This window comes from Oryctolagus cuniculus, chromosome 5 (assembly GCF_964237555.1).
Source record: "Oryctolagus cuniculus chromosome 5, mOryCun1.1, whole genome shotgun sequence".
NCBI lineage: Eukaryota > Metazoa > Chordata > Mammalia > Lagomorpha > Leporidae > Oryctolagus > Oryctolagus cuniculus.
The window spans coordinates 75122189-75193496 of record NC_091436.1 but is presented as its reverse complement, the minus strand read 5'-3'; the positions used below and the strand labels follow the sequence as shown (position 1 = coordinate 75193496).

The 71308-nt window shown below is 42.3% G+C and overlaps 2 protein-coding genes across 5 annotated transcripts in view; one reads left to right on the top strand and one right to left on the bottom strand.

Moving 5' to 3' along the window:
* Positions 1-11636: 11636 nt before the first annotated feature.
* On the bottom strand, positions 11637-37161 carry NDUFAF4 (NADH:ubiquinone oxidoreductase complex assembly factor 4). Its single transcript, XM_051855455.2, has 3 exons — positions 36914-37161; positions 36336-36439; positions 11637-13274 (listed from the first exon to the last, which is right to left on the bottom strand). The coding sequence occupies exons 1-3, from the start codon at positions 37047-37049 to the stop codon at positions 12987-12989; spliced, it is 528 nt and encodes a 175-aa protein (XP_051711415.1). The 5' UTR covers positions 37050-37161; the 3' UTR covers positions 11637-12986.
* A 29197-nt stretch (positions 37162-66358) lies between these two features.
* The window catches only part of KLHL32 (kelch like family member 32), a 256551-nt gene continuing 251601 nt past the window's right edge, over positions 66359-71308 (top strand). For 3 of the 4 annotated variants that reach the window (XM_051855442.2, XM_008263237.4, XM_017345291.3), the window contains exon 1: positions 66362-66772. The gene's annotated coding sequence lies outside the window, so the exon portion shown is untranslated. Of the gene's footprint in view, positions 66773-71308 lie in introns of all 4 variants that reach the window. The other variant, XM_051855446.2, reaches the window with a different exon arrangement.

Below are 71308 nucleotides of genomic sequence, written 5' to 3'. Positions count from 1 at the left end.
ATCCACTCCTGAGAATTTACCCCAGGAAAATGAAATCAGAAAACAAAAGAGTTATCTTCACCCCTATGTTTATTTTTATTTATTTTTTTATTTTTTTTATTTTTGACAGGCAGAGTGGACAGTGAGAGAGAGAGAAGAGAGAAAGGTCTTCCTTTGCCGTTGGTTCATCCTCCAATGGCCGCCGCTGCAGCCGGCGCACCGCGCTGATCCGATGGCAGGAGCCAGGAGCCAGGTGCTTTTCCTGGTCTCCCATGGGGTGCAGGGCCCAAGCACCTGGGCCATCCTCCACTGCACTCCCTGGCCATAGCAGAGAGCTGGCCTGGAAGAGGGCAACCAGGACAGAATCCGGCGCCCCGACCGGGACTAGAACCCGGTGTGCCGGCGCCGCAAGGTGGAGGATTAGCCTATTGAGCCACGGCGCCGGCCCCACCCCTATGTTTATTGCAGCTCAATTCACAATAGCTAAGACATGTTATCAACCAAAATGCCCATCAACTGAAGACTGGACAAAGAAATTATGGGATATGTACACTATAGAATACTACACAGCAGGAAAAAAATTAAATCCGTTCATTTATGACAAAATAGATGAAACTGGAAAACATCATACTTGGTGAAATGAGCCAGTCCCAAAAGGACAAATACCATATGTTCTCCCTGACCTGTGGTAACTAATAGAGCACCTAAAAGGCAATCTGTAGAAGTGAAATTCACACTTTGATAAAGAATGACTTGAACATCCTTTGTCGTGACTGTTGAGGAACAGATTTTTTTTTAAATACTATTTATTGAACTCTTTACTTAATATAGAGTTAAATATATGTGTATAAAGTTCATTGAAAATAGATCTCAGTAAAAAATGACAGTGGGAATAAGAGAGGGAAGAGGAAGAAGGGTGGGAGGGTGGGCATATTAGGAAGAATCACCATGTTCCTAAAGTTGTAATTATGAAGTGTATGAAGTTTGTAACTATAAAGCTGTATAGTTCTGAATATATTCCTACAGACTTACTTCTAAAGGTACAGTTTAAAAATTTGCCATAGGAACCCAAATCCCCTTAAGCTGAATGGTAAAAATGCCATCTTAGGCCGGCGCCGTGGCTCAATAGGCTAATCCTCCGCCTAGCGGCACCGGCACACCGGGTTCTAGTCCCGGTTGGGGCGCCGGATTCTGTCCCGGTTGCCCCTCTTCCAGGCCAGCTCTCTGCTGTGGCCCGGGAAGGCAGTGGAGGATGGCCCAAGTGCTTGGGCCCTGCACCCCATGGGAGACCAGGAGAAGCACCTGGCTCCTGGCTTTGGATCAGCATGGTGCGCTGGCCACGGCAGCCATTGGAGGGTGAACCAACGGCAAAAGGAAGACCTTTCTCTCTGTCTCTCTCTCTTTCACTGTCCACTCTGCCTGTCAATAAAAAATGCCATTTTAGATGTTAAAGTGATCAAATGGATAGGATTAAGGGTCTGCTAATAATAATAAATAGAATTTAAAAGGAGTAAATGATCCAACATGGGAAGAAGTCCACACAGAAGACTCATAGAATGGCAATTGCTTTAAATGTCAGTCTGACCTCAGAGTCAGCCCTTAAGGCATTCTGGTCTGGCTAAAAAAGCTCATGAGAGCAGGCCAGCGCCGTGGCTCACTAGGCTAATCCTCCGCCTAGCGGCGCCGGCACACCGGGTTCTAGTCCCGGTCGGGGCTCCGGATTCTGTCCCGGTTGCCCCTCTTCCAGGCCAGCCCTCTGCTGTGGCCCGGGAGTGCAGTGGAGGATGGCCCAGGTGCTTGGGCCCTGCACCCCATGGGAGACCAGGAAAAGCACCTGGCTCCTGGCTCCTGCCATCGGATCAGCGCGGTGCGCCGGCTGCAGCGGCGGCCATTGGAGGGTGAACCAACGGCAAAAAGGAAGACCTTTCTCTCTGTCTCTCTCTCTCTCACTGTCCACTCTGCCTGTCAAAAAAAATAAAAAAAAAAATAATAAAAAAATAAATAAAAAAAAAAAAAAAAAAAAGCTCATGAGAGCATTTCAGCCGTGGAAAGCCAAGACACTGTGACAAAAATGTCCTACACAAAGGACCTTTGTGGGTGAGACCCCAGTGGAAAGAAGTGGTCTTTAAAGAAGGATGTACTTTTCTCTGGAGAAAGGAAAGAACTTCCACTTTGCTTATGGCCTTATCTAAATACTGAGAGTTTGTGTATTCAAAGGCTTCCATAGCCTTGACAGCTCATGTCAAAAGTCTTGGGTGATCACTGACATCATACTTAAGAGTGTTAATTGCTAAATTAACAACAGGAGACACTGTGCACTAACTTCCCATGCAGGATCTCTGTCCTCAAAGAATTGTATTATAATTATGTCTAAGTACTCACAAAAGATGCATCATTGGGTGCTTCTTTAAAGTTAATCAAGTTTCTAAAAAAAAAAAAAAAAAGAAGTGAAATTAACTTCAAGATGCAATGACTTTGAACAGCCCTTGTCTTGACTGTTGAGGAACAGAGTTTTTGTTTTGTTTTGTTTTGCTTTTTATTTTATGGGTTTTTTCCATGCAAATTATTGAACTCTTTACTGGGTATAGAGTTGGTCTTCTGTGTATAAAGTTAATTGAAAATAGATCTTGGCCAGCGCCACTGCTCACTTGGCTAATCCTCTGCCTGCAGCCCCAGCACCCTGGGTTCTAGTCCCAGTTGGGGCATTGGATTCTGTCCTGGTTGCTCGTCTTCCAGTCCAGCTCTCTGCTGTGGCCCAGGAGGGTGGTGGAGGATGGCCCAAGTGCTTGGGCCCTGCACCCGCATGAGAGACCAGGGGGAAGTGCCTGGCTCCTGGCTTCGGATTGGCGCAGCGCACCAATCGTAGCAGCCATTTGGGGGGTGAACCAACAGAGGGAAGACCTTTCTCTCTGTCTCTCTCTCTCTCACTATCTAACTCTGTCAAAAAAAATAGATCTTGGCCAGCCGCGGCTCAATAGGCTAATCCTCCGCCTGGTCAGGGCACCGGATTCTGTCCTGGTTGCCCCTCTTCCAGGCCAGCTCTCTGCTGTGGCCCGGGAAGGCAGTGGAGGATGGCCCAAGTGCTTGGGCCCTACACCCGCATGGGAGACCTGGAGAAGCACCTGGCTCCTGGCTTCGGATCAGCAAGATGCTGCGGCAGCCACTGGAGGGCAAACCAACGGCAAAGGAAGACCTTTCTCTCTGTCTCTGTCTCTCTCTCACTGTCCACTCTGCCTGTCCAAAAAATAAATAAAAAATAAATTTAAAAAAATAGATCTTAATGGAGAATGGGACTGGAAGTGGGAGAGGGATGAGAAGGAGGGTGGAAGAGTGGGAGGGAGGGCAGGTATGGTAGGAAGAATCTGTATATTCCTAAAGTTGTACTTATGAAATGCATGATGTCTGTATTCTTCAAATAAAAAGTTTCTTTGTGTGTGGGGGGAGGGGCAAGGGCTTTGGAGAACATATTTAAAAAAAAAAAAAAACTCAGGGAACCCACTTAAAAAAAAAATAGAATACAGGTATAGTGATGGTGAGGCAGCCCAGCAGGAGCCTGACAGTCAAAATCAGGGATTTGGAGAAGAACCTACAAGCAATGGCCCCTGCCTCCATTCACTTGCAAGACAAACTTGTGTCAAGCTAGCACTTAGCACTCCAATGTTGTTTCCTTACCAGTAAACTGAGAATAATATAAGAAACTACCATGTAGAATAATTGTGAGAATAAAATGAGTAAGGAAAGGAAAGTCCTAAGCACGATACCAGGTAAATAATAAACACTGCCAATACATGCCATGGTAATAGCATTATTGCTATCATCATTTTCATTATAAACTCAATGGTTCACATATTTCTAGTACTCTACAAAGCAAAGTTTTACTTTTGTGTTTCCCACTGATTATTAGTTTCATAAAAATTTACCTTCACTGGAGTTACATTGAACTCTTCCAAGTCAAGCTAGCAAAAGCTGAAACTGCACTAATGACATATCTAAACTATAGAGTATTTTTCAAGGATATAATAAGAGATTTAATTTTTCTCCAAGGTTTTACATCTCATAGCACCTCTCCTGAGTTATCAGAAATCAAGTTTGACATTCCTTTTAAATTAAAGATTATATTACAAAATTCTACTCTTTCCTTTGAAATGATTAAACTCTCAGTAGATGAAACCACTTTATTTTATACTGACACACTGCACTATTAATTCTGAAAAAAATTCAAAATTATAATGAACGCTTGTAATTCTTGGAACACATTTGAAATAGAAAGGATTTAACTTTACAAAGCTGTGAAGATAATAATAGCAAGAAGAGAACTTTCAGAGATCCAGAAATTAATTTTTTACCATTGTCAGAGTCTGGTAGTGTGATTTTATTCTTACAATAATGTGGTATTGTTTTATTCTGAAAACCACATCCTTATTTCTTGTTCTTTTGTTATATTCTTATTATGTAAATTGTGGAAGAACTTTGCCAGTGGAGAAATGAAATTCAGAATGCTTAGGTAACTCAGCAACAGGGCAGAAGGCCAGTATGTGAACCCAGGAACACATTGTTGCTAAGCTATATAACTTCTAATACACTTACACAAAATTATCATATGTATTAAATATAGTTTGCAAATACTTTCAAAGCATTAAAATAAAAGTAGAAGCCTTTAACTGAAAACTATATCTACTAATAATTTTATTTTTAGAAAATTTTGAGAAGCAGAGAGAGAGAAAAATAAGGAGACAGAAAGCTCCCACCTATTGGTTCACTCCCTAAAAGTCCACAACAGCCAGGGCTGGGCTGGGCTGGGCTGGGGCAGGAGCCTGGAACACAATCCGGGTCTCCCACAATGGTGGCAGGAACTCAGTTTAATGGGCAATCACTGCTGCTTTCCAGGACCTGTGTTCATGAGAAGCAGGAGTCAAGAGCCAGAGCCAGGAATTGAACCCAGGCACTTACTCAGTGTGGGATGCAAGCATCTTAACCACTAAGGTAAATTCCTGTTCCCCACATTTAATTTCTGATAGTAAACAGAAATTAACATCCTGCAGCATCTCCATATCATCTTCAGAAAATCCAGGGTTGTTACCAGGGGGATAAAACATCTCATGGTGGATCAGGAACTCTTGAATTCAGCCTCTGCTGTTGTTCCACTTTAGACACCATACCTGAATCTGCAAAATGAAAGAGCACTACGGCCTCAGTGTGCAGAAGTGCAAGTATCATTAAAAGAAATGTTCAGTGTCCATTGCAGCATAAATCAATGCAAAATGCACTAGGATCATATTATGTCCTCAAAAAATGATTACACGTGGCTAAAATCTGACACGGGCTGAATTATGGTACATCCCCCCAACATTCACATGTTGAAGTCCTAACCTCCAGTTCCTCAGAACGGGGCTGTGTTTTGAGACAGGGCTTTTAAAGAAATAATTACCGTTAAACCATGTCATGAGAGTAGGCCCTAATCCAATATGACTGGTGTCCTTCTAAGAACTAGAAATTAGACACAAGCAGGCAGAGGGAGGAAGGATCAGGTGAAGACAAAGGCAGAAGACAACAATTTGAATGCCTAGGAGGGAGGCCTCAGAAGAAACCAACACGGCCAACACTTTGATCTCAGACTTCCAGCCTCCCGGAACTGTGAGAAAATACATCGCTGTTGTTTACGCCATTCATTCTGTGGTATTTTGCTTGGCAGCCTGAGAATCAAAGGATTCCACGTACATAGATATAAATGCTAGGTGTAAAAGGGACATTAGGTGTCTAATGAAATGTGAAGCTCTGAGACTTCACCAGGGGTCACACTTTCCTCATAAACACTGAAGAGAGCTCTCAGAGAGAGCTTGCAGGAGAGCTGTGTACAAAAGCCCCACGGTGAGCAGCACAATGGCGTCTCAGCCTCTCGGCACCAGCCAAGCAATGCTCTGCAAGGAGAAAATAAAGATGCCAGCACCATCGACCAGCACAGGAAAATCAAACTACACAATGGCAAATACTTACAATAGTCTCTCTAAAAGGATGAGTGTGTTCACAGAAAGTGGACGACCTTCTGCTGAACTAATTACTTTTATGTTTTTCCTCTTAAGTGGCAGAGTCATTTTCCTCGGGATACCAGCATTGATCAAGGTGAGTTAAGCTCTGTTCAGCAGGGCTCCCTGCCCCTGTCCCCACCTCTCTGCCTTCAACAAATCCACGTTGCACTGTATTCTTCTTTTTTAGGATACTTATTAAATTTTACCCAGTAGTGAGATAATTTGTATTCTGCCCTTATTCCAACTAATGACCAAGGACATTTAATTTTTATAACTCCTACCTCAGTACCTAGCTCAGAGCCTTGAACCCAATTAATATTTAGTAACATGCATTAACTAGAAGTGAACTAAATTACTATTCAATAAACCTCTGAAATGTTACCTTGCCTTTTAGGTCATAGATAAATACATATCTCAGTAGGAAACTTAGTAAGGAAAGCTGCAGTTCACATCGAGAAAAGAGATGAGCTTGGACAGATTAAGCAGGCAAGGAGCTTCTTCTAATTTAAGGAACTTGGATTTAATCCTTAGGATAATGAGAAGAATTGAAGCCAAGGGAGTGGCATTTTCACACTTGCATTTAAAAAAAAAAGATTTATTTATCACATTTGTATTTTTTATAAGAAGATTAGTCTGGTGCCAGCTGGAATATGGTTTACTGTACCCAGACTCATGACTAAGGCAGGACTGAATTAGAGAAGCGTCAGAGGTATCTGAGCTTTGCGGTCTTTGTAATTAACAGACTAGTGGAATCACTATCAAAACAACCAAAATAAGAACAATAGGTCAAAGTATGAAGGTGAAGATAGTGAATTTAATTTTAATTTTTTTTATTTTTTACTGAGGTGTTAAAGCAACATACTAAGATACATAAAATGCTTTACTTTGAAATGTAGTGATCAGTGTATTTTACATTTATATATACTAATGCAATGTCCACACAGATCAAAATAGGGGACATTTCCAGAACTTCTAATGCCTTTTTCTAAACAATAATTTATTAATTACAAGGAGATAAATAGTAATTTCACAGTGAAAATCTGGCAGATGCTAACTTAACAGATCTATCAAAGTTAACATTATCAAGATAAGATGAATTGACATCAATCATCTCCTGATATGATGCACTTCAAATGACGAAGATGGCCACAAATCCCGACACATTTCCCATACAGAGGTGTGGACTATGTTCCTTACCCTTGAATCAAAGCAGGCTTTTTGCTCTGACAAATAAAGAAGTGATGCTCTGCCAATTTATGAGCCCAGGCCAAAGAAGCGGACAGCACCACCGTCTTTGTCCTGTAGTGTTTGTTTGTGGAACCCAAAGCATCACCACACTACACGAGGCCTACACCACATGGACAGCCAACCTGTAGATGCTCTGAGCCACAACCGTGGCTGAACTCAGCCAACGAACAGCAACAACTGCTACCAGGAGTGGGGGATCTTCACTGTCCAGTCTAACTCAGATGACACCAGCTCTAACTACATGAAATCCCAAGGGAAAACTACCCAGCTGAGTTCTCACAATCTGCAGAACCATGAGAAACAATAATGAATTGTCACTTCAAGCTACTAAGTTTTGCCATGGCTTGTTATGGAGTAAGAGGTAACTGAAGAGCAGCTAACACTATAAAACTGCATGTTGAGAATTTATCTTTCCTGAGTCTGGTACATATAATTATTTTTGATAAATGAATAATATTACTAACTTGAGAAAACTATTTTAACAGCCACTTCTCTTTTAAAAGCTATTAATTTAAGTGCTTATATTTCTTTTGCTTAATAAATTACTTGAGGGAGAAAAGTTTTTAAAAATCACACTATTAATCTTATATCTACAGCCCAGAAGTGGGTCACATATTGACCTACCTAGAAGTAGGTTTCTTACAAAATAAAATGTGATGACCTAAATATTTAAAGGCCTCATTAAGAGTGTTGTTTTAAGGTTTTAGAATCTCTTAAGTTTGGCCTTTAAAAATCTTCCATCTTGGGGTTGGGGCCGGCGCTGTGGCTCAGTGGGTTAACACCCTGGCCTGAAGCGTCGGCATCCCATATGGGTGCCGGTTCGAGTCCCAGCTGCTCCACTTCTGATCCAGCTCTCTGTTATGGCCTGGGAAAGCAGTAGAAGATGACCCAAGTGCTTGGGTCCCTGCACCCACCTGAGAGACCCAGAGAAGCTCCTGGCTCCTGGCTTCAGATTGGCACAGCTCTTGCCATTGTGGCCAATTGGGGAGTGAATCATCGGAAGGAAGACCTCTCTCTCTCTCTGCTTCTCCTCTCTCTGTGTAACTCTTTCAAATAAATAAATAAATCTAAAAAAAAAAAAATCTTCCATCTTGCCTTTTGTTATTGTTCCAGAAAGCATTAGGGGCATAACAGAAGTAAAAGAGGTAACCTAAGAGGCAGAAAGGTAGGTACTCTTGCTTTTGGTGATGGTATTTCTGGGACATTAGCAAGAAGCAAATTTGCAGGAAGCAGCAGGAAGGCTAATATAAATACTGAATAATGAATGGATAATGGAGTAAAGAACAATGGACAGACCCAATCAGAGCTGAACACACTATGACCTTATGAAAGGATTTTCCTATACTAATAATAATCTAAATAATTAGGGGCTCTTCTGCATTTTATTATGTGGATAATTAAGAAGCTTCTATATACTCATCAACCCATATAAAGATATATAAAATTATAATGTACATTGAAATTAATTAAAAATAAAAATAGAAAAACATACTGATTTATAACAACTATCATCAAAAAAGGAAATGAAATAATAGATAATTCTAAAAAGTAGCAATCTTCATTAGATGGCTCAAATTACTAGATGATTTGTATTATGCTTACCTTGAAATGAAGGCAGACTTTTAAAATTTTTTATTTGGGAGGTAGGTAGGTAGAGAGCTCCCATATCCCAGAATTGCTAGGGCTGGGTTGGGGCTGAAGCCTGGAGCTCAGAACACAATCCAGATCTCCATGAGCATGGCAGAACTCAATTACTGCAGTCATTACTGCTGCCTCCTAGCATCTGCACTTGCAGGAAGCTGGAGTCAGGAACTGAAGCCAAGAACCAAAATCAAGTACTCTGATGGGGGTGTCTAAGCCACTAGGCTAGAAAGTGGCTTCAAATGAAAACATCCAAAGAAAAATTTGGCTGTTATATTATTCATATTGACAGTCACAAAGTGTGGGGGAAGCATGAATCATGGAATCAATGACCCAAATGTTCTGAATTAAAAACTCTGCATTTTTATAGTTTTAAACCAATAAGTACTTTTGATATTTCTTCAATTTTCCTAAAAAGTAATCCAGTCCTATTGCTCCTGAAGCATAAGAAATAGAGTATGCATATACAGATAAACTGGGTACCCACTCCCTTCTCTCAAACTGTTTCATGAATTAGTCTTTGTCAGACCAAATAAGACAGAGCAGCCATCAAACAATGAGTGATGGCTATTTGAGGTGCATAAAACCATTTTAACCTTTTACATTTGCTTATTTATTTGTATATTTCAACTTGGATCTACAAGCTATCTTTGAGCACAATTCAGGGTATTTTGAGCCACTTTAATTCAATCCTTCCAAGTATGGGTAGAAAAGTTTCCTTAACACTACCAATTATCTAGAGCCCCACTTTCCATTTCTTGGTATTACAGGTGTTTAAGGGCATTGAGTAAATATAGAGAAGAGAACATCCAAGTACTTGGGCACCAAGCAAAACCCTCTGCACATGAAGGAATCATTACTGAGTGAACATGAGATGTTAAATACTGGTAACTTGGAGCTAAGAGGGTTATATCCAGTTCCCAGGTGATCTTCAAGACCTCCGATAGTGTGTTTATTTTGTTTTTGACAGGCAGAGTGGACAGTGAGAGAGAGACAGAGAGAAAGGTCTTCCTTTTGCCATTGGTTCACCCTCCAATGGCCGCCATGGCCGGCGCGCCACGCTAATCTGAAGCCAGGAGCCAGGTACTTATCCTGGTCTCCCATGGGGTGCAGGGCCCAAGTACTTGCGCCATCCTCCACTGCACTCCCTGGCCACAGCAGAGAGCTGGCCTGGAAGAGGGGCAACCGGGACAGAATCCAGCACCCCGACCGGGACTAGAACCCGGTGTGCCAGCGTCGAAAGGCAGAGGATTAGCCTAGTGAGCCGCGGCGCCGGCCCCAATAGTGTTTTGTGGTTACACCTCCCACTGTAGCCAGGATATTCTAGTTCATGCCTATTGCCCCTATTGTCTTAATGTTAACTGATGCCTCCTTTCACTCTGGTGTCTCATTTCAAGTAATGAAATTATATGGTTCTCCTACTTATTTATGCTAAAACTCCCAAATCCAACCACTTTTCTACAGAAAGCCTCTCCTTATCAGCCTCATCAGTTCCTTGGATCCCAGTTCTTCTGACCAATTAACCTCCCACCTCCCTCCCCTTACCCTGCTTACCCCGCTTACCCCTAATCTCAGCTCCAAGAATTTTTGTCCTTCTCTCCATCAACTGGAAATCTTCCTTTCTTCAAACTTAAAACCTCTCTTCTGTTTATGCTCCTTCTCTTCTATCACAATGATTTGCTGACATTCAACTGCATGGATGAAGGGCACAGTATTGACATTCTTGGTGCCAGCGGTCATTAAATGTTTAAAACGCCCTTGGATCCAGAGTCCATCAATGCAGGAGTCTCCCAAACTAACCCAGTCCCTCAGGGCCGAAAGGATCCAAACATCTTTATTTTCCCCAGTGATCCTCATACAGTGATCACCGGTATTCCTAATCTCCACTTTCCCAGGCTGCCTGTGTGCCATTCCACTTCTCATAATCCTGTAGAAAAGCAATAAAGTACAGCAGGTAGGAATGCAAGGCTCTGAAAATAACCTACCAGGCTTTAAATCCAGGACTCAACAGTAAGTTATCTTCAAAAAGTTACTGAAGCTCTTTTAATTTTCCCAGTAATATTGCTAACAGCATTTATCCTTACATCTCTGGTAAACATTAAACAAAGAAACATCTGTAAAATACCTAGAAAAGTGTCTACACTTAATTTTCTGGTTTTAAACTCCATGTACTACCCAAGTGCTCTCCTATACATAATAAAAAGCAGTGTACTAGGCCAATGAATACGAGGCACTTTATCATGAGACACCATGTAACAATAGCCCTAACTTAGAACAGGGAAGATGGGTCAGACCAAAGCAGTAGACAGTAATGCTAGTATTCAGGTGTTGACCTTTACATGATAAAAGTTTTCATTTAGTTTCAAAAAGCAATTCTGTATTTTTTAAGTTCTTTCATGTTCTTCTTTAAACTATTCAATATATTAGATATGTCAATGAAACTCCATTTAAAAACAGCATTACCAGAAATGCTTCATTCCATCACCATGCTGAATCCCTTAGCATCTTCCATACCTCTTCCAAAGAAACCTATCTTCCTTCAGCAGTACACTGATAACACTAACATTTCCACAAATCACATATGCTACCCTTTGGAGATATGCTTTTGTTTAGCTTAATAGAAAAACTCACTAGGAGGATTCTGAAAACCTAAATTCTGGACTGGGCTATGTGACTGAACTACAGAATCTGAGGTCATGTATCTCCTCAGGGGTATGTTCTCAATCACAAACACCACCACTGTTCTTGGTCCTTTGTAGTCCTTTATTATTTGCCTTGACGTAACCCTTGGGTTTAAGTAAGGAAGCATTCATTATACTCATTTTATAGTAGAAATTCCATCTCAGAGGCTGTACAACCTACCCAAGATTCCACAGGTGCCAACATATTAAGTAAAGCTAAACTCAAAACAGCCAAGTACCTAGTACATGTGTTTGTGCTCTCAAGTTTGTGAATGGGTAAAACAATTTCCCAGATTCCTTTCAATAATCACACTTTACATTTCCACTTGCTATTCTTATTATTCTCACTATTATTAGTATCAGATTATATTTGATCAACAAATTCTTTAACATGGTTTCTTGGTTTAATTATTTTTTAAATTATTCTTGCAATTCTGTATCAAATAAAAAAAGCTATTTTTTTTTTCAAATAATTCCTACTACTATCTTTCTGAAAGCTTTTGATTTACTTGGCAATGCAAAAATTACTAACATTTTACATTTTATAAACATTAATTATTTTTTAATAATTACAGTATTCCACACCTAAATCAATTCAAAACAAAACAAAAAAACAGGAAGCAGGTGTTTAGCCTAATGGTCAAGACACCTGCACTTCATATTCCCGGCTTCTGCTCCTGACTCCAGCTTTCTGTCTATGCAGAGCCTCAGAGGCAGTAGTGGTGGCTCAAATAACATGGAGACCTGCATTTGGTTCTCAACTCCTGGCTCCAGCCAAGTTCATGTGGACATTTGAGGACCGAGCCAGAGGACCAGGAACTCTCCCTTTCTCTGTCTCTGACAAGTAAAAAAAATTTAAAGTCCTTGCTAATTCTTATTGAAGTAGTTTTCTAATTTTCTGTCCATCTCCTATCTGCCTTTATTGGAAATATTCTTATTCTACCTCACTGTCAAATCCTCCTTTTCCTAACAAGAAAATGTGTTAGGAAAGCTTACTTTCAACGTTCCATGGTAAAAAAAATAAGCCACCTAAATTGGAAAGTGAAACTCCATATGTTAAATGAGGGATTCAAGACATTTCCCAAGAGGCCATATGACTAGTTTAAAAGCTGGTAAGATGTGCCTAAAATACTTTAACTCTTTGACTTATAGTCATATTTTAAATCTGCCAATTAGACATATTGACATATACATTCAAACTATGCCCAAACCAAATTAAAATCCCAAAGAAAACAAAATACATTCAATGAGCAATACTGAGAAGTTAATAGCACTCAATAAGCAGTATGCTCTCAGAAGTAGGGAGCATTAAACACCCAGCAGTTTATATAATTTAATATGCTAAAAATGAGGAAATGAATGGGATGGTGGATGGGAAGTACACACACGAACAGTAATTTCACGATTTTCTTCATTTTGGTTGTATCGCTTTCTTGTCTTCAGGAGGAAAGACTTTGACTTCAAAAGTGACAAAATATTTGAGAAGGGAATTTACATCTTTCAGTTCTAAATGGTATTCCTGTGCTATTTTGTTAGCAGTCCACGTCTCTGGATGAAGCTTATGGTTATTGAGCAGTGTCAATGCTTCTACAATGGAAATTTTGCCTTTGGGAATGTTCTTAATATCCATCATATCAAAGTGATGGCCTTTCGGCAATCTGAATTCCTTTGGCTCCTGCTGAGTTTTGGCATCTTTTACCTGGTATGGAAAAAACAAACAAATAAATAAGGCTTTTAGAATGAGAGAAAAGATTAGATATCTACTTTCATACTTCTCAAATCTATACTATTCTCCTTCAAATAAATACTCCACATGCTTTCCCAAACTGCATTTTCTTATTACAATAAACTATGGTTTAGTTGCACTTTTGCTACATTATCTTTTTTTTAATTTTTTTTATTTATTTTTTTATTTGACAAGCAGAGTTAGACAGTGAGAGAGAAAGACGGAGAGAAAGATCTTCCTTCCGTTGGTTCACCCCTGCAAATGGCTGCTACAGCCGGCTCTGCACCAATCTGAAGCCAGGAGCCAGGTGCTTCCTCCTGGTCTCCCTTGCGGGTGCAGGGCCCAAGCACTTGGACCATCCTCCACTGCACTCTCGGGCCACAGCAGAGAGCTGGACTGGAAGAGGAGCAACCGGGACTAGAACCCAGGACCATATGGGATGCCGGTGCTGCAGGTGGAAGATTAACTAAGTGAGCCTCGGCATCGGCTCCTGCTCCACTATCTTTTCATTAACTAAAATTCTATGATCAAGAATTCATACAATTCTTGGAAATAACAACTGAATGGATACCATTCATCCCATATGTTCATCACATTTCATATACAGGTTGAGTATCTCAAATACAAAAATCTCAAATGCTCCAAAATCCTAAATTTTCAGAGCATCACCATGATGTCACATGAGGAAAATTCCCCCAGTTTACCACCTGGGACAATTCATTGTCAAAACACAGGTGCACTCATAACAGCGTAAATTACCTTGAGGCTATGAGTATAAGGTGTATGTAAGGGTACTTCAGAAAGTTCAGGGAAAACATAAAAGGCAAATTTATTGTAGAGTACAATTTTTAAAATCTGTGCTTAGAGGCTGGAACTGTGGCACAGCAGGTAGAACCACTACCTACAAATCTGGCATACCATATGGGCAATGGTTAGAGTCCACACTGCTCCATTTCCCATCCAGCTCCCTGCTAATGCACCTGGGAAAGCAGCAGAATACAGCCCAAGTGCCTGGGCTGCTGCACCCAAGTGGGAGAGAGAAGACGCTCCTGGCTGCTGGCTTCAGATCAACCTAGCTCTGGCCATTGCAGCCATGAAGGGAGTAACCAGTGGATGGAAGACCTCTCTCTCTCTGCCTCTGCCTCTCTGTAACTCTGCCTTTCAAATAAATAGATGAATCTTTGGAAGAAAAAAAAAGAAAAAAAAAAAAAAACCTGTGCTTTGGAAGATCTCCTTCACTCTCCTGCTCTCCCTTTCAAATAAATATTAATTTTTTTAAAAAAATAAGCAAATAAAAGCTGTGCTTGTGTGTGCTTTGGAAGGGCATGATTCTCATGCTGCCCTAGCAGCTTACTTGATGATAGGCTCCATTCTGTTTCCTAGTTTCACTTTTCAAAATTTTTTTCAAGATTTATTTACTTTATTTGAAAGGCAGAATTACAGAAAGGCAGAGAGAGAGAGAATCTTCCATCCTCTGGTTCACTCCCCGAATGTCTGCAATGGCCAGAGCTGGGCCAATGCAAAGCCAGGAGCCAGGAGCTTCTTCTGGGTCTCCCATGTGGGTGCAGGGGCCCAAGCACTTGGACCATCCTCTACTGCTTTCCCAGGCCACAGCAGAGAGATGGACTGGAAGAGGAGCAGCCAGGACTAGAACTGGAGCCCATATGGAACGCTAGCACTGCATGTGGCGGCTTTACCAGCTACGCCAAAGCACCGGCCCCTCACTTTTCAAATTTATTATTTTTCTTAAGATTTATTTTATTTATTTGAAAAGTCAGAGTTACAGAGAGAGGGGGAGAGACAGAAAGACAAAGATTTTCCAATCTGCTGGCTCACTCTCCAAATGGCCATGATAGTTGGGACTGGGCCAGGAATTCCACCCAGTGGGTAGAATTCCATCCAGGTCTCCCACATGGGTCACAGGGGTCCAAGCACTTGGGCCATCTTATTCTGCTTTCTCAAGCACATCAGCAGAGAACTGGATTGGAAGTGGAGTAGCAGGGACTCGAATCAGTGCTCCAATATGGAATCTTGGTATAGTAGGAGGCAGCATAACCCACTGTGCCATAATGCAAGCCCTGCTTTTCACATTTAATGCCTTTGAACACTTTGAATAAATTAAAATACTTCCTGAGAACTTGCCTGAGAAAATAAACTATTGCCTCCAATATAAATAGGACCTAAGCATACACAGAGCCATCCATATCTGTCTAATCCAAGCTTAACTCCTGAATTTGTGTTCTGTATTCCATTCTTATTATCTAGCTACACCAACCATTCTCTCCTTCTCTTCAGCTGCACTCTGCCTACTGCTGCTTCCTGCCCAAAATATAAAATCTAGTCACTATCTTTGTAAAACTCCCACTAAACCTCAAACCAATACCTCCTTTAAGAAGTTTCTTTTTCTTTAGTGAAGGTTTAAAAGCCAATGACATCCACTATCCCTAATGATACGCTAGTTGCTTTATTCAGATGGCACCTTTCAATCTTTCTCTTTGGTTTTCATGCCATGCCTCTCCCAGTTTCCCATCTATTTCTCCAGTGATTCCTGCTTGGTATTCTTTGTGGTCCCTTTCTCATCTGCTGCCACTTAAATGCTAGTGTGCCACGAGTTCTCACCCAGGCCCCCTTCTCACTCTACACATTCTTCTAAAGTAATCTCACACATTCCCCATCTTCCATTACTATCTGTGATCTAAAACTTACACTGCTTCATGACTTCTAGACTTAAAGTCCCACATGCCTAATGGGCTTCTCCACTTGGATGACCTACATGCACTTCAACGTCAGTGTCTAAAACTGAACATACAACCAATTCTACCCCCGTATTCTCAATCTCAGTAACCAATACCACCCACCTCCCATACCCATGTCAGAAAATAAGGATTATACCTGACACTTCCCTCTCTCTCACTGCATCCAATCAATGACCAAATCCTTTTGACACTGCCTCCTAAGTCTCCCAAGAACCCATTCACTTCTCCCCTACAGCCACAGAATTACCCAAATCTAAGCCAATGTCACCTGCAGAAACTATTGCAAACATCTGTTAGCCGGTCTCCTTTAACTGAATAAAAGTGCATTTTGTTCCCTCCCAGCCCACTGTCTTGTCTGACGCCATTTTGCAATTTGAAGCCTTTTAATGACATCCCATTGCCCCTAAGAGCAAAATTTCTTAGAAAGACAAATCAGGACCTTCACTCTGGCTCTATTATTTCCTAACCAAATCTTTTCTTCCAAATTCACCCTTCTCACTCTCCCGCAAAGGGAAGCATCATTCACTCTCATATCTTCATAACACAATCTTGGCCTGAAATACTCTTACTCACTTCTTCACTTTACACAACTCAAAGCTTCTCTCACTTTCCTATTACCAAGTACATCTTCCTTCCACTCCGAACACATCTTTATTCAACCCTTCTAATTAGTATTAAATACTAAAATTAATACTAACTTTTTGAAACTGGAAACATTTAACAAAACTCTCTCTTAATTAAGAAATACCAAAAATGTCTGAGGCCAGAAATGGGATAAAAGTATTTTTTAATCAGAAACCGCTATCATTTTATTAGAATCAATGCTGAAAGATCAGAAGCATCCTGTAAGGACGAAAACAGGTGAGAATGCTTTTTTAATGTTACAGACAACATAAAAGAATTTAGGGAGGATTCCAAGATGGCAGATTAGGGAGGGACTAGACTAGAGATAAACAGTGAAAGAAAGGGGTGTACAAAGTACACTTTCAGGAGAGAATTGGAGAGAAGACCGCAATGGAAACCCTACAAAAGGACGAGAAACCCTGTGTACCTGTGTGAAGGGTGTGGACGTGCAGCTCAAACACAGGCACCAGCTTGGAGAGGGAGGTGAGACCAGACTGCAACAACCCATGGCGATAGAACCGAGGGAGAGCGAGGCTTGAGTCCCGACTGGAGCCCTGGGAGCCGGCTGTTGCTAGCAGTTGCCAGCAGACCCAGTCGAAGTACAGGGGGCATATTTGTCTCACTCCACCTTCCCCACACAGCGCCTACTGCCCCGCTGAAAGAGGGCAGGCACCATCTTGGGTCTGGGAGGCAGCTGCACAAGACTTTGTGCACGTGCACAGGAACTAGCTGATAGAACATCACCTTCACAGCAGTACTGGCGGCGGCGGTGGAGCAACTTCCAGCCAGTGGCTCTTCTGTGCCCGTGTGATCCAGTGATTCTAGCAGAGGGAACAATCTGCAGTCCCCACTGACTTTGAGCCTAGCTGGGAGGTGGCTGGGCTTAGAGTAAACCCTGCGCAGGTCATCTGTGCAGTTCACACAGTGGCACGGAATACACTGGGGGCTAACACCTGGGCATTGAGATCTACAGGATTCTCGCTCCACCCTGGAGCACTGACCAGAGCTCCCTGGCCACACCCACCACACACTTTCTGATATTCGCTCAAAGTGCAGACATCCCACTAAGCCACACAGAGGCATAGCTCAAAGATAAAAGCCACCAGAGGAGAAAAACAAAAATAATCCCACTAAAAACAAACACAGAAATTCAAGAAACAAGAACAGGAAGGCACCATGAGCCCCCAAAAGAAACACAACACTTCAATATTAGTATGCGAAGATGAAGAGATTGAGGAAATGCTGGAAGCAGAATTCAAAAAAATTATGAAAACACTACCCAAAAACAATCAGAAGCAAATTCATGAATTAAAGAAAACCATACATGAATGAAAATTTTTCCCATGAAATTGAAATTTTAAAGAGAATCAAATGAAATATTAGGCATGAAGAATACAATAGATCAAAATGAAACATTAGAAATGAAGAATTCATGCCAGCACCATGGCTCACTTGGCTAATCCTCCGCCTGCGGCACCAGCACCCCGGGTTCTAGTTCCGGTTGGGGCGCCGGGCACTAGTCCCAGTTGCTCCTCTTCCAGTCCAGCTCTCTGCTGTGGCCTGGGAGTGCAGTGGAGGATGGCCCAAGTCCTTGGGCCCTGCACCCGCATGGGAGACCAGGATAAGTACCTGGCTCCTGGCTTCGGATCGGCGCAGTGCCGGCCGTGGCGGCCATTAGGCGAGTGAGCCAACGGAAGGAAGACCTTTCTCTCTGCCTTTCTCTGTAACTCTACCTGTCGAATAATGCATCTCAAGGATCTAGAAAAACAACAAACCAAACCCAAAATTAGTAGGAGGAAAAAATAATTAAAATTAAAGAAATAAAATTGAAACAAAAAAACAACACAAAAGATCAGTGAAATGAGTAACTGAAATGTAATGTATTGGAGTAAAATAGACATTTCAAGATCTAATGATTGTTTACAACCCTTTTCTCTTCCATTGAAGAACAGTGCTTTTTCTTCTTCATACTATTTGTTGAAATCTTTCACTCAGTGTAGGGTTACCTATGTGATTATTAAGTTCAGCTGAAAATAGATCTCTGTAAAAACTAGTAAGAGTTGGAATGTGAGAGGGAAGAAAAAGAAGGGCTGGAGCATGGGAGGGAGGGAGGGTTGTGGGGGAAATGTCACTATGTTCCTAAATCTATTTGAAATACATGAACCTTGTATAACTTAAATCAACTTTTTAAAAAAAGAATTAAGTAAATTAAGCAAATATTAGAAAAGGAGAGTAAGTATAATTTCTTACAGATGGGAAATTATCTTTAGAACAACAAGAGATATAATAACTTAGCATGGAGAACAGCTGCAATATAAAATTACTAGCTTTCTAACAATAAGCAGTTTTTTAAAAAAAACAGGGTAGGGGCCGGCACTGTGGTGTAGTGGGTAAAGCCGCCACCTGCAGTGCCAGCATTCTATGTGGGGGCTGGTTCAAGTTCCAGCTGCTTCACTTCCAATCCAGCTCCCTGCTATGGCCTGGGAGGGCAGAAGATGGCCCGAGTCCTTGGGCCCCTACTCCCATGTGGGAGACCTGGAAGAAGCTCCAGGCTCCTGGCTTTGTATCGGCCCAGCTCTGGCTGTTGTGATCTCTTGGGGAATGAACCAGCAGATGGAAGACTTTCTCTCTCTCTCTTGCCACAGCCTCTAACTCTGCCTTTCAAATAAATAAATCAATCTATAAATCAATCTTAAAAGGGGGGGGTGAAAAAGACCCTACTTATAGCAATAACCTTCCTTCTATTTCTCAAAGACTCAACAATAAGAAGATACTGAGTCTTCCTAAATTAATCTATAAACTTCAGTTCAATTAAACTCAAAAATCCAAATAGGACTTTTTAAAGACCATATCAGGGAGCCAGCATTCTGGTGGAGTGGGTAAGGCCACCACCTGCAGTGCCAGTGTCCCACATGGGTGCTGGCTGGAGTCCTGGCTGCTCCACTTCTGATGCAGCTCTCTGCTAAGTCTTGAGAAAGTAGTAGAGGATGGCTCAAGTGCTTGGGCCCCTGCACCCACGTGGGAAGATCCAGAAGCTCCTGGCTTCAGGTCGGCACAGCTCCAGCTGTTTTGGCCATTTGGGGAGTGAATCACCAGATGGAAGATTTCTCTCTCTCTCTCTGCCATTTGTAACTCTGCCTCTCAAATAAATAAATAAATCTTTAAAAAAAGAATTTGTAGGGCTAACATACAAAAATAGAAGGAAAAAAAGTAGAACTGATGAGTTCATACACAGACCTTAAGATGTAAGTACAGTAACATTTTGAGTAAAAAAGGTCTAGGTTGCTAAACAAGTTGCATATAAACAACTGGCCATCCATTTGAAAAGATGTTAAAATAGTCTCTGCAAATACCTTATTTAATGCCAAGTAAATATTTTAACATGAAATAGTTATAAAACTACTAGAAGAAAATAAGATTTTTTATGATGCTACGCTGGGTCCAGTCCTCCTGTATCATGAAGGACAAACAGGCTGACATATCTGACAGAATAATGAACAGCAACAGCCAAGTTGGACAACAAGTCTAGACATTGTTTGCTATATGACAGGCACAATTATCACTGATGTACAGACATCACAAATCATTAAGAAAACTATGGAATGCAGAAAACAAAAAGGACACATAGGCAATTCAATTTTTTATTATCACTTCCCTAGAGGAGTCTTTTGAGACTTTTCCTAATGCTTCCCATGAAATTTTAATGCCACTATATACTTTTTCATGTATTACATGTATACCTGTGACTTATACATAAAAAGTGTTTTCCCTCATGCCCCAAGAGCCAATTTTTGAATGCATAATTTAGTATGATGTAAGAGGAAAAAACTTGAAAGTATTACTCAAGACAAGCTTAAAAATAAAGTGGACATCACTCTCTTAACCTTTTTACTGTGAATATCTAGTGTAACTGAATCTTACAATCTCTTTTACAAGCCAGTTACAGTTTTATTTTTCCTTTTATGAAAACTGTATTAAAAACTCTCTGTGTTGGCCGGCGCAGCGGGTCACTAGGCTAATCCTCCACCTTGCAGCGCCGGCACACTGGGTTCTAGTCCCGGTCGGGGCGCCAGATTCTGTCCCGGTTGCCCCTCTTCCAGGCCAGCTCTCTGCTGTGGCCAGGGAGTGCAGTGGAGGATGGCCCAAGTGCTTGGGCCCTGCACCCCATGGGAGACCAGGAGAATCACCTGGCTCCAAGTTTCGGATCAGCGCGGTGCGCCGGCCGCAGCGCACCGGTGGCGGCAGCCATTGGAGGGTGAACCAACGGCAAAGGAAGACCTTTCTCCTCTCTGTCTCTCTCTCTCACTGTCCACTCTGCCTGTCAAAAAGAAAAAAAAAAAAAAAAAAAAAAAAAAAAAAAAAAACCTCTCTGTGCAGGCCAGCGCCGCGGCTCACTAGGCTAATCCTCCACCTTGTGGCACCGGCACACTGGGTTCTAGTCCCGGTCGGGGCGCCGGATTCTGTCCTGGTTGCCCCTCTTCCAGGCCAGCTCTCTGCTGTGGCCAGGGAGTGCAGTGGAGGATGGCCCAAGTGCTTGGGCCCTGAACCCCATGGGAGACCAGGAAAAGCACCTGGCTCCTGCCATCGGATCAGCGTGGTGCGCCGGCCGCAGCACGCTGGCCGAGGGGGCCATTGGAGGGTGAACCAACGGCAAAGGAAGACCTTTCTCTCTGTCTCTCTCGCTCACTGTCCACTCTGCCTGTCAAAAAACAAAACAAAACAAAACAAAACAAAACAAAACAAAACAAAAAAACCCAACTCTCTGTGCAGTTTAATTCCTATCTAGCAAAAAGTACCAGAGAATTTTAGAATGGAAAATAAACAAACCTGTAAGTAGCTGTGAATGCTTTTTTATCCATCAATAAAATTCTTCCCATATCTAGGAACTTCCTGCCCCTGCACCTAGTTAATTCCAATTTTTCCTTCAGACCTAAGTTTACATGTCATTTCCTCTGAAATCATCCCTGATTCAATGTCAAATAGATCCCTCCGATACACTCTCACAGTGCCTATACGTCTCCTTGAGCAGTGATGTACCCCAGGTATAGCTGCACAGTAGCTCCTCTGTTATTACCTGTGTGCTTGACATCAAAAGCCCTGTACAAACAACTAGGTCTGTTTTGTTTAGCACTAAACACAAAGTACTCGTATCCAGCACTTACATGGATTTATGGATTTACATATAAAGGGGACTTTGGGCCAGTGTTGTGCAGCAGGGGTTAAGTCATTGCCTGCAATGCCAGCATCCCATAATGGTGCCAGTTCGAGTCTCAGCTGCTCCACTTCTGATCCAGCTCCCTGCTAAAGCACCTGGGGAAAGCAGTAGAGGATGCCCCCATCACCCACATGGGAGATCTGGATACAGCTACAGGCTCCTGGTTTCAGCCTGGCCCAGCCCCACCATTGTCATCATTTGCAGAGTAAACCAGTGAATGAAAGATCTCTGTATCTCCCTCTTAATCTGTAACTCTGCCTCTCAGATAAATAAATCTTTAAAAAATAAATATATACATGAAGAAACTTCAAAAAGCTCATGGAAAATTCAAATTACCTTATGATTCCATTCTTTCACAAGCCTTCTGAATTTCTTCGTACTGTGTGGATAGACTTATGTATTTACAAATTATACAAATGTTAATATAGGGATTCCCATTTCCAATATATTCTGTGACACTCTTCCTAATTTACATATCCAACCTGAATATATACTTAAAATAACAATAAACTCAACAAAACCCCAAACAACACTAAAGGAACCCCTGAAATTAGAATATACTTCAATTGATATTAATTTGAGAAAACAGTATTAAAGCCCTCCTTTTGCAACTCAAATGGCAGTGGCGCAGTAGGTTAATCCTCTGCCTGTGGTGCCAGCATCCCATATGAGCACCGGTTCTAGTCCTCGCTGCTCTTCTTCCAGTCCAGCTCTCTGCTGTGGCCCGGGGGTGCAGTGGAGGATGGCCCAAGTGCTTGGGCCCCTGCACCTGCATGGGAAACCAGGAGGAAGCACCTGGCTCCTGGCTTCGGATCAGCACAACTCAGACCGTGGCAACCATTTGGGGAGTAAACCAACGAACGGAAGACCTTTCTCTCTGTCTTTCCCTCTGTCTGTAACTCTACCTCTCAAATAAATAAAATCTTAAAAAAAAAAAAAAAAAAAAAAATGGTTGGCCAGCGCTGCTGCTCACTAGGCTAATCCTCCGCCTGTGGCGTCGGCACCCCGGGTTCTGGTCCCGATCAGGGCACTGGATTCCGTCCCGGTTGCTCCTCTTCCAGTCCAGCTCTCTGCTGTGGCCCGGGAGTGCAGTGGAGGATGGCCCAGGTCCTTGGGCCCTGCACCCGCATGGGAGACCAGGAAGAAGCACCTGGCTTCTGGCTTTGGATAGGCGCAGCGCGCCAGCCGCAACGCGCCAGCCATAGCGGCCACTTGGGGGGTAAACCAACGGAAAAAAGGAAGACCTTTCTCTCTGTCTCTCTCTCGCTGTCTAACTCTGCCTGTCAAAAAAAAAAGAAAAAAAAAAAAAAAGAAAAAGGCAGTAACTGGAAGTACTTTACCAAATCCTACAAGTTCTGATTGGTTATCAAATAATTCACATAGAGGCATTCAACTGATGCTTCCACATGTCTTTTTAAATAATCAATGAATCAACCTGGGTACATACTAATACTTTTACGGGTAATTTTAAGTATCCAATAAATCAAAGAGAAAATATCTTACTTAAACCATTGTGCTTATATTTAGTACTTAACTCTGATTTCAACTACAGAGTAGAGCAATCTCTGTGTACCACTTGCCACAGTTCTCTCATAATTTTCCTGGAGCTAAAAAATAAGTAATTTATTGACAATTAAAATACACATTACCTGACATCCACAATGGCTAAATAGGTTATAGCCACACTAACTTAAGCTGCTCTGAGATATAAAAAGAACAAGGGGAAGACTATGTTTCCAGGGGTCTGACAGAAATTTTCAGCAAATAAGTGAAAAAAGATAATGAAGACTGTGGGACCAACAGAAAAGACAGGAGCTGGCATTATGGCGTGGTTAAAGCTGCCGCCTGCCAGCCTTCTAGAATCCCATATGGGCATTGGTTTGAGTCCTAGCTGTTGTGCTTCCTATCCAGCTCCCTGCTAGTGTGCCTGGGAAAGCAGTGAAAGACGGACCAAGGGCTTGGGCCCCTGCACCCTCTTGGCAGACCCAGAAGAGGCTCCTGGCTTTGGCTTGGCACAGCTGCAGCAGTTGTAGCCATCTGGGGGGTGAACCAGCAGATGGAAGATCTCTTTCCTTCTCTCTCTCACTACATAATAAATCTTTTTAAAAATTTTTTCTTTAAATAAAAAAAAGAGAAAGAAGGCAGAGACGCCACTGCAGTCAGCCACAGGGCACAGCGCACTGCCAGCTTATAGCTGCCATCTTATCATGCCACATAGAAGAAACTTCTACAAGCCCCAGTGCTCAGTTTTAGCTGACAGGAAATTCTAGCTACCCACTGATCCCCCTCCCTCTTTTTTTTTTTAAAGATTTTATTTATTTGAGACGTAGAGTTACAGACAGTGAGAGGGAGAGACAGAGAGAAAGGTCTTCCATCCACTGGTTCACTCCCCAAATGGTCGCCATGGTCGGAGCTACGCCAATCCGAAGCCAGGAGTAAGGAGCTTCTTCTAGGTCTCCACGCAGGTGCAGGGGCCCAAGCACTTGGGCCATCTTCCACTGCTTTCCCAGGTCACAGCAGAGAGCTGGATTGGAAGTGGAGCAGCCGGGACTAGAACCAGTGTCCATATGGGATGCCAGCACCATAGGTGGAGGGTTAACCTACTGCGCCACAACACCGGCCCCTACCCACTGACTTTTACTTCAGCCTGGAGAGCTGACTGGGGTCTGAGCAACAGCAGGGCTTGCAGAAGAGAAGCAGCCCTGCTTCCTTTCCCTCCCTGACTCAAAGAGTGCAGGTGCACCACTGTTCTACCAGCACCACAGTCAGAGTCAGGGCAACGTGTGGGATGAAAGGACAGATCCCCTGCACCCTGCAACTGTGGGAGTTTTTGGGCATTAACCCCAAGTTATGCTCTCGCCTAACTTGCTCAATGTGAGCAAGGGGGATTCATCACCTTAGCTTCTGAGGGCTAACACCAGAAGCAGCCCATGAAAAAAATCCGCTCCCACCCTGGGAGATCTGGGTAATGACCTCACTATTCTCTGCAACACTAGCATTATAACAATCCATTTGAAATTTCTCGATGCCACTGGAATCTACCCAGTGGAGAGGGAAGAACCTTATCCATGTTCTACCTCTTTGGACTTATACCCTCCAGAGTAAAATCTGTATAATTGTAGTCACCCTGTAGGACTGGAACAGGGTCAGTTCACATCCCCTAGTTCCAGGACTAAGGTTGCTGGTATTATAAGCCATAGCACCAGTTGAACTTTCCTATGCGAACCTGAACAAGGGTCCATCCATATCACACAGTCCTGGAGACACAGCAATTGGTGCTTTAAGTCCCAGCATCACTCAGGCTTGCCAGTAGGACAAGGGGGCAGCCACCTCCGTCTCCCTCAGCACCAAGAACACCTGAGCTGTCATATTCACCACGGACACTGACACTGAACTCTCTGTAGACCAAAGATACACACCCAAGGAAACCTTTATTCATCTCAAAGCCACACTTGTATCCTTACAAACTGCAGCAGACTAGTCTACTGTGTCACTTGAAGACACAGCTGACATTGATTAAGACAAAGAAAATTACTCAGAGACCACATTCTTGGTCTTCCTTAGACCAAAGTCAGAGCAACAAGTTAAATGATATCCTGCATTCCAGCTAAACCATCAACTCTTTTCAGTAAAACTTACTCCATAAAGAAGGGACAAATACACCACATGGTAGATGTCAACAAAGGAACACAGCAGATATGAATAAGCAACATGGCATGCCTCCAAAAGAACATGATATTCCTCCAGAATTAGATTCTGAACTGAAGGAAATCTAAGAAACGGCAGATACAGAATTCAAAATAATGATCAACAAGATGCAAGAGACTAGATAGATTAAAGAAAAGAGGAAATCAATGAGTGACATGAATGAAAATATTACTAAGGAGATAGAACTCATTAAAAGCCAAATAAAAACTTTGGAGATGAAATCTTCAATCAGTGAAATTAAAAAAATAAAAAAAAAAAGACTGAACTTAAACAGCAGAATAGAATTTCTAACCCTGAATCCAAAAATTTTGAAATAACCCAAACAAAAATAAAGAGGAAAGAATTAAAAAGAATGAACACGGACACCATTACATGACCAAAATTTGTATTATAGGTATTCCTCAAGCAGAAGAAAAGGAAAAAGGCATTGAAAACCTGCTAAAAGAAATAATAGTTGAAAATTTCTCAGGTCTTGAAAGAGACATAGACATCCAGATACAAGAAGCTCAAAGAACCCCAAGCAGACTCAACCAATAGTCTTTTCCAAGGCATACTGTCATAAAACTGCCAAAAGTTAAAGAGGAGAATCCTAAAGACAATAAGAGAAAAGCAACAAGTTACATATAAAGGAAAACCAATTAAATTCACATCAGACTTCTCAGTAGAAACCATACAGGGCCAGAAGAGAATAGGGTGATATATTTTAGGTCTTCAAAGAAAAAACTTTCAAACAAGAATATTAAATCCAGCAAAGCTATCCTTTAAACATGAAGGAAAAATAAAGTGTTTTTCTAGATAAGCAAAAACTGAGAGAATTCACCACCTCTAATCCAGCCTTAGAAGAAATTCTGAAAGGCATCCTGCATTAGAAGTAAACATCAAGAAAACACACGACTGCCAAAATTCACTGACAGAGCAGACAGATTCAATGGTAGTTCAACATCTGCAAGTCAATAAATGTCATAAATCACATCAACAGAAAGAAAAACAAAACCATATGTTGTCCCAATAGATGCAGAAAAAGCATTTGATAAGATTCAACACCGCTATATGATAAAAACCCTCCACAAATTAGGTATAGAAGGAAATTCCTCAACATTATAAAGGCTATATGTCACAAATCAACAGCCAATATCATACTGAGTGGGGAAAAAACTGAACGCATTTCCCCTCAGATCTTGAACAATACAACAATGTCCACATTCAACTCTCTCACTCATTACAGTACTGGAAGTTTTGGTAAGAGCATCTCAGGAGGGGAAAGAAATAAAGGGCATCAAAATTGGAAAAGAGGAAGTTAAATCATTCCTGTTTGCAGATGACATGATATTGTACATGAAAAAACTTAAAACATTCCACCAAAAGCTGTTAGAGTTGATAAACCAATTCAGTGGCCGGCGCCGTGACTCACTTGGTTAATTCTCCGCCTGCAGCGCCGGCATCCCATGTGGGCGCCGGGTTCTAGTCCCGGTTGCTCCTCTTCCAGTCCAGCTCTCTGCTGTGGCCCGGAAAGGCAGTGGAGGATGGCCCAAGTGCTTGGGCCCTGCACCCGCAAGGGAGACCAGGAGGAAGCACCTGGCTCCTGGCTTCGGATCGGCGCAGCATACATATATGTGTGTGTGTGTGTGTGTGTGTGTGTACACATGTATATATAAGTGTATATATATATACACACACACACACATATATATATATATATATGTAGAGGCATGAAATCAGATCCATATCTCTCACCATATACAAAAATCAATGCAAGATGGATCAAAGACCTAAATTTAAGACCTGAGACTCCAAGACATTGGTGTAAGGGATGACTTCTAGACAAGATCCACAAAGCACAGAAAACAAAAGCAAACTAAACAAATAGGACTATATCAAACTCAAAAGTTTATACACAGCAGATGATTCAGGGGGCGGAGCCAAGATGGCGGAATAGTGAGGGCACGCACCGATAGTCCAGGAAAATTTAGTTTAATAAAAGGGGAGTTACGGTAGCCGCAGAAAAAAGAACCAGGAAAAAATTGCACGGGAATCGTGAATCGGAGGACCTACTGGGAGAACAAGGTCGCCCACCGCGCGGAAGCCAAGTCGCGGGACGGAGCCGCAGAAGCCCCAGTGCTCCAAGGGGAGTGCATGCCACACAGACAACAGCGGGGAGACTTGGGACGCTCCACACATCGGCGCTGGAAGGGGAGGTGAGCTCAATAACCCGAGACATTGGTGGGGAAACGGGGGTCAGAATCTAGAGGGGGGCCGGAAAGTGCAGCAAACTCACTACCGGAAAGAAGGAAAAAAAAAAGCTTCGGGGTTTCTCTTCCCCCTAACCTTGCAAAGGTTACAAGGCTGCAAGGCTAGAATTCCCAAGAGACAAAGAGCAGGCCTGCGCTCTGGATTTACATATCAATGGGGGAGAGCTAAGGAACTGAGTCACTACAATTCAGTAGCCTAGGCAACCCAGTGGGAGTCCAGAGGAGCCAAAGACTGGAAGCTAAATACCATCAATTCTGCACAGCCGTGCCCTGTGGTGTTACTTACCCCCTGAATAAATAAAATAAATAAATAAATAAAAAGAGAGAGATTTACCACGCATAACCTGAGGGTGTCACCTTTGCACACCCTTAACCTGGAAGAACCAGGCAGAGCTCTCAGGCCGCACCCATCTCAAGCCTCCAAGGCTCCTCCAACAGCAGGCAGTCCACTTAACACGGACACAGTATAAATAAAAAAATAAAAAAAAAAAAAAAAAAAAAAAAAAACGCACAGTGACGCAAGAAGAATTAACTATGCCGAGTAACAAACACAGAAATAGAGGGAGCAAGATCAACGATGACACTATGATGCCTCCAAATAAGCAAAACACCCCAAGCCAAGAGTATGAAGATGATGAGATAGAAGAAATGCAAGATACGGATTTCAAAAAATTTATGATAAGAACATTTAGAAGTTTTCAAAAGCAAATCCTTGAACTACAGAAATCCTTAATGGACAAGATTGAAAATCTCTCTCGTGAAAACGAAATTTTAAGGAAGAGTCAAAATGAAACTCAGAAACTAGTAGAACAGGAAAGTGTTATAGTGAAGAGAAATCAAAATGAAATGAAGAGCTCAATAGATCAAATGACAAACACATTAGAAAGCCTTAAAAACAGAATGGGTGAAGCAGAAGAGAGAATATCGGACTTAGAAGATAGAGCACAGGAAAACATACAGTCAAACCAAAGAAAAGAAGAGGAAATTAGAAACCTAAAAAATATTGTTGGGAATCTACAGGATACTATCAAAAAAACCAACATTCGAGTTCTAGGAGTTCCTGAAGGCATGGAGAGAGAGAAAGGATTGGAAGGCCTTTTTAGTGAGATACTAGCAGAGAACTTTCCAGGTTTGGAGAAGGACAGAGATATCCTAGTACAGGAAGCTCATAGAACCCCCAATAAACATGACCAAAAGAGATCCTCACCACGACACGTGGTAATTAAACTTACCACAGTGAAACATAAAGAAAAGATCCTAAAATGTGCAAGAGAGAAACGTCAGATTACTCTCAGAGGATCTCCAATCAGACTCACAGCTGACTTCTCATCAGAAACCCTACAAGCTAGGAGGGAATGGCGAGACATAGCACAGGTGCTAAGAGAGAAAAATTGCCAGCCCAGAATATTATATCCTGCCAAGCTCTCATTTGTGAATGAAGGTGAAATAAAGACCTTTCATAGCAAACAGAAATTGAAAGACTTTGTGGCCACTCGTCCGGCCCTGCAAAAGATACTTAAAGATGTGCTACACTCAGAAACACAGAAACACGGCCATCAATATGAAAGAAGGGAAGGGAAGAACACCTACCAGTAAAAGAGCATGGGAAGCTCAAAGCATATACTAGAAAATATTTCCGGGAAAATGGCAGGGCAAAGTCACTACGTATCAATAGTCACATTGAACATTAATGGTCTGAATTCTTCAGTTAAAAGACACCGTTTAGCTGACTGGCTCACAGAACACAACCCAACTATTTGTTGCCTACAAGAAACACATCTCTCTAACAAAGAGGCATGCAGACTGAAAGTGAAAGGTTGGAAAAAGATATTCCATGCCAACAGAAACCAAAAAAAAGCAGGTGTAGCCATATTAATATCAGACAAAATAAACTTTAATACAAAAACTGTTAAGAGAGACAAAGAGGGACACTATATAATGATTAAGGGTTCAATTCAACAGGAAGATGTAACTATTATAAATGTATATGCACCTAATTACAGGGCACCGGTCTATTTAAAAGATATGTTAAGGGACTTAAAGGGAGATTTAGATTCCAATACAATAGTACTGGGGGACTTCAATACTCCACTCTCAGAAATAGACAGATCATCCGGACAGAAGATCAACAAGGAAACAGCAGATTTAAATGACACTATAGCCCAAATGGATCTAACAGATATATACAGAACTTTCAACCCTACATCTACAGACTTCACATTCTTCTCAGCAGCGCATGGAACCTTCTCTAGGATTGACCACATACTAGGCCATAAAGCAAGTCTCAGCAAATTTAAAAGAATTAGAATCATACCATGCAGCTTCTCAGACCACAGCGGGATGAAGCTGGAAATTAGCAACTCAGGAAACCCCAGAAAGTATGCAAACACATGGAGACTGAACAACATGCTCCTGAATGAACACTGGGTCATTCAAGAAATCAAAAGAGAAATCAAAAACTTTCTGGAAGTAAATGAAGACAACAACACAACATATCAAAACTTATGGGATACATGGCCGGCGCCGCGGCTCACTAGGCTAATCCTCCGCCTAGCGGCGCCGGCACACCGGGTTCTAGTCCCGGTCGGGGCGCCGGATTCTGTCCCGGTTGCCCCTCTTCCAGGCCAGCCCTCTGCTGTGGCCAGGGAGTGCAGTGGAGGATGGCCCAGGTGCTTGGGCCCTGCACCCCATGGGAGACCAGGAAAAGCACCTGGCTCCTGGCTCCTGCCATCGGATCAGCGCGGTGCGCCGGCCGCAGCGCGCTGGCCGCGGCGGCCATTGGAGGGTGAACCAACGGCAAAGGAAGACCTTTCTCTCTGTCTCTCTCTCTCACTGTCCACTCTGCCTGTCAAAAAAAAAAAAAAAAAAAAAAAAAAAACTTATGGGATACAGCAAAAGCAGTATTGAGAGGCAAATTTATAGCAATAGGTGCCTATACCAAGAAATTGGAAAGGTACCAAATAAATGAGCTTTCAGCGCACCTCAAGGACCTAGAAAAACTGCAGCAAACCAAACCCAAATCTAGTAGGAGAAGAGAAATAATTAAAACCAGAGAAGAAATTAATAGGATTGAATCCAAAAAAACATTACAAAAAATCAGCCAAGCGAGAAGCTGGTTTTTTGAAAAAATAAACAAAATTGACACCCCATTGGCCCAACTAACTAAAAAAAGAAGAGAAAAGACCCAAATCAATAAAATCAGAGATGAAAAAGGAAATGTAACAACAGACACCACAGAAATAAAAAGAATCATCAGAAATTACTACAAGGACCTGTACGCCAGCAAACAGGAAAACCTATCAGAAATGGATAGATTCCTGGACACATGCAACCTACCTAAATTGAACCATGAAGACATCGAAAACCTAAATAGACCCATAACTGAAACAGAAATTGAAACAGTAATAAAGGCCCTCCCAACAAAGAAAAGCCCAGGACCAGATGGATTCACCGCTGAATTCTACCAGACATTTAAAGAAGAACTAATCCCATTTCTTCTCAAACTATTCAGAACAATCGAAAAAGAGGGAATCCTCCCAAATTCTTTCTATGAAGCCAGCATCACCTTAATCCCTAAGCCAGAGAAAGATGCAGCACTGAAAGAAAATTACAGACCAATATCCCTGATGAACATAGACGCAAAAATCCTCAATAAAATTCTGGCCAATAGAATACAACAACACATCAGGAAAATCATCCACCCAGACCAAGTGGGATTCATCCCTGGTTTGCAGGGATGGTTCAACATTCGCAAATCAATCAATGTGATTCACCACATTAACAGACTGCAGAAGAAAAACCATATGATTATCTCAATTGATGCAGAGAAAGCATTTGATAAAATTCAACACCCTTTCATGATGAAAACTCTAAGCAAATTGGGTATAGAAGGAACATTCCTCAATATAATCAAAGCAATTTATAAAAAACCCACAGCCAGCATCCTATTGAATGGGGAAAAGTTGGAAGCATTTCCACTGAAATCTGGCACCAGGCAGGGATGCCCACTCTCACCACTGCTATTTAACATAGTTCTGGAAGTTTTAGCCAGAGCCATCAGACAAGAAAAAGAAATCAAAGGAATACAAATCAAGAAGGAAGAAGTCAAACTATCCCTCTTTGCAGACGATATGATTCTGTACTTAGAGGATCCAAAGAACTCTACTAAGAGACTATTGGAACTCATAGAGGAGTTTGGCAAAGTGGCAGGATATAAAATCAATGCACAAAAATCAACAGCCTTTGTATACACAAGCAATGCCATGACTGAGAAAGAGCTGCTAAGGTCAATCCCATTCACAATAGCTACAAAAACAATCAAATACCTTGGAATAAACTTAACCAAGGACGTTAAAGATCTCTACGATGAAAATTACAAAACCTTAAAGAAAGAAATAGAAGAGGATACCAAAAAATGGAAAAATCTTCCATGCTCATGGATTGGAAGAATCAACATCATCAAAATGTCCATTCTCCCAAAAGCAATTTATAGATTCAATGCAATCCCAATCAAGATACCAAAGACATTCTTCGCAGATCTAGAAAAAATGATGCTGAAATTCATATGGAGGCACAAGAGACCTCGAATAGCTAAAACAATCTTGTACAACAAAAACAAAGCCGGAGGCATCACAATACCAGACTTCAGGACATACTACAGGGCAGTTGTAATCAAAACAGCATGGTACTGGTACAGAAACAGATGGATAGACCAATGGAACAGAATTGAAACACCAGAAATCAATCCAAACATCTACAGCCAACTTATATTTGATCAAGGATCTAAAACTAATTCCTGGAGCAAGGACAGTCTATTCAATAAATGGTGCTGGGAAAACTGGATTTCCACGTGCAGAATCATGAAGCAAGACCCCTACCTTACACCTTACACAAAAATCCACTCAACGTGGATTAAAGACCTAAATCTTCGTCCTGACACCATTAAGTTATTAGAGAACATTGGAGAAACCCTTCAAGATATTGGCACAGGCAAAGAATTTCTGGAAAAGACCCGGGAGGCACAGACAGTCAAAGCCAAAATCAACTATTGGGATTGCATCAAATTGAGAAGTTTCTGTACTGCAAAAGAAACAGTCAGGAGAGTGAAGAGACAACCGACAGAATGGGAAAAAATATTTGCAAACTATGCAACAGATAAAGGGTTAATAACCAGAATCTACAAAGAGATCAAGAAACTCCACAAAAACAAAACCAACAACCCACTTAAGAGATGGGCCAAGGACTTCAATAGACATTTTTCAAAAGAGGAAATCCAAATGGCCAACAGGCACATGAAAAAATGTTCAAGGTCACTAGCAATCAGGGAAATGCAAATCAAAACCACAATGAGGTTTCACCTCACCCCGGTTAGAATGGCTCACATACAGAAATCTACCAACAACAGATGCTGGCGAGGATGTGGGGAAAAAGGGACACTAACCCACTGTTGGTGGGAATGCAAACTGGTCAAGCCACTATGGAAATCAGTCTGGAGATTCCTCAGAAACCTGAATATAACCCTACCATTCGACCCAGCCATCCCACTCCTTGGAATTTACCCAAAGGAGTTTAAATTGATAAACAAAAAAGCGGTCTGCACCCTAATGTTTATTGCAGCACAATTCACAATAGCCAAGACCTGGAACCAACCTAAATGCCCATCAACGGTAGACTGGATAAAGAAATTATGGGATATGTATTCTTTAGAGTACTATACCGCAGTAAGAAACAACGAAATCCAGTCATTTGCAACAAAATGGAGGAATCTGGAACACATCATGCTGAGTGAAGTAAGCCAGTCCCAAAGGGACAAATACCATATGTTCTCCCTGATCGGTGACAACTGACTCAACACCAAAAAGGAAACCTCCTGAAGTGAAATGGACACTATGAGAAATGGTGACTTGATCAGCATAGCCCTGACTGCTAATGGACAACTTAATACATTATCCCTCATAGTATTTTTTTTTGTCTGTTCTACTTAATATGACTGGTTTAATTCTGTAATTATCACACAGTTATTCTTAAGTGTTGAAAATTAACCGAAATGTGATCCCTGTTAAACATAAGAGTGGGAATAAGAGAGGGAAGAGATGTATAATTTGGGACATGCTCGGGCTGACTTGCCCCAATTGGTAGAGTTGGAAACATACCAGGGGATTCCAATTCAATCCCATCAAGGTGGCATGTGCCAATGCCATCTCACTACTCCAAGTGATCAATTTCAGTTCACAATTGATCATAATGAAAGGACTAAGAGTCAAAGGGAGCACATAAACAAGTCTAGTATCTGCTAACACCAACCGATAGAATAAATAAAGGGGAGAGTGATCCAACATGGGAAGTGAGATACTCAGCAGACTCATAGAATGGCGGATGTCCTAAATAGCACTCTGGCCTCAGAATCAGCCCTAAAGGCACTCGGATCTGGCTGAAAAGCCCATGAGAGTATTTCAGGCATGGAAAGCCAAGACACTCTGGCAAAAAGATCTCTGTGAGTGAGATCCCAGTGGAAAGAACAGGTCTTCAAAGAGGGAGGTGCCTTTCTCTGAAGGGAGGAGAGAACCTCCACTTTGACTATGACCGTGTCTAAACAAGATAAGAGTCGGAGAACTCAAGGGGCTTCCATAGCCTTGGAAACTCATGACTGGTGCATAGGGAGATTACTGATGCCATAAACAGGAGTGTCAATTGGTAAAGTCAACAACAGGAGTCACTGTGCACTTACTCCTCATGTAGGATCTCGGTCCTTAACGTGCTGTACACTGAGGCTTAATGCTATAACGAGTACTCAAACAGTATATTTCACTTTGTGTTTCTATGGGGGTGCAAACGACTGAAATCTTTACTTAATGTACACTAAACTGATCTTCTGTAAAAAAAAAAAAAAAAAAAAAAAAAAAAAAAAAAAAAGAAAGAAATTTTCAATTCCCAACTTGACTCTCACTGGGATTAAACATGACAATAGGTCTGATCTGATTTCATCATCATTTAAAAAAAATCATCTATTATTTTTCACTTTATGTTTCTGTGTGGGAGCAAACTGTTGAAATACTTACTTAAGGTATACTAAGCTGATCTTCTGTATATTAAGATAATCGAAAATGAATCTTGATGTGAATGGAAGGGGAGAGGGAGTGGGAAAGGGGAGGGTTGTTGGTGGGAGGGACGGTATGGGGGGGGAAGCCATTGTAACCCATGAGTCGTACTTTGGAAATTTATATTCATTAAATAAAAGATAAAAAAAAAAAAAAAAAAAAAGTTTATACACAGCAAAGGAAATGATCAATAGAGTGAAGCCACATTCAACAGAGTGGGAAAGATATATGCAAACTACCTGTCTGACAAACAATTAATATCCCCAACATATCAACAACCTTAAAAACTCAACAACAAAAAACCAACCAATCCAGTTATGAAATGGGCAAAGGACTTCAATAGTTCTCAAAAGAAGAAACACAACTGACCAACAAATATACGAAAAATGCTCAACATCACTAGCCATCAAAGAAATGAAAATCAAAACCACAATGAGACATCACCTAACCCCTGTCCAGAAAGGCTATAGTCCAAAAGACAATAACAAATGGTGGCGAGGATGTGGAGAAAAGGGAACAACTTATACACTGCTGGTGGGAATGTCAACTAGTGCAGCCCTTGTGAAAAACAGTGTGGAGATTTCTTAAAAAACTAGAAATACAACTGCCATATGATCCAGCAATCCCACTACTGGACTTATAGCCAAAAGACTGAACACAATGTATCAGTAATACCTGCACCACCATGTTTATCACAGCGCTGTCCACAACAGCCAGCATTTGGAACCCACTAAGGTGTCCATCATCAGATGAATGGACAAAGAAAATGTGGTATATGTGTATACACACACACACACACACACACACAATGGAATATTATTCAGCCGTAAAACAGAATGAAAGTCTACCATCTGCAGCAAAATGGACTCAACTGGAGGACATTAGGTTGAGTGAAATAAACTGGACCCAGAAAGACAAATACCGCATGTTTTCCCTTTTATGTGGGCGCTACATTTTTTTAAAAATGTGTGTATCAGTATTGTTGCAAACAGTTTTGTAAAGCTTTGTTTTATGCCTTTGTCAAACCAGTGGTTAAGAATTCTATATACTACTACAGTTTTAATGATCTGTGATTACCTTAAAATTTACTGTAAATGGGTAAAATGGTCATGTTTCCATTATTGTTTATAACTATTGTCTATATTCCTACTAAACTGGGGTCTTTCTGCTTTTTACTTGTTAAACTTATTTGGTGAAGTATTAAGACTGTTTACTGTAATGTAATTTTAAAATGTCATCTCAAAACTAAAAAGAGAAGGAGAAAGGAAAGGAGGGAGAGAGTAAGAGGGGAATACCATTCAGTTCTTAGAATTGTATCTACAAATCACATCGGAAGGTAAAAACTAAACATTTACATTTCAAATAATTTTTTAAATACACATTACCTGCACGGTAGTCACAGGATCTGTGGAATCAACATACACATCTTTTAGTAACGACAGCAGCTTGTCATCTTTTCTAGCAATTTCTCCCTTAATTTCTGGATGGTCTGGGTGGAAAGAGAAGGAAAAGTCACAATATATGAAAGGCGAGAACTCCCTCAGATTCTAAAAGCACACAAAACAGTCACTTCAACTTCTTTTTAATAAACAATCTTTGGGCAGTTCAGGAAACCTTTTAAATCGACGTCAAAACACTAGGCCCTCAGGGCCCGGCGTCCTTCGTTCTGGGAAGACACCTGCAGCAGACCTGGCTGCACGCGGCCCCCTGCTCCCTTGGATTCTCTGTACCCAGTCGCCACGCATGAACCACCAAGGCCGGCCAGGGACTGTCCTCGCCGGTCTCCCGCCCCCGGGCGAGGACAGCGTCAATGTCACCGACCCGGCGCCTCCACCGTCCCGCGCCCTGCCCACCCGAGCCGCTGTGGCCGAGCAGGCGGACCTGCGGATCCAGGTCCCCGGGCGGAACAGCCCGGCCGGCCGCACCGGGACCCCGCGCCCCGACGCGCCCCCGCGCCACTCACGGCTCAAGTGTTCTCTGAGAAGACTCTTGGTGGAGGGGTGCTTGGGAGCGGGAGAGGGCTTCATCTTGCTGATTTCCCGTTCCGCTCGGTTCTCCAGGTTGAAATTCCTGATCGCCCGAACCACCTGAGCCCCCATCTCTTTAGGACATGATGTCCTTAGCTTCACTGCGCACGTGGGAAAACACCGGCGCGGACGACCTCTGGAGCGCACGGAGCATGCGCACGTATAGCGTCGAGCGGGCCGGGAAGCGAGTGCTAAATGTGCGCTCATCGCCCTCTCGTGGTCTGGAGGCCACACAGCGCGTTTCAGGCTCCATCGTTTCAAAGGGAGTGGCTCCTCCCCGGGACACTCGGGGGTGGGGCCTAAGGCCAGGTTTTCAACGTTGGAGCCCGTGGAGTCACGGAAGAAGATAAAACACAATTTCATGCTAGGCACCACTCCAGACTTATAACTCTCAGATTTATTTATTTATTTAACTTATTTAACTCTCACATTGAGCCCTGGCGTTAGTTAGGATTTCCCACGTGATTCCAATATTGCAGTCAAGAACTGAAAATCAAAGTCATGAGGAAATTGATTTTGAAGAAAAATAATGTAGGGATATTCATTCTTGATGAATATTCTGGGCCATTCTTCATTTCCTGTCCCGTTGCCTGATGCATTTCCAGCCACCATATTCCCTTTTTCCATTAGATTTCACATCCTACTCTCATAACTCATTTGACCTAAAGCTATTGATTTTAGTGTATGTTTTCTTTGCCCTCTGTATTTTTGTTACTAATTTATTTCTCCATACTATTAAATACTGAGTCTCCTAATTTTTCTCCAATGTTTCTTCTTTCGTCTGCCTCTCTCATTTTATGTACTTCTGGGAGAACTCTGTGTAACTTAATGAAAGAAACAGCCCGTACAGGGCTAGGGAAAACTGAGTGTTAGATTCATATTCTCTCTCTCTCTCTCTCTCTCTCTCTCTGTGTGTGTGTATGTGTGTGTGTGTCCTTCCCTCTATCCATCCATTTCTTTCTCTCCTTTCCATTTCTGGTACAATAGTGCTGCTTTTATTTAAGATTCTTGGGAAATATTGTGATTAATCCACAATAAAAGAAATCCACCAGGAAGAAAGCAGTAGTGTATCTAAAGTTAAAATATTTGGTATTTGAGAATAGCAAAACAAAACCTGGTTTTGGTATTCTCAGCTCTGCTTCATGAAATAAGGTAGATGGATTGTTTTTGGCCAATTTAAAGTGAGAAGAGAATTGATGTTAATTGAATCGGGACCAGCATTGGGGCACAGCAGATTAAGTTGCTGCTTCCAATGCCAGCATGCCCTATCAGAGCCCCATTTCAAGTTTTGGCTGCTCCACTTCCCAACCAACTTCTAATGCGCCTGGGAAAGCAGTGGAAGATGGCCCAAGTACTGGGCCCCTGCCACCCATGTAAGAGACCTGGATGGATTTCTTAGTTCCTGGCTTCATTCATACTCTCTCTCTCTCTCTCTCTCTTCTCTCTCTCTCTCTTTCTCTTTCTCTCTGCCTTTCAAATAAATAAATATCTTTTAAAAAGAGAGATAATTGAGTCAAAGCAGTGAAAAAATAAGAATCAAAGAGACAGTTTTAAGAAAACAGAAGTAATTATTAAATATAGTGCTTAATCATAGCAAAAGCATTATTAGAAGGAGCACAGCTTCCACCATGGATTATCAGGAAACATTTTCACATGAGTGTTTAAAATTTGTAGAATTAAAGCCATTTTGCTCTGCTGGAGTTAATTGGAACATTATCCTGAAGGTGGCAGGCTGCTCCAAGATTTCCATCTTTGAGATTTTGAAGCCTGCTCGTGATTTGGTGCTTCTTAGTCAAGGTATTCATATTTCTGTGGATGTTAGAAAATTTTCATCTGCTTCATTATGTCTATAGATGTTAATAATAATTTTGATAGCTATTCTGCTCACTCCCTGTTAAAGTATTTTAAAAGTGAAAATGTTTGCAAGAAATCTACCAGACTTCTGACAGCATGAAAATGTAATGTTAGTAGTCTTGGGGTATGGGGCTGGCGCTGGTGGGAGTCCCAGCTGCTCTACTTCTGATCCAGCTCTCTGCTATGGTCTCGGAAAATAGGAGAGGATGGCCCAAGTCCTTGGGCCCCTGTGCCTGCATGGGAGACCCAGAAGAAGCACCTGGCTCCTGACTTTGGATTGACTCAGTTCCGGCCATTGCAGCCATTCGGGGAGTGAACCAGCAGATGGAAGTCCTCTCTCTCTCTCCCTCTCTCTCTCTCTCTCTTTCTCTCTTTCTCTCTGCCTCTGCCTCCCTGTAACTCTGCCTTTCAAATAAATAAATAAATATTTTTTTAAAATTTTTAAATAAAATATAAAGAAGTGTTGGGTCAGTGGAAATTACTATATGAAAGAATTTCTTAAATTACTCCATTCAGTTAAAGCTCTGATTCAACATTTAAGGAGTATCTAACCTGTGTTAGCTGCACTGCCTGGTCTTGTCCAGGACTGCTCAGGCAGGCATACTCCCCTAGAAAAGCACAATTAGCTGCCACCTTGGGGAATCATCATGGAAATACAACCCAAACTATGAGTGCATAATTCCAGCTCTTCTTGTCAAAACATATAAATTATCTGAAAGTCTAAATTTAAAAGCTTCCTTGAGGCCTGTGTTAAAGGTTGAAGTCAGATCCCCAAGGAAAGTGTTACTAGACTGCTGCTCAGAATTAAGCTTCTATCAGAGTAGAATATTATAATGCCTGTGTATGTCTGAATGTCTGAAGGTAGTAATTAAATAAAACCAGGATCTTCTAAACACACTGGACTGTAAATTGTTTGAGGACAGGAATTTTTGTGTGTTTTCTTCAGCACTGTACCAAACACACTGAACAGTGCTAGTACACAGTAGGTACTAAACAAATATCAGATTAATCGAAGGACCCCTGACTGGAGTTGGACCCTGGATGTGCTGCCTCTGCCTGAACATCAACCAAGCTGCCAGAGCTGGGACCTTGTGCAAGTTACTACATCTGGTAGAAGCCACTTCCCTCATGTGTATTGGGATCATCACATTTATCTAATGGACTTTCAGACAGATTAAATATATATGTCTAGTACAGTGCTTAACTTAAAATATGATTTCAATATTTGTATTGCATTCCATTGTCCAGAGGAGCTGGGAGAAGTTTAAAAAGAACCAAAGATATTATGAAGCTCTGGTATATAGGTGAAGGAAAGGGACAAAATAATTAAATATCTGAAAGTAAAGTAAGATCCATTTTCTCCGTGGATCTTATTATTTGATTAAAAAATTGGTATTCTGAATTTAATTTTTATTCAACTATTTTTAAAGGACTTTTTTCTGAATGGTCACGTGGTTATATCTTTTTTTTAAAAAAAGATTTATTTACTTAGTTGAAAGAGTGACAGAGAGGCAGAGGCAGAGAGACAGGCAGATGTATTCCATCTGCTGATTCACTTCCCAAATGGCTGCAATGGTCAGAGCTGGGCCCTTCCAAAGCCAGGAGCCAGGAGTTTCTCTGGGTCTCCCACACAGATGCAGGGACCCAAGGACTTGGGCTATCATCTGCTGCTTTCCCAGGTCATAGCAGAGAGCTGGATGGGAAGTGGAGCAACTGGGATTCCAAATGGCACCCACACATCCATCAGCACTGCAGATGGATGCTTAACCTATTATGCCACAATGCTGGCCCCTAAATTTAGCTTTTTATTTCCTAACTAGCATGTTCTTCACAAATGGTGGCATTGTTAAACTCATTAAGATTGAAATATGAATGAGAATCAGCCTAGGGGCAAGAACTGTCACTAGCCTTTGGCAGGAGAAATGGTTCCTAACCAGTCCTCCTGGCTTCCCCCTACCTCTTCCTCCTCAGTCTTCCTCTGCCCACACATTTTACCATTGTGTACTCCTTCCTTTGAACAAAGTTCAACAGCATTCTGTGTTCTCGAAAGGACTGCAGTCACAAAAGCCAGGTGACAGATGACTCAAGGAACAAAGGGGAGCTGCAAGCGGTTTTAGTGGCCTAAGTGCTACGGGCACAGCAGATTTATGGATGGATGACTGATCTTAGTAGAGATGTTGATGTTCAGGCAGCAAGAATCTCTCCAGTGCCTGCACTGGAGCTCAGGAGCCAGCAAATTCTAAGAGTTCTACTCAAGTTATTTATAGGATGCCCAAGCTTGGCCAGTTTCATAGAGGCAAAGGGTTGTAGGTTTGTGAAATCTAAAATAATTGGGATAAATCCCAAGCCCAAACTTCAAGCCATCTAGGCCTTGTGCAGATGCAGTATTTAGACTGCGAAGCACTGGGTCTCATAGACTGGAACTGTCAACCAGCAATTACACCCAGAAGGCTGCTGTGCGGTTACTGCACTCATGACTTTTGTCACTGTTAGTTCTCCATCACTACTAGTAAGTGACCACAAAGGAGAGACGAAAAACAAAAGTTTATCATCTTACAGTTCTGGAGGTCAGAAGTCTAAATTATGTTTATGAGGATGACATCAAGATGTCGGCCACGTGGTTTTCCTCCTGGAACCTCTCCGGGAAAATCCTCTTCTTCTGTTTTAGCCTCCTAGTGGCTTCTTGCATTTCTCGGCAGGCCACAATCGCAACACTGTCTTGTCACATTTCCTTCCCTATCACTTTCTTGCTTCCCTCTTCCCCCTTTAACACCCTTATGGATTTGTGTGGATAATCCAGGATAATTGTTCCATATCGCTATCCTTAACTCCATCACACCTGTAAAGTACCATTTGTCATGTACGGTAACATGCTCACAGCTTCAGGGATTGAAGGATGGACTTCTTGGGAGTGAAGCTATTGCTGTTTTTATTAAAGATTTATTTATTTACTTATTTGAAAGGCAGAATGATGGAGTGGGGGAGAGAGAGAGAGATTCCATTATTTGGTTCAAAAGCCAGCAATAGTCAAGGGTAGGCCAGGACAAAGCCAGGAGCCAGGAACTCCATCCAGGTCTTCCATGTGGGTGGCAGAGATCCAAGTGCTTGATCCAAGAACATCTGCTGTGTTCCCACAATGCATTAGCAGGAAGCTGGATTAGAAGTAGCTGGGACTCAAACCAGCACTCTGATATGGGACATGGGCATTTCAAGAAGTAGTTTAACCCATTGTGCCACAGGGGCTTTTGTTCTGTCCACCACAGTCAAAAGTGTGGAGAGAATGCCTTGTGCTCTTCATACGGTCACAAGACACTTATAAATCATCGAAAGTACCTAATTATTGAAAGATTTGACTTGGGCAGTAGCATTTTTTTTAAAGATTTATTTATTTATTTGAAAGTCAGAGCTACACAGAGAGAGGAGAGGCAGAGAGAAAGAGACAGGTCTTCCATCTGATGGTTCACTCCTCAGTTAGTCGAAACAGCCAGAGCTGCGCCAATCCGAAGCCAGGAGCCAGGAGCTTCCTCCGGGCTAAGGACCTGAGCCATCCTTCACTGCTCTCCCAGGCCATAGCAGAGAGCTGGATCAGAAGTGGAGCAGACGGGTCTCAAAATGGTGCCCATATGGGATGCTGGCACCTCAGGCCAGGGCATCAACCTGCTGCGCCACAGCTCTGGCCCCATGGGCAGTAGCATTTTTTTCTCTTAGGATTTGCTGAAGAGCCACTGCACACCACTAGCAACTTTGCTATTCCTTCACCAGCTAAGTACTTTGCAAGGGGAGCAATTCTGTGATTCCCAACCTCTCACTTCCTGGGGAGCTCTGTATATGAGAAGACCCAGTGAGCAAGAGTTTGAATTGTCCTTGCATATAAGACAGCATGACTAATTTCCCTAATTATGGCATCTTAAAGACACCAGAAGTCTATCGCTTTGCTTTCCTTGTTCTTCTTCCCATCTCATTATTTCCCTGTTGGCTTAGAATTTCACACGTACCCACTCATTGCTGTTTAAATTTGCATTAAAGTTTTTCTCCTCTTCTCTGCCTATAGCCATTTTTAGAACATGGACACTCCTGGGAAAGGCAAGATATTTGTAGAAGAGTTTATCAGTCTCTGGGATCTCAAAGTGGAAGAAGACAGCTGTCTGAAAAGGAGAGAGCGCTGAATAGAGACAACAGCTTCTGGGGAAAAATGGAAGATGAGAGAGAAAGAAAGGGACAAGAGCATGGAGTCTGCGGCAGAGTGGGGCATCTACATCTTCACGTGGCTGACACTTAGCACCCAGCTCCTCTTCATGGAGCTGCTTTTGCTATTTGATTTGTAAAAGCTATTTATCTTTTTTTTAAACTATTTATTTATCTTTTTTTAAACTATTTATTTTCATGTATTTGAAAGGCAGAGAGACAGGGACAGAAATCTCTCTGTTTCCATCCCCACCTCTGCCACTGGTTCACTTCCCTACTGCTCAAAACAGCAAGGGACCGCACTGTGGTGCAGCGGGTTAACGCCCTGGCCTGAAGCGCCAGCATCTCATATGGGCGCCGGTTCGAGACCCAGCAGCTCCTCTTCCAATCCAGCTCTCTGCTATGGCCTGGGAAAGCAGTAGAAGATGGCCCAAGTCCTTGGACCCCTGCACCCGCATGGGATTCCGGAGTCAGCTCCTGCTCCTGGCTTCGGCTCCACCCCGTGGCAGCCTATTGGAGAGTGAACCATCTGATGGAAGACTTCTCTCTCTCTCTCTCTCTCTCTCTCTCTCTCTCTCTGACTTTCAAATAAATAAATAAATATTAAAAAAAAAAAAAAACAGCGAGAGCACAGAAGTCAATCCAAGTCTTCCACATAGGAGGCACTATTTGAGCTATCACCTGCTGCTCCTCTCCCACACCACCCGCCTTGCAGTGTGCACAACATCAGGAAGCTGGAATTAGAGGTGGAGCAGGCACTTGATCCTAGGCTCTTCAGTATGTGGGCATCCCAAGGGGCATCTTAACCACCATGCCAAACAGCCCCCAATCCATCCCCCATACAAAACACTCTGAAATGAACAACATTGAAATAAACACTCACCAAAACCTGTAGAATTCAGCTAACATCATAATGGAAGAACATGTGACCATGTGTATTTTTGTATGTTATTAAACATGTTTGTTAGAAAATTAGAAAGATTTAAAGCAAATACATTTGAAGCAAGCTTTTAAATCAAAAACAAGAAAAAATAACATCACACCAAATCCAAAATATTAAAAGGACTTAAAGGTGAAACAGAAATTAATACATAGAAAACAAGCAAAAGCAGTTGGTTCTTAGAGAATATAGAATCCGATAAATCTGTATAAGAATAAATGCACTGATAAAGTACTTTAGGAATATTTTTAAAAAGAATATGATGAAACTTTTTAAAAATTGAGAGAAAACAATATATTCAACTTCATGATCACAATACTTCTACGACTATAGTACCTACTCCTGAGTGACTTGCTTCTTGCTGCAGAATATGACAAGTAAGAATAGAATTAAACACAACAGAAGAGAATACAAGAACAGGGCACAGAGATAGAATGAAATAGACAGAATACAATATGATCACTGTCATGATTATGTTATGTAAGGCTCCCCTTTAGGAGACAGGAGTGACATAGTCTCCTGCTGGACTTGATGATGACTGCACTTTGAGAACCTGTAAGGAGACCACTTGGCAAAGAACTTCAGGGGTTTTAGAGGTGAGAGGACCTCCTCCTCCACCTGTTCCCACCCCATGGCCTCCAGCAAAAGCAGGAAGTTCAACCCAGTAACCACAAGGAACGGAATTTCACCAGCAACCACAAAAGCCTGGAAGATTATCCCAAGCTCCACATATTAATACAGCCCAGTCAGTAATATGTAATTATTTAAATTTATTCTCAATATATTTTAGTTAATTTCAACATTTATTACTGATTATAAATATAGCTGGTGAGGAATAGAAAAGAACTTTCTTTAACTGACGAGGGTACATATCAGAAAATTATAGCAGATATATTGGATAGTAAAATGTTAGAAATGGGCCAAATAAAATCAGGGCCCTCTATCAACATTCTGAAGGTCCTAGCTAATAAAGAACAAGAAGAAGAATTAACAATCATAAATGTTACATTATTTGTTGTTTTGCAAAATCAGTACCTCTATCTTTCTAGAAAATTTGAGAGAATTATTCAAAGGACTATTAGACCTAATAAATGAGTTTAATAAGGTAACTGAATAGCTAGCTATCATGTACATCAATTAGAAAGCATAATGATAAAAAAATTCCATCGATAATGGACATAAATTCTATTATGCATCTAGGAAAAAAATCCAAAAATGTGCAATACCAAATTAAGTGAACCACAAAATTTATGAAAAGATATCCATCTATATGTCTGTCTTAATGTCTGATACTTTCTCTCTGTTTGTAGCTGTCTCTTTGTTTTCTTAACAGCCATGGTGTAACTTAAGGATTACTAGCAGGTGTGGCACCAGGCAGACCCACATCTGAATGCTGGTTCTGTCTCTTCTTGATTGCGTGATTTTTTGGTAAGTTCCTTAAAATTTCTGGTGCTCAGCTTCCTCATCTGTAAGTAGAAATACAACAATACCTCTTACCCCATGGGGCTGTTCTGAGGCATCACCTATTTGAGCACACAGGGTTCAGCAGGCAGTGGACATTCAAAAATTATTAGCTATCACTCTTTTTCATATCACAAACATTAATGTAACATAAAACATTTTAATAATAATATTTTAGGTCTGATTATTACTTTATAGCTTAGAAATTACTTTAAAGGTATGTGGTCTCATTAATATATTATTGTAAAATTCTTTAGTATTGTACTCATGTTGCAGATACTTGCCTGCCTGATGTGTCTAAAATAGTGCAGAATATCCTAACACATATATGAAGTGCCCATGCTTGTGGACTCTTTGGAGTAGTTTCTCCTTACTGTTAGTCAATGCCCTTGCAGCATAAGGGCCTTTTTTTTTTATCCTGATAATCCCCTCATTTGTCAGCTTCTCTCTCCATTTGTTTCTAGGAATTGCACAAAGTCATCCCAAGCTGTAGAGTACACCGTTTCCTGCTAAGTCTCATTTCTGTTGGATGTGGCACTTCACCCAAGGCTGGTGTGGTAGGCAGAATTGTGGGACTCCCAGTGACCCCAAGCAGAGAACACAGTCAAGTATGCCTGGATCTCTGACTTATAAGATTGTGAGATACTAAATTGATGTTTTAAGACTTTGCATTTCTGGTGATAAGTCATGATGTAATAGAAAAATAATAAAACAGGTATTCTGAGAGTAAGGTTGGAGATGAAGTGGATAGAGAGTGATGGGTAGTAGGAAAGAGACCGGGAGAATGCAATGTCACTACTGTTGAAGTCTCATGGAGCAGGCAGTAGATGTCTTTAAATGATGGAACGTAGAGGTTTGCCTTTATTCTCTATATGTGATGGTCCCTTGAATGGACGTTAGAGAGTCAAAGATCTGTCTTAGCAAGATAAGTGACATCTACCTAAAGAGAAAGAGACCAGTAAGAATCTATTCATATTTTTCATGTGATAGGCAAGCTTTTTTTTGCTTGATTCTGTTAGGGATATCTATCCAGTCTTTGGAGGGGATTGTTTAGAGATACTTTTGGGGCCAGTGCTGTGGCAGTGGGTTAAGCCTCCATATACAGCACTGGCATCCTATATGGGCCCTGGTTTAAGTCCTGGCTTCTCCACTTCTGATCCAGATCTCTGTCTTCCTGTGTAATTTCTTTCTCTCTCTGTAACTCTGCCTTTCAAATAAATAAATAAAATCTCTTTTTTTAATGAAAGAAATACCATCTACATGAGCTGGACAGATAGATAGCAATCTCAATAGTGAGGTCTGAGATTCAGAATCTGGAACATGAAGGGTAGTTAGATACTCTCAGTGAAGTTAATCTTTCTTAGAGCTTTTTATTGAATAGCAGCTCAGAATAAATAGGTGCAATCATGTTGCAGGTTCCTCACACATAGCCACAGGCACCGTAGCTCCTACATTTCCAGACAAGGCTAAAAATATCTATAGATCTCAGCATGTGATCTAATAAAATAGTATAAGAAGCTTCTGTTTTTGTCAAGACAATTCATGCACCTGGCTAGCTACATTTTAATAAGAGATTTTCATTTGTTTACTGTAATAAATTTTAAGTGTTTATGCAAGTAAGAATCTTGTTATTTAGCAATGTAGCTTTGTTAGAAATTTATGGTAGCTTGTAAAATATAACTTTTAATTATGAAAATTTCAAGATATTTAAGTATCCAGAATTTAGTATAATGAACCCACATATACTCATCATCCCTTATCTATAATGATTAATTTACGATCAATTCATTTCTCCTTTATACCTTCCTCTTTCCCACCTCTTGCAGTTAAAGAAAAGCATTTTTTTAGTAATACATATTTTAATTGCAAGAACATCTTTCACAGACAAGGACTCCTCTTTTAAAAACTAACCACAAAATAATAGCAGTCTTTATAAAAGAACCATGAATGAGAAAAAAGTACAATAGTTCACCCTTAGGAAACATTTTCCAAGACTTCCAACAGATGCCAGAAACCATCTGGGGATAGTCTGAATACTCTGAGGTAGAAGCATGTGTGATGTGGCACTTATGAATACTGATGTTGTCCCTTTAATAACAGCTAAGCCATAACTCCCCCAAAAAAGATCCCAGGCCAGCAAAGTTACCAGTGGTTTAGCTGTGTCTGCAAGGCCTAGCAATGTACTCCTTGGTTGAATACAGGGGAAACAGGAGGAAATTTCAAAATAAATGAAGAGTTTGTTAAGGTCATGGTTGCCCAGGTACAAAAGTACAAGCTGATGGTGACATCAAAGGATATGCTTGAAAATAGAAAACACCAAAACACTGCCACACAGAGGTGTCCAGGGATAAATGCAGACATTTAGCGACAAGGTGGGTGTTACCTGTACAACAGCACATCGGAATGCTTGGGTTCATGCATCATTTTGCATTTCTGAGTATTCCCACCTGCTAGGCCCTTACTAAGACAGTAAGCCTGAAAGAAGAGAGGACCAAAGTGTATCCCTCTGCCCGTCCTGCTTAAAACGTGGCACTCATCATTTGGACTGTGGTGTTGATTGCTTTGAATTATAGGATGCTAGAGCTTACAAATCATCTACGATTCTCGATCCATTTTTCAATGACAGCTGTCCATATCTCCCTCCCCTTACCTGCCCCTTGCTCCCACCCCTACCCCGCAGCGGCCCTGTCACCAAATTCTGGGGCTGACTCTACCATGCCTGCTGGCCACTCCCCGTCAGCTCTCCCTGGATAAGGCCTGTTGCCCAGGAAGGCCAAAGCTTTTCTCTTGTGCCTATTTTATTTCTAATTGTTTGGGGATAGATCTTGTTCTTTTGTTGGAAACAAAAACTGAATGAGCACTTTGGCAAAAAAGAGGATTGATTTGAAGGGTAGAGATCTGATAAAGGAAGCTCTTCCCATGAGCAGCGCTTGGGTTCTCAGCAGCAGGAGGACTAGGAAGCCATCATTCAGAATCTCAAGTCCCGCTGACTTCTGCTGCTGGACTTGTTTTCTGCCTCAGATTTACATTCCCAAGCATGAAGGTTAATAACGGAGTAGGTGTGGCTGATGTGTGCTTGTTATTCGAAACTGGCAACCCTACCAGCACTGCATGCAGATGAGTATGGCAAAAGATAGAGATGCTACAAGGAGGAAAAAATGCTCCTGGCAGCTCCTAAAATTAACTGGTCTTCTCAGGAATTTCACATGTGTGTCACGAAGGCTTATTTTTGGACTTTCTCTCTGGCTTTAATGACCTACTTTTTAGATTCAACAACTGTATGTGACTGCTTTTGATTTTGCTTGTGGACTAAGCTTTGCAAGCCAGCTTGGTTCACCCTTTTAGAAAGAGCAAACACACTGCTCCCCTCTCACCTGTTCTGGGTTACTTGTTCACTGAGGCAGTCCCATCTCCTTATTCCATAATGGACAAGCTTGAAAGGAACAGACTCAGGAAGGGGTGACTTACCTAAGACCCCACAGATGGTTGGGGGCAGGTTCAAGACTGGCACCCACATATAATGCTTCTCCACTCTGCTCTTTCCTCCTGCATCATAATTTGTTTCAGTCCAGCATTTGAGAGCCAACCGTAAAAGGAGAGTAAAATGAGCTATTGCCAGGACACTAGCACATTCAGAGGAAATAGTGTGTGTCCCTTTTGTGTACAAGGGTTGTAATTTGTAGACATTACAGTTAGAAATAGAATGCCAACAGTGGCATCCTGCTGCAATTGCATAATTAAGAAGGCAGAGTGGTGATTTTGAAATGGAAGATTTGAAGGACTTTGTCCTTTGCGTTTTTCCACGAAATAGATGTGATGGATGTGATAGATGGGAAAGGAGAGATGGTGGGAGAAGGACAGGGAGGTATGTGCCACCAGTTCAGAGGCAGGGTATACACAGTCATTTACTGCAGCTCTAACATGAGATGTCACTTTACCCAGACCCAGGAAAGCAGCCTCTCACTGTGGGAGTCAGAGCTATACCTGACTCCTGCTTTCACAATGCACCTCTCCACTACGCTCAACAGATCATCTCCTTCCACTGTCACTGGGGAGTGGCATCTGAGAAACCTCACACCTACAGCCTCTCTGTTTGCAGTAACGCAGTCCTAGGGGAAGAAACATTCCAACAGAAGATAACAAACAAAATAAAACAAAGCAAACACACACACACACACACACACAGACAAAACTTCCCTCACCCCAGAGCTTGAGGTTATTCAAAGGGGACTAGCCAAGTGTGAGTTTATAAGCTGAAGTGAAGAGTAGCTACCTTGGGAGAAACCACTAACAGTGCTTTAGATAAGCAGCATTTTGCAGGAGCACTCAGACTTGGGTTGTTTATGGTTTTTATGTTTCTGCTGGCTTCTCAACCTTATCATAAGACCTGAGCAGCAGTATCATTATCACTTGCCTCCCTGTATCTACAGTACTTGAAGGTGATTGGCAAACAGTGCAGCCTTAATTAGTGTTTATTGCTGATAATAAAATACAAGTTTACAATTTTTGCTTACTTTTAATATCATCTGTGTATTAATAGAAGTTACTGATTTTCTTCTCAATATTTGCTGCATTTCTACATATAATCCCTTAAGCCTTTTAGATAAATCCTCGGCATTAATAGAAACATGATTTTAATCTGGCTTACCATGAGATGATTAGATTTGGCACACAGTTTGCTAATGAGATCAGAGAACCATAAAATTGGAAGGGAGATTCAAACTTTAATTCTCAAGCAGATGAATGATTGTGATTTTTTAGTTTCTACTTTTATTAAAACAATAATTATACAGTATATATGGTTAGTTCTTTGTGCATATGCATTTTAAGTGTTAATTGTGTAGGGGCCATTGCTGTGGCGTAGTGGATAAAGCCACCACCTACAGTGCCTGCATCGCATATGGATGTCAGTTCTAGTCCAGGCTGCTCCACTTCTGATCCAGCTCTTTGCTATGGCCTGAGAAAGCAGTAGAAGATGGCCCAAGTCCATGGGCCCCTGCACGCACAGGGGAGACCTAGAAGAGGCTCCTGGTTCCTGGCTTCGGATCAGCCCAGATCTGGCCGTTGAGGCTATTTGGGGAGTGAACCAGCTGATGGAAGACCTCTCTCTCTTTCTGCCTCTGCCTCTCTGTAACTCTGCCTTTCAAACAAACAAATAAATAAATAAATCTTAAAAAATAAAGAAGAAACCACATATTGATACCTTAACTCCCCTCTTTAAACAAAATGTACATATAAGACACAACAATATTTTAAACATCTTTTTAAAAGCATATAAGCAGTGCTTTGACATTCTGCATTATGTGTCTAGGGAAGTCATAACAGCACCACAAATGAGCTTAAACCCCGGAAATTGATGGTCTCACCATTCTGGAGGGAGGAAGTCTGAGACTATGCTGTAATGGAGTTGCTTCTTTACGAGGCTGTGAGAGAGAATCTGTTCATGCCTGCTTTCATCACAGCAAAAACTACAGCAGAGTACCACAGGTTGGCGGTTTATGAACAGCAGAAATTATTTCTCACAGTTTTGGTGGCTGGACTTCTGAGATCATCATGCCAGCTTGGTCCAGGTGATAACTTTCTTCCAAGTGAAAGACTATTGCCTTCTCATTGTATCCTCACATGATGGAAAGAGAGTAAAAGAAGGTTCGGGGTCCCTTTTAAAGGAGCACAAATCCTATCCATAGAATCTATCCTCATGACTTACATACTTCCAAGACCCTACTGTAAGAGACCTGAATCCACGTGGAGACATCTTCCCCACTCTTTCCTGGTGTCAGGAAGACAAAAACACAGAGGTGCTGGCAACCTGGAGAGCCTCGTTGTTCTCACAATTTGTCCCAGCTGCAAATCAGGGAAAGATCCTGTGCCTCCTGGTCTCTATCACGGCCCCAGCTATGAATCAGGCAGCCTCAGCAACTCCCTGTGTCAGGGACGCCCTGCCTCACGGTATCTGCTATCCTCTCCAGCTGCTCCAGCCCACATCCCACATTCCTTTGTTTGGCTGCTCCAACTCATCTCCCACCTGTCTCCCTCCTCCCTTAACACAAGTTCCCTATAAAGCCCCAGCATTACACATGAGCCCTGAGCTCCTCCCCCTCTGAGGCTGCTCCCGGCAGTTCTTCACCCTAATAAAACTTTTTCTTTGCTCAGCGTGGTCTTGGTTGTTGTTCTCGGTCATAGCTGAAAATCCTAACACCTACCTTTTTTTTTTTTTTAAGATTTATTTATTTATTTGAGAGGCAGAATTACAAACAGAGAAAGAGAGAGGTCTTCCATCTGCTGGTTCACTCCCCAAGTGGCCAGGAGTCAGGAGCTTCCTCTAGGTCTCCCACGGGGGTGCAGACACCCAAGCACTTGGGCTATCATCCACTGCCATAGCAGAGAGATGGATCAGAAGCAGTGCAGCCAGGACATGAACCGGCACCCATATGAGAAGCTGGCGCTGCAGGCCGAGGCTTAACCTACTAAGCTACAGCGTCGGACACAGACCCTACCTTTTAATATGATCACCTTGGGGGTTAGAATTTCAATATGTGAGTGGGGTGAGGGGTAACAAGCATACAGTCTATTAAAATGTCTTTCATCTTATTTCTGGTAGTTTGCTAGCAAGGCTGAAAGTCTAAGATCCAGCTTCCCCAACTCTGTGGCCTCTCATGAGGAGCTTCTTGGTTGGGTCACCACATGGCAGAGAAACAGAACATGGCAGAGAAAGGGAACCAGAACTGCAGACAGGACCCACTGCACTGCATAGGGTAACCTCCCATTGTGAAAACCCACTCTAGCAAGAGTTAATTCATTCTGCAACAATCCCCTTGGTAGATCATGCCCCCAGGATATACTTCACCTACACTAGCCCCACCTCCTAAAGGTCCCACCACCTAAACATCACCACATTGGAGACAAAACTTTCAGGATTTGAGCCTTTGAGAGACAAACCAATTCCTTTCTTCCTAATTGGGAAAAATTGACCTGATTCTGATCCTTACCTAAGGCACAGAAAACGGTGCTCTTTTGCTACCCCATTTTTAGCTTTCACCGAAAGCAAGAAGAAATGATGAATGGTTATCATCTCTTACAATTAGGAGCTAGGTTTCCTTGCACTCCTAGCTATCACTCTGTCCACAGGCCTAGAAGGATCATGGTCTAACTTCCTGGGGGAGATAGGCCTGACCAGCTACCTTGCTAAGTCCGTTCTAGCTCCTCAGCCAAGAGGTGGCTAGACAGTTTCCCTCCATGATGCATCCATTTCCATCACAGTGTTACGGAGGAAGTCAAAACTCTTTGCACGCAATAAAACTTCACAGCCTTCAAACCTACCAGTTATACTGCATAAAGCCAAGGGGAGGCGGTGCCTTTTTTTTTTTAATATTTATTTACTTATTTGAAAGGTAGAGCTACAGAGAGGCAGAGGCAGAGAGAGAGAGTGACAGAGATATTTTCCTGCTGGTTCACTCACGAGATGGCCACAACAGCTGAGCTGATCCGAGCCAGGAGCCAGGAGCTTCTTCCAGGTCTCTCATGCAAGGACTTGGGCATCTTCTACTGCTTTCCCAGGCGATAGCAGAGAGCTGGATCAGAAGTGGAGCAGACGGGACTTGAACCAGTGCCCATATGGGATGCAGGCACTGCATGCCACAGCGCCAGCCTCTCCTACCATTGATGTCCCTTGACCCATCTGGGTATGCATCAGAGCAGCCTGCCTTACACTTATGGTTTGGGAGTAAAATTGTCAGATTCATGAAAAGAGACAAGATATTCCAGTTTCATTTTAGGTCTGAGCCCAGTGCTCAGACTCACCTTTACCAGAGAAGTCTTTGCACTGAAGTTTCTCAGGCACTTGACCAAAGGTTAGGAAAGCCATTCTATTGTTTGCTGGTACCTGCTGTTTTTTTTTTTTTTTTTTTTTTTTTTTTTTGGACAGGCAGAGTGGATAGAGAGAGAGACAGAGAGAAAGGTCTTCCTTTTGCCGTTGGTTCACCCTCCAATGGCCCCCATGGCTGGCACACTGCCTTGATCCAAAGGCAGGAGCCAGGTGCTTCTCCTGGTCTCCATGCGGGTGCAGGGCCCAAGTACTTGGGCCATCCTCCATTGCCTTTCTGGGCCACAGCAGAGAGCTGGCCTGGAAGAGGGGCAACCAGGAAAGAATCCGGCGCCCCGACCGGGACTAGAACCCGGTGTGCCGGCACTGCTAGGTGGAGGATTAGCCTATTGAGCCGTGGTGCCGGCCGCCTGCTGTTTTTCTTGTATGCCCTCACAATGTAGGCAACTCAGTGACATGTTAAGTCTGTTGACACCATTTTCATTTCTTCTCCTACATCTCACTGCTGAAAAAAAGTAAAGCAGGTTTCTGTCATGAGTAACCCTTTTCTCCAGTTCTCATCCAATGCCCTGCCACTTATTCACTGGAGCCAGTGCTTTCTGCTCTTAGCGGACTACAGAATTCTTGACCTCCGTTGCTGGCTTCTGATAACTGCTTCTTTTCTTTCAATTTGTGTCTTTATTTTATTTTATTTTATTTTATTTTATTTTATTTATTTGACAGGTAGAGTTACAGACAGAGAGAGGGAGAGACAGAAAGGTCTTCCATATGCTGGCCCATTCCCCAAATAGGGGCAACAGCCGGAGCTGGACTGATCCAAAACCAGGAGCCAGGAGCTTCCTCCAGGCTTCCCACATGGGTACAGGGGCCCACGCAATGCCCTCCCAGGCCACAGTAGAGAGCTGGATCAGAAATGGAGCAGCCAGGACTAGACCTGGTGCCCATATGGGATGCTGGCGCTGCAGGCGGAGGCTTAGCCCACTACGCCGCAGGACCAGCTCCTCAGTTTGTGTCTTTTTGAGGCACTTTTCATAACTCAGATTCCCACTTAATTTTCAGTTCTGTGCATTCCTGTCTTTGCTATTCTGTACAGCTTTGGAAAGTCTCTGATTTAGGAATTTCAGCTGTTATGCCAGCCTTTGTTCTCTGTAAGCAAGAGTGGAGGGATATGGACCCTCGCTTTACTTCAGACTTTTATGCTAAATCATTTACCACTAGGAGAAAGTAGGTAATGGAGAAATTATACCTGCACCCTGGCACTCCCCAGTTTCTGTAACTCTCAGCTGGCAGAGGACAAGTGGATCCACCTGCACTGCACTTATCAATGACCAACAAGCAAAGCCTTTGCCGCCACATCACTGTTCTTCCAGATTGAGAGATGAAACCGATTGTTCCAAGTTTCCAACAGTGTATACTCACAGTGGTAAATACTGCATTGCAGCAATAGCGGACACCAAGCCTGCTTTTATTGGAAGGCTTTTTTTGCAGTGCTGTGATAGAAAATCTGACTCAACTTCCCTTTCTCTGACTCCATTAAACACCAAAAACTTATTTTCATCAGTAGGGATTTTTATTGTGTGAACATTGTTTCCTATTATCCTCATCCTTATTTATTCTCAGTGATGTTCCCTGTGGGGAAAAGAGGGAGCATAAGGGAATTCGTATTATTGTGTTTGTTGAGACCCTTTATACATGCTGAAATGACAGCACTGAGTCATGAGCCTCCTGGCTAAAAATCACTGCCCTGTAGCAGCGCAGCTCTTGCTCCATCAGCCATCCCTCCCAGCAGGGGTGTTCCCAGACAGCTGTTTCATGCCACAAGGACGGCTTCAGCAGAGAACTTGTTCATGCTGCCTGACTCCAGGCTGACATACTTGCTTTTCCAGCCAGAGACAGCTTATTTACACCAAACCCATATGCTTATTGACCCCGAATTGCAAGGAGTTTCTTATATCTTCCACTTTCTTGATAGATGATCTTGGTGTTTCTTGTAAAGAAAAATAATTCTGTGCCCAGCGAGGTAAATGATTTAGCATAAAAGTCTCAAGTAAAGCAAGGGTCCAACTTGACCCTTCAACTTGACCCTTCCTACTTCCTTGGGGACCTGGAGTAGCTCTACTGCTTTCAACTTCTCCCTGTGGTTCTCACTGATCTGAACTCTCTGGATTCACAATGATCCTCCATCAACTGTCTACTCTGAACTCTCTTAACTCCAAAATATTTTTTTCTTTTCTCACCAGCATTTAAATGTAGCCAGGGCTCCAACAATTTGAAAACAAATAAACAACCTCATTGCTGTTTCCTCTATCTTCTGTCTGGTATCTATTCTCCTTTTAAAGTTAAGTTTCTTGACAGAGTTGTCTATATTCCTTTTTTCTCTTCCTTGTCTCCCAATCACTACTAACACTTGGCAAGCAGAAACTCTACTACTGCAGTGAGCATACAGCTAATCACATCACGGAGCTCCAAACCACTAACTCCAGTCAAAACTCTTTTGCCATCTTACTTGGCCATTCAAGAAATACTTGATTCTATTGCTTGTAGCCTTATTTTTGAAGTGTTCTTTCCCCATATATCTCCAAGACCTATCATTCAATTCCCTGTGGCTTCCACTCTTCCATTTGCACGTTAGATATAGATTTCCTTCATGCTTTGTCTCAGGCTTTTGACTGTACTCGCTCTACATCACTCCCTGTCTCATCTTCCTGCTAGATTCAATTTCCACCCTTACTTTACTGATTCCTGAATCTGTCACTCAGCTACCTAGGCATGAGAGCCACCTGCTTTTTAGACTACCCCTCCAGGTGCTCCAGGGGCTTTTCTCATGCAACATTATGAACTGGATTCCACCTTAATTCTTTGCCTGTCTTCATCCACTCTCTCTCTCTCTCTGCTACCTGGTCCCTACGAGATCTTCCACTGCACAACACTCCACCACTCCCCACTGTCATGTGCCATCCTGACCAGAAGCCAAACCAATGGGGCCACCTAATCATGAATTCTGAACTTCCAGAACCATGAGTTGAAATAAATGTCTTTCCTTATAAATGTAGTCTTCCCTCAGGTATTTTGTTATAGTGATGGAAAGCTGACATTAACAGCGCTCATGAGCAGCAGACTGCAGAAGACATCTCTAGAAGTCAGCAGAGAGGTGCAGAAGCAGATTGTCTCCTAGAGGTTCCACAAAGGAACTCAGTCCTATCGACTTTATGTTAGCCCACAGAGACCAGGCTGGACTTCTAACCTATATAATACAAAATCAACCTAGAGGAAAATGCATAAACATAATTGTACAATTAAATGAATTGCTATGAATGAACCCTTTCTAGAATCAAAACCATACTCAAAACCTTAAGAGAACACCATGTACAACTCATATAAGCACTTTTCATGTGTTGTTTCATACTGCCTTATTAAATTGTGAAGAAGACTGATATATACACACGCACACACACACACACACACATATATATATATCTTCATATATATATGATGACTGGTGTATTAGCCAAGAGTCTTACATTGGAAATGATCTAAAACAAATTAATGGTCGGCGCCGCGGCTCACTAGGCTAATCCTCCGCCTAGCGGCGCCGGCACACCGGGTTCTAGTCCCGGTCGGGGCGCCGGATTCTGTCCCGGTTGCCCCTCTTCCAGGCCAGCCCTCTGCTGTGGCCAGGGAGTGCAGTGGAGGATGGCCCAGGTGCTTGGGCCCTGCACCCCATGGGAGACCAGGAAAAGCACCTGGCTCCTGGCTCCTGCCATCGGATCAGCGCGGTGCGCCGGCCGCGGCGGCCATTGGAGGGTGAACCAACGGCAAAAGGAAGACCTTTCTCTCTGTCTCTCTCTCTCACTGTCCACTCTGCCTGTCAAAAAAAAAAAAATAAAATAAAACAAATTACTGACCTCAAAGAGGGAATGATAAATTTATTTTACCCATCATCATCTGGGGATGGAGCTAGATTTAGGATAACCTAGGACACTAGCACTGTATTGCTTGATCTCTTTCACTTCCCCTTCTCTCCTTGCTCTGTGATAATCTCACTGTGTTAAGACAGTTGCTCCTAGAGATGTATACCCACAGCACAGACAGACTGAAAACTTATGAGATGATCCTTCTACTTTACAATGTTGTGGAAAGTGACATACATTAAGGAGAACTTGTGCTTATAATTTGAATGTTAGTCTTTCTCCATGCTACTGATATGCAGCGTGATGCTTTTGTGATGCTGGACAGAGGCAATGAATCATCGCTCCCTGTGGACACATGCTCACCAGCGCAAATAATTGATACTAGCATGCTGTATTGCTAAGCTATGTGTTTAGTAAATTACATTCATTTTTTTACTTATTTTATTTTCAATTTATTTGTGGATTTATTGGATGTATCCCTAGTGTAAGTTGAAAAGTGTCTGTACTTTCTAGCCTTCCAACCAGAAAGAAAATTATTTTTGATCAGCTTGAGTAAAAAAGAAAAATATCCTGAAGAAGGTCTTTGTCTGGCTTCCCTGAGTTATGTGTTGCCTGCGCTCCCTGCCCCAAATCAGGGTAGTGGAATCTGTTAACAGAAGAAAGATGATACCAGGGTGAACTGCTGGAAACAAAAAACAACAGCCATGAGGGAGGCACCATTGCTTGTGCAATCCCTCTGTGATCATTACAGCATCCTTAAAGGAGGCAATGCTATCTTTAATGTTGCTCAGGCCCAAGCAGGAGCATCCAGGGATCCCCTCTGGTATTCAGGCCTGCCTGTGCTGGATATGGCCCTGCATGCCACCAACTCCTGTGATGAGCTTAGGAGACTTCTGAGAGAAAAACCTCATCCTAAGGGAAAACAGAGATGAAGTGCATGTTTTGTCTTAAAATAGTCAGAGGCTGATGATTTTCAAGGATAGAACCTCTCTGTTACTCAAGTTCTCCTCTAGGCCACCTCTCTGAAGCTCAGGTCTATGTCTAGAGAAGGATTCTTAGTCATAGAATTGAAAGCAGGGATCAGATAACACTTTGTTGCAAGGAGCTGTCCTGTACATTGCAGGTATTTAGCAGCATCCTTGATATACCCTCTAGATGCCAGTACCACCTGCCCTGTCCAGCTAGGCAACACATTAATGACTTAGACATTGTCCCCTAAGGAACAAGATCCCCCTCCCTTGACAGCTGCTGAGTAGGAACAGAGAGAGAGAGAGAGGAGAGGTGATGTACAAGGCAGGTTGTGGAGGTTCGTTTGTGGTATCTACAGCAAAAGGACCATTCCTTGTGCTGCCAAGGATGCTTCAGGTGAATCATCAGAGTTCATTGAAAACTTTAAGAAAACTTGGAATAAAATTTGGGAAAGCCGAGGCTGCCGGCTTCTGTTAGCAGACCAGTTGAAGCTAAGGAATTATTTTTGTGTTATTTTTGACAGATATTCTGACCTAATTTTATCCTCAGGAGGAGGCCTGGGAAGTGTTACTTAAATGTGAATGAATGGATGATTTTGATGAATGAAGTGAACAAGTCTTTTTTTCTTAATTCCATGCCTAAATTCATACATTACTACTGTGGATTAGAATTTAGAAGCTCCAGGGACATTAATCTACCTTATACTGCAGTAAAATAGCAGTGATTTTTTTGTGAAAATTGATCCCACACAGGTAGTTCTAAAATTAGACACTACAATTTTGATGTATCATTAAGTGTTCCATTTAAATTCCATGATCAGTGGCCTAAAACACAAGAAAGAAATTTTTCAGAATAGAGTCCATGAGATGTCTTTATATTCAGTAGGTTATATTAAATATATTTTAAAGGAGTAATGGAACAGCAGAGGAGATAATAAAAGGAAGTATTGAAAGAAAATAACAGAGATGAGCATTTGGCCTAGCATTGGAGTAAGTCCCATATTGGAGGAGGTTCTTGGACTTGATACCAAGGTCTAGCTCCTGATTCCACCTTCTTGCTATTGTGGACCTTGAGAGGCAGTACTGATACCTCAAAGAATTGGATCCCAGCCACCCACGTGGGAGATCTGGATGGAGTTCCCAGCTCCTTGCTTTAACTTGGCGCAGTCCCAGTTCACTCACCCTTGTGCGCATTTGTGGAGTGAATCAGCAGTTGAGTTCTCTCTCTCTCTCTCTCTCTCTCTCTCTCTCTCTCTCTCTCTCTCCTTCCATCTCTCCCTCCCTCCCTCCTTCAAGTAAGCACTTTTTTTTTGTAAAAAGGAAAATTATACATCTCTTCTATTAAGTCTCCCATTAGAAGATGGAGATAATGAATAGTTACTATTTTGCTTACGCAGCATTTCTTGGCCCTTTAAATTAAAAAATTTTACCATTATTTTTTGGAACCACTCATTCCTCATTCCACATGATCTTGTCCTCCCTCACTTCCCCTTCTTAGTACAGTAATGGGCTCATAATCTGGACAGAGCCAATTAGACTTTCCTGGGAATCTGAATCTTGAATAGAGTGAAGTTATTTGGATTCCAGGTCCCACTAAAATTTTGGATATTTAGGTTTTTCCTTCCAGACCTTCAATTCTATGTCACCAGTATCTTTCAAATAAGTATCTCCAAATTTAAGTTATCAGAATCAATTTCTGTTGTATAAAACAGAAGGCAAAGAACCGTGTCTGATATAGGAGACTGGTAAAAAAAATATTTTGACTCATTCGTCACTGTGGTTAAAGAGAAAGGCAGAGATTCAGGAAAGGGTATGGAATTATGACTCCAGACATTTATCTCGCAGCTACGTTGACCAAGTGTTGGAAATATATGATCTCCTTACATGTATTTCATTTGTTTGTTAGTTTTCCACCTGTACCAGGCACACAACAAGATAGTTCTGTAGTCAACAATGTGGCCAGATTATTTTAAGGACTCCTAAAATGTTTTGAATAATTTTTCTTCCTATGATGCTTAATATCTTGCAGTAATGCAACTAAAAGTGTTATAACACTGATTTCTTTAGGATGATTCTAAAAAGTACTTTTGTTCATTAGATCATTTTAATGTTACAAATGTCATTCAAGCTTATTATAAAAATTGCAAACAGATTGAGCATTTGACTTGCTGGTTAAGATGATGCTTCAGACACCTGTATCCCATGTTGGAGTGCCTGGTTCAATTCCTGGCTCTGCTTCTGATCCAGCTTCCTGCTAATGTATCCTGTGAGGTAGTAGGTGATGATTGAAGATCCTGGCTCCCTAAAACTCAATGTGAGAGTTCCAGACTGGGTACCATGCTCCTAGCTTCAGCCTGGCCCAGCCCTAAATGTTGAGGGCATTTGGAGAATGAAACAGCAGAGGAAGATCTCTCTCTCTCTCTCTCTCTCTCTCTCACACACACACACATACCCCTTCTCTCTCATAGATTGAAAATAAATAAATACCTACTTCTTAAAAATTGTTAAGAGTAAAGAAAGGCATAAAATGAAAAAGATAAGATCCATGTCATCTTCTTTCTCAGAGAAAATATTTTCTTATCTAGGATATTTCTAGATATACCTGCTAACCATTTTAGTTCTAGTGGAAGACATATTACAAAACTTGCCTCAATGGAGGATGACATTAGAGATGACAGTTTGTGAAAACAAACTCTATTTGCTTTTTGGTTTATTTATGAACTTCAAAAGCCCAGGCCTCAGAGGAAAGACAGAGTTTTGGAGGCAATGGGGAAGAATGAAGCTTGTTACCTGGTAAGACTAGATGGGGTTCCTTAGATTGGAATGACGGGAAGACAGTGACAACTTGATAATGAAGCATGGTCCTTGGGTAAGGGCAAGGGACTGGTCAAAAAGAATCCATGGATGGGTGCAGAGTTGACATCAGAGGCACTACTCTCCTCCACTTTCAGAATGGTCACCCCTGCATTGATCAACACTGAATCTTCATTCATTTGAGTCCAACACAACTGATATCTGTGATACAGAGCATGTCAGTCTTCCTTTCCAGTGAGTCCACCAGCTCCCAACACCCAGCAAGAAAGGATTTCATGTGTGTCCTAAGAGGGTCCATCCTGACCTTTTGGATGACTTAGGGCGTAGGTGAGACACTAGGTCACACAGTGAATCAGTATGTCCGTAATAGTGGAGTAACAGGCATTATGTATGTGGGACTGGGTGGAGCTAGCTTGAGATCCACCCCTTTGCTAATGAGCCAATAAAATGGAAAAACACACACTGTTACACAAAGTGATCTTAATACACAAATGATCTTCAACTTGCTTTTTCTCAGAGTGATGTATCTTTAACATCAGTGTAAGAAGATCTCTATTTGTTTGTTTATTTGAGAAGCAGAGGGACTCTGAGCTACTTATTCATTTCCCCAAATGCCCAAAATGACTGGGTTGGGGGCTAAAGCTGAGAGCCAGATCTCCTACGTGGGTGATAAGAAGCCAATTGTCTGAGACATCACTGCTGCCTCCCATCAACTGCAATGGTAGGGGGCTGCAATCAGGAGCCAGGGAGAGTAATCAAACTCAGGCCCTGAAACATGGGGTGGAGTGAATTTACCACAAGGGTACATGCCTGTTCCAGATTTCTATTTTTAAAATGGCTACTTCATATTCTTATACTTTGGTCCTCAAATGATGGGTCTGTATTTTCACTATCTCCCTCCCTCTCTCTTCCCCTCACCTTGGATATTACAAAGCCATCACGAGTGTTCTTTCGCATACATCACTGCGTTTTTGTTTGTGGTAGTCAGGATAAATTCTTGGAAGGGAAGTTGCTGAGTCAAAAGCCATAGTAACCAATGAAAATATTGACAAGTTGTTCTACAAAATGTTTGGTCTTGTATCCATTTGTGCTTTCATATGTTCCTATTTACCAACATTCTCTCTAACACCAGATTTTGCAATCTTTTTACATCTTTGCACTCTGAATAATCATACAGCAATTTATCTTTAAATTGGTCTCCATATTTTGGAGGAATCCATTCCAAATTTATCTGTTTCAATTTAGTAAGGTGATTAAACTATTCTGTCTTGTGGACAGGCACTATTTTTTATTCAGTATAATAGATCTTTACTAAACTCCCATCATGTGTCTAGTTGATTACATTGAATAAGACTGAAAACAGTAACAGAATTTTGTCCCACAGAAAGTGGCAGAAAAATGCAAACATCAGGCATTTTAATAGTAACAATTTTCCTCTGGCACAACTGGTTTTGAGTGATACTAGCCCCTGAAGAATAGGAAGACTTAGCTACAAAGTACACTTAACAGGTAATTGAACACATTGAAGTGTTGGAGTTATTTTGTATTTTTCACTTCAAAACTAGAAAATACCATGGCAAATCAATTTTGGTTTTGGCATAATAAATATTGATCTCTTCTCCCTGGAAGTGTGGTAATTAGAAATATGACTCAGTGACTCCTTCATGTCACTACTGATTTGTGACTGAAAACCATGACACTGGCATTAAAAATGACACTTGCTTCCTCACTTGCTATGGGAGGAGGCAGCTATGACAGGTAATCACTGAGTTGAATAAGGAACTGTGACATAGCTCTCTTTCGTGATGTCATCTTCGATTGAGATCTAATCTGTCTGAAGACAGTTCCAACTCTGCTTCTCACACAGCTGTTAAAATTGTGGAAAAGCTTATGATAACATTAGCTTTATGCTATGCTCTTACATCTTGGTTCATGGACAAGCTGACGATAGATGGGAAAGGAACGGTGCAACAATTCGTGCTTTCCCGAGGAGTACAGAGGTAAGCTGGGGGGCTGGGGTAGCGAGGGGTCCCATACTCAACCAGACTCCAGAATACTTAGGAATTGAAGGAGATTTCTTCAGTATAAGATTTCAGAGTCTTTAATACACCAGTGTGACAAGGATCCATTTTTCAGTGTTTCCCCAGCTCATTTGGCCTGGCACCATATTTCCTCCGATGAATTATGCTACTTTGTGCCACCCACCGTCCACTTTGCTTTCTTAAACCCGATGGGGCTTTGATGAATGGATGCTACCCCACCTTAACTGAGGGAAAAGCCACTGTTCCAAGTTAGGACACCTGGAAGCTGGGACATGAATTTGCAGTATAAAGAGCCATAGATTGGGCTTCACCCCTTCCAGCTGGAGACTCCTAGACACAACATGCCTGCCCTGATTATTCTGTCATCACTGCTTCTGTGTCCTCTAGGGTTGCTCTACCTCCTGCCAGCTCCCTACTCTGGGAGGCTTCCCATCAGTTCTCAGAGCTCCTGATACCCTTCTATGAAACTCCTTTTTGCCTAAACTGGATAGAATAAGTTTTCTAATGTTTGCAGTCGGAGGACACAAGCTTCATTTTTCTTTTTCAGCTCATCTCTCATCACATCACTAGATTGAAAGAGGGACACTAACTAAAAGCCCTACATGGACTGCATTGCCTAACACATTCTAAAAGCTAAGAGAAAAGGGCAGTTTGGGGCTGGCGCTGTGGCATAGTGGGTAAAGCCGCCTCCTGCAGTGTTGGCATCCCATATGGGTGCTGGTTTTAGTCCCAGCTGCTCCACTTCTGATCTAGCTCTCTGCCATAGCCTGGGAAAACAGTAGAAGATGGCCCAAGTCCTTGGGCTCCTGCACTCACATGGGAGACCCAGAGGAAGCTCCTGGCTCCCGACTTCGAATCAGTGCAGCTCCGGCCATTTCAGCCAATTGGGGAGTGAACCAACAGATGGAAGACCTCTCTCTCTCTCTCTGCCTCTCCTTCTCTGTACAACTCTGACTTTCAAATAAATGCACAAATCTTTAAAAAAAAAAAAAAAGAAAAAAAAGGCAGCTTTTAGGAAGCATTGTTTTAAGCTTTTTTTTTTTTTTTTAAGAAACTGGAAAACCAGATATAAGGATACCCGAGAAGGGCTAGTGCCTAAAATTTATTTTCTCTTCTAGTAACAGAATGAACTGGAAAATATCCTTGTGTTGAGTTTTGGTGGTTATCTAACAAACTACTAATTATTTTAAATAAATAAAACACTACTTGGTGCAGGAGCTGAGCAAAGCTGTTAAGCCACATCTTAGGGTGCCTGTGTCTATAAGAGTGCCTGCGTTTTAGTGCTGCCTCTGCTTCCCATCCAGCTACTTGCTAACGCACATCCTGGAAGGCAGCAATGATGGCTCAAGTACGTGGGTTCCTACCACCCATGTGGGAGACTGGATTGAGTTTTGGGTTTCTAGCTTTGGCCTAGTTCCATCCTGGCTGTTGAGGGCATTTGGGGAGTAAATCACTGAATAAAAGATGTCTTTCTCTGTCTCCTTGCTTTTCAAGTAAAAAAAAAAAAAAGAAATAAAAACCCACTTGTTTTTTAAAGATTTTTTGAGTTACAGAAAGACATAGAGCCAGAGAAAGAGACACAGAAAGAGGTCTTCCATCTGCTGGTTCACTCCCCAAATGACCACAACAGCCAGAGCTGAGCTCATCTGAACCCTGGAGCCAGGAGCTTCCTCCAGGTCTCCCATGGGGGTGCAGGGGCCCAAGCACTTGGGCCATCTTCCACTGCTTTCCTAGGCCATAGCATAGAGCTGGATCAGAAGTGGAGCAGCCAGGACTTGAACCAGTGCCTATGTGAGATGACAGTGCCACAGGCCAGGGCTTTAACCTGCTGCACCACAGTGCCAGTCCCAAACCCACTACTCTTAAGAAAATACTTGAGTCTTTTAGGAAAAATTTGCCCTCTCTGAATTAATTATTTAACAAACATTTTCTTAATTAGTTCTTAATAGCCATATGTCAGTAAGCAGTATTCATTGAGCATCTACTATGTGACAGACATCGTGCTAAGGCCAAGGATTCCCCCCCGCCCCCATGAGCTGGTGGTGGGAAGATTTCCATACAAACACAGTTATATTCTTCACTGTTTAATTGTATTTATTTATTCTGAACCAACAGATCAGTCAACCAATACAGATGAGTTTCAGATTCTTAGTGCAGCAACTTCGATGACAATCAACTTTTGAACCTTAAAAGAGGTGTTTTATTGATCTGCACCACTCCTTTTCGGTATCTGGGATTCAAATTGTACTTTCAAATTTGATCTGTTATCAAGCCACACTGAATGAAAAGAATCAAACTGCTCCAGAAAAATTCTAGAAATTGACACAGCAGCTAATGTTTTCAGTCAGCTGTTTTTCGTTCTTTCCTCTTTATCTGTCTTGGTGACCAAGACTTTCCTTACTTTTGGAACTCAGCATCCTGAATTCCAACTATCGAGACCACAGGATCCAAGCGCTGGAAGCCAGCCAGACATGCCCTAGGGGTAGCAAACAGATTGTGGGTCTAAAAGAGGAACACAATTGCTAAACCATTGACTTGAGACTAATGAGAATGTTAAGGACACCTCAAAATAGATGAGGGCACTGTTCCTCTTCTATTGTGTGTGGGAGGATACAAACCTGCAAGAGACAGGACTTAACATTCTGTGAAATTCTATCTTTGCAGTAGGCTAAACCCAGGCCTTCTACAAAATACAGCTGACTCCAATTTCACATTCAGTTCTGCTGATTCGGGCGGTATAATTCCACATGGGACCAAGGTTTTCAATTCTAAGGTGAAATACCTGTAACAATTATTGCTGTGCTTAAGTGTTTCACACAAGTTTGACGTGAATGAGCCGGCAAGTGCACAACAGCATGCCAAGCCCTGGAATTTAAAGGTGTTGCTCTGGGCCTTGTCTGCCTGGAATCAGCTGTGACAACATATCCTTTCATTTCCCAGGTTCAGGACTTCTGTCCACTTCTGGCATGTTGGTCCCCTGTCACTTCTGAAAGTTACCGTGAATCCGTTCTCGAAGATAACCATAAACTATATTACCGGAAGAAGGGTCGCTAGGAGTAGCAGCGGCGCCTTGAACTTTATAAGTAGGCAGGATCAGGGAGGACAGAGGGCCAGCGCGCCCTGGGGCAACACACTGGACACTGTGTCAGGTTGCGCAGGTTGCTCTCCAGACCTGGAAAAAGAGTGGGGGCGAGGCTCCAGGGTCTCAAGCGTCGCAGCAGGGCGGACAGCTGCGGCTGCAGGCTGTGCACGTGACCCACCGGCCGGCAGCGCAGGTGCCAGGGAGGGAAGGGGGGCTGCGCGGAGGAGCGGGACTTCCGGGGAGAGCGGGCACGCGCGCGGCTCGCCAGCGGCGGGGGCGGGGGCGGAGCGGGGAGGGGAGCGCGCGCGCCGACTACCCGCGGAGAGGGAAGGGGCGGGGGGCTGCGCGCGGGCTCGCGTGAGGCGGGAGTGGGCGGAGCCGCTGGGGCGTCCGAACCCGCCCGGGGGGCCCTAAAGGTGCGTCTGGAGGCTGCAGCCGGCTGCCTGGGGCCGAGCGAGCCGGCCGAGCCACCTGCCGCGCGGGCTGCTGCTTTCTATTTACTAGGGACCACAGTATCCGCCCGGGAGTCCGGGGGCGCGCAGGCGCGCGCGCTCCCTCGCCACTACTGCATCCCTAAACCGGCAGGGCGAAGCTACTGCGGTTTCCCTTAACCTCAGCACCGTGAGGAGCAAGCAGAGCCATTGTGCAACAGGGAGAGCCCGGTGCCCGCGCTGCCGCCTCCGGTACATAACCCAGCAGATCGCTCACCCTAGCGGGTAAGCCAGTCTGTCTCGTTGTAACCTGTCCGGGTTTGGTGTCTGCAGACCCAGGGGAGAGGGTGGGAGGCTGCTGGTGCTCCCGGGGTGGGGGGCGAGACCCGGAGTTGAAATTTCAGGGGTAGGCAGCCTCAAGCAGCGTCGTCTAGAGGGAGCAGTTACTACTCTGGTTACTTCTGCTACTAACCCCAGAGTTGCTCCCCCTTCCTCCCCTCACCCCCGGCCCAGGTATGTACAGTGTTCCTCGGTTGCCAAGGAGACTGGCTTAAACATCAGCCTTGGGACGTCTATTGAAAGAACTGATTTCTTAAATGATGCTGTTGTTTGTTTGATTTTTTTTTGTAATAAAATGTACACTGAGGACTTTGTAGTAATTTGGCATTCGTTCATCTGTGTGCAGGTTTCATTAAACTTCAGGAAAAGCTGTAATTGCCCTATGTGGCTTTTAAAAGGATTTGTCAGATGATTTTGCTCAATGGATTGTGTCTTGAATCATAAATTACTCCCATTTTGGTGATATCAAGACTTGACTTGATTGCGATTGAAGTCCCTTCTTCCTCTCGATTTCCATGTCTAGTTAGGCATGACATCCTTAGCATTAAAAGCAGAAAGTGGTTTGTGATTCCCCACACCAGAATAATATGTTGTAAAGTGACCAGAACAGAAATACATATGTGTCCATTCGTAGCATAACAAGATAGCATCCATGACATAGAGCTTTGCTAACATTTCTATATCCATGGCATAATTATTTATGTGCAGTTTTCTGCACCCACCTCTGCCTGTTTCTGGAAAGATTCTGTGTTCTTTCAAGTCTTTCATCGACTTTTGGAAGATATGTCAATATTCATTTGTTGATAGATGCAAAATACGTGCCATAGGTTACTACTCCAGAGTCTAAGGTTTTAGAGCTCATGTTAAACTGTAGATTTTTTTTTTCATAGACTGGCTCCTTTCCAGGAACATAGACGAGACTCTTGAAAGAGGTCAGGGTTTCAGTTCCACGGGAGCACCTGATACCTGGACTGTCAGTTTTGTTTTGAGGCTCCAAGTGCCTTGTGGGTGAACTTATAAACTAGCACGTGAAGGCATCAGCAAGCCAGTAATTACACTTTGCACCAATTTCATACCTTCACCACAGACAGAAATGACCGTGTAAGGAACTACTAGCATTCAACAATTCACATTATTTTCTGTTGTTATTTGTTCGTCTTTTCTACTGTTGTTGAATGAGAAAGGACATATATCAAATTAATATCATTTATATTTTTAAACTATGTCATACAAAGTGTAATAATGGAAAGGAATAAGAAAGTCAAATGACATTTAAGGTAGACATGAGGATTTATCCAACTCACAGAAGGCTGGGAGACAGATAATGATGACAACACTTTACATTATGGTTCACAAAGCACTTTCCATGGACTTTTTAAAATCCTCCTAACAATCTTGTGAGGTCTAGAAATTACCTTCAATTTAAAGCTGCAGGGTCTATGATACAAACCTGGTGGAAGAGCATGGAGCCAGTGGATAGGGAAGCTCTTTCTGGGTCCAGGTTCTATCCCCCCCCCCCTTTTTTTTTCTTTAAGGTGTCTGCATTTCAGGTGTGGGCAAGGATCCAACAGGTGGGATAGAGTGTAGCAGGCCTGATGGGAGACAAGTGAGAGGGAGGGTTATGGAATGTGGCCTCTGGACAGGCAAACCTCTATCAAACATTCTCTATTGGAGTTGATTGTTGCTGCCCAAGCTTTGAATCGTGCCAGATTTTCAAGGAAAACAGAAGCTTTGCATTTTTCATGGGAAGTCCTTAATTTTAAAAACTGTAAGGGCCACTTTAAAATAGTTAAGCTACATTTGATTGTGTTTGGCCAGTGTGCTATCCATGACGACTGAGGTCTCACCCAATTCCAAGCTGTGATTCTCTAATAAAATACTAATGTGAACAAGTATATCCATCATTAAAAGAGTGATCAGGAGTTTTCTGATTTCAGAATTAGCATCTCTAGTAAATGCTTTGTCTGTTCTTCAATACAGGTCCAAGTTTGTTTCTGAGGTTTCCAAGGTCTCTCCTACAACTCAGAGAAAATGAAAAACCAGGAAGTGCTCCACAATAGAATTTTTAAATCTGGTGGAGCAAAAGGATTTATAGTTCAAGGCTTCTGTTTTAAAAAATATTTTAAATTTTTATTTGAAACAATAATTTTACAGTGTGATATTTCAATACATGTATTGATCAGATGAGGGCAATTAGCATATCTACCACCTCAAGTATTTATGATTTGTGTGTGTGTGTGTGTTAGGAGCATTCTAAATCCTGTCTACTAGCTATTTTGAGATATATAATTAATTATTTTCCATCAGTTACCCCACTGTGGTATAGAATGTTGTAAGTATTCCTCTATCCAACTGCACTTCTGTACCCATTAACCATTGTCTCTCCCATTCCTTCCTCCCTTCTGCCCTTTCCAGCCTCTGGTCATCACTATTCTACTCTCTACTTCTATGAGATCAACTTTTGAAGCTTTCACATATAAGTGAAAACATGCAGTAATAGTCCCTGGGCCTGACTTATTTCACTTACTGTAATGTCCTTCAGGGTCATCCATGCTGCTGCAAATGACAGGATTTTACTCTTTTTATGCTTGAGTAGTATTCCACTGTGTATATGGAACCACATTTTGTTTATCTACTCATCTGTCAGTGTACACTTTGGTTCATTCTGTATCGTGGCTGTTGTGAATAGTGCTACAGTAAACGTGGGTGTACAGGTGTCTGTTCCCTCAACTCGTTTCCTTTCCTTGGGATATATACCCATGGTGGTTACTGGCTCATGTGGTTCTTCTATTTCTAATTTTTGAGGAAACTCCACACTGCTTTCCATAATGGCTGTTATGGTTCAAAACTTCATATGTTTCTGGTTTAATCTTTTTCCTCGCAAGAGGCTAAAATGTATAGAAAAAAATTATTTGAGTACAGTTTGCCCTCGTATTCACAGGTTCTATGAACCAAATGCAGGTTGAAAATATTAGAAAAAAATTTCACCTGTGCTGAACATGTACAAACTTTCTCATCTTTAGTCCCCTGACAATATACTGTAGCAGCTTTATTACACAGCATTTACACTGTATTAGTATTACAAGTAATCTAGGGGCTGGTGCTGTGGGTTAAGCCTCTCTGCCTGTGGCGCCGGCATCCCATATAGACATCGGTTCTCTTCTGATCCAGCTCACTGCTGATGGCCTGAGAAAGCAGTGGAGGGTGGCCCAAGTGATTGAGCCCCTGCACCCACTTGGGAGACCCAGAAGCTCCTGGCTCTTGGCATCAGATTGGCCCAGTTCCAGCCATTGTGGTCATTTGAGGAGTGAACCAATGGATGGAAGACCTCTCTGTGTCTCTCCCTCTCTCTGTAACTCTGCCTCTCAAATGAATAAATAAAAAAAAAAAACAAACAAACAAGTAATCTAGAGATAGCTTTAAGTATACAGGATGGTTGTATAGATTATACACAAATACTGTATATTATGAGCATCTGCAAATGTTGGTAACTGCAGGGGCTCCTGGAACTAACCCTCCAACAAACCCGAGGAATGACTCTACTTGTAGTAGGCAGAGGTAGAATTTAAAAATTGTCAGAAAAAGAGCTTTGTGAGCTTTTTAATAAAAACTTCTGATTAGGGATTTAAGTTAAAACCCATCCCAGAACACTGCCATGATGCCAAAGGAACAAAAACATAAACGAGAGTGCAGGGATTTGGCTTAACCTTTAAGATTCCGACACCCTTATTGGAGAGCCTGGGTTTGAGTCCTGGCTCTAACTCCCAGTTCCAGCTTCCCCTCAAAGACTGGAATGCAGCAGGGATGGCTCAGTAATTGGTTCCTATCACTCATGTGGGAAACCTGGATTGAGCTCTGGCTCCTGGCATTGGCCCCAGCACAGTGCTAGCCATTTAGGGCATTTGGAGAGTGAGCCACTTGATGGGAGCATTTTCTGACTGCCTGTCTGTAACCATCTCTCTGCTTCTGAAGTAAGTTAAATAAATACATGGGAACTCAAGGGGACATTCAGTCCCAACACCCCGGCTTAGAAAATGCCATTTAAAACCATGGCTGAAAAAGAACGTGTAAGATCAGTCCCATTCACAATAGATTCACAAAAATTTAATTACCTTGAATAAATTTAACCAAGGAGGTGAACGATCTCTATGATGAAAACTATAAAATTAAAGGAAGAAATAGAAGACGACACACAAAAATGGAAAAATCTTCCATGTTTATGGATTAGAAGAATTAATATCTTCAAAAGTCCATAGTACTGAAAGCAATTGACAGAGTCAATGCAATTCCAATCAAAATACCAATGACATTCTTCTCAGATCTAGGAAAAAGAATGCTAAAATTCATATGGACACAAAAGAAACCCTGAGTAGCTAAAGCAATCTTTTTTTAAAAAAAGATTTATTTATTTACTTGAAAGAGATATATATAGAGAAAGGGAGGCAGAGAGAGAGAAAGATCTTCCATCTGCTGGTTCACTCC

Bases quoted from the DNA above. Each gene is read 5' to 3' on its own strand.
- NDUFAF4 (XM_051855455.2), bottom strand. From the start codon at position 37,049: ATGGGGGCTCAGGTGGTTCGGGCGATCAGGAATTTCAACCTGGAGAAC. The intron at 36,440-36,913 runs GTGAGTGGCGCG...CTTTCCACCCAG, and splicing joins TCTCAGAGAACACTTGAGCC to ACCATCCAGAAATTAAGGGA. The intron at 13,275-36,335 runs GTAATGTGTATT...TTTCCATACCAG, and splicing joins ATCCTGTGACTACCGTGCAG to GTAAAAGATGCCAAAACTCA.